The sequence below is a fragment of the Hyperolius riggenbachi genome, chromosome 10, assembly GCF_040937935.1.
Source record: "Hyperolius riggenbachi isolate aHypRig1 chromosome 10, aHypRig1.pri, whole genome shotgun sequence".
NCBI lineage: Eukaryota > Metazoa > Chordata > Amphibia > Anura > Hyperoliidae > Hyperolius > Hyperolius riggenbachi.
In genome coordinates, this window is record NC_090655.1 from 280,336,211 (window position 1) to 280,408,299 (window position 72,089).

Genomic DNA, 72,089 nt, shown 5'->3' on the forward strand with positions numbered 1-72,089 from the left:
GGGGGAGGGGAGGGCAGGTATTGGGGTGGGGAGGAGCACATAGTGGGGGAGGGGAGGACAGGTATTGGGGTGGGGAGGAGCACATAGTGGGGGAGAAGAGGACAGGTATTGGGGTGAGGGAGGACAGGTATTGGGGTAGGGGAGGAGCACATAGTGGGGAAGGGGAGGACAAGTTTTGGGGTGAGGGAGGAGCACATAGTGGGGGAGGGGAGGACAGGTTTTGGAGTGGGGGAGGAGCACATAGTGGGGGAGGGGAGGTATTGGGGTGAGGGAGGAGCACATAGTGGGGGAAGGGAGGTATTGGGGTGGGGGAGGGGAGGACAGGTATTGGGGTGAGGGAGGAGCACATAGTGGGGGAGGGGAGGTATTGGGGTGAGGGAGGAGCACATAGTGAGGGAGGGGAGGACAGGTATTGGGGTGGGGGAGGAGCACATAGTGGGGGAGGGGAGGACAGTTATTGGGATGAGGGAGGAGCACATAGTGGGGGAGGGGAGGACAGGTATTGGGGTGAGGGAGGAGCACATAGTGGGGGAGGGGAGGACAGGTTTTGGAGTGGGGGAGGAGCACATAGTGTCTTTCTCTCACTATAATTTCTTCGGTGTAACCTTTTTACATTTACTTTCATATTTGTGTATTAGAAAGAAGACTTGACTGTAATAGTTGAGGATGAAGATGAGGAGACGTATGTGAGGAGTGATCAGCAGTGTATGGAGGAGGGTGACATGATGAGGACAAGTAAAGAGGAAGAAGAAGAGACGTATGTGAGGAGTGATCAGCAGTCTATAGAGGAGGGTGACCTGATAAGGATCTATAAAGAGGAAGAAGAAGAGACATTTGTAAGGAGTGATCAGCAGTCTATGGAGGAGGGTGACATGATGAGGACAAGTAAAGAGGAAGAAGAAGAGACGTATATGAGGAGTGATCAGCAGTCTATGGAGGAGGGTGACATGATGAGGACAAGTAAAGAGGAAGAAGAAGAGACGTATGTGAGGAGTGATCAGCAGTCTATGGAGGAGGGTGACATGATGAGGACAAGTAAAGAGGAAGAAGAAGAGACGTATGTGAGGAGTGATCAGCAGTCTATGGAGGAGGGTGACATGATGAGGACAAGTAAAGAGAAGGAAGAAGAGACGTATGTGAGGAGTGCTCAGCGGTCTATGGAGGAGGGTGACATGATGAGGACAAGTAAAGAGGAAGAAGAAGAGACGTATGTGAGGAGTGATCAGCAGTCTATGGAGGAGAGTGACCTGATGGGGACAAGTAAAGAGGAAGAAGAAGAGACGTATGTGAGGAGTGATCAGCAGTCTATGGAGGAGGGTGACATGATGGGGACAAGTAAAGAGGAAGAAGAAGAGACGTATGTGAGGAGTGATCAGCAGTCTATGGAGGAGGGTGACCTGATAAGGATCTATAAAGAAGAGGAAGAAGAGACGTATGTGAGGAGTGATCAGCAGTCTATGGAGGAGGGAGACATGATGAGGACAAGTAAAGAGGAAGAAGAAGAGACGTATGTGAGGAGTGATCAGCAGTCTATGGAGGAGGGAGACATGATGAGGACAAGTAAAGAGGAAGAAGAAGAATTGTATATAAAGCATTATCAACTGTTTGTGGAGGAGGGTGATCCCAGTAACATTAAAGATGGGATTCTCTGCACAGGTGGGTAATACGCACTGAATGTGCCCCACTAATGATACAATCTTTGTTGTACAATCTCACCAGTTCTAGGTACTTTGAGGCACTACCTAAAGTATCTTATTTTTTATTTATTTATTGTATTTATTACGTGCCAACATATTACGCAGCGCTGGACATTAGTTTAGATTACAGACAATATTTAGGGGTGACCTACAGCAATATGACAATACAGGAATACAAGAAAGACCAGATCATGCAGCACAGTATGAGTACAAGGTAATGCTTAGTCACTGGATGGGAGCATGGAGATTAGGCAAGTCGAGTTCACTCAGATCCATTGCATGGGTGTACGGTGATGAAGGGTGCATGAACAGGTAGGAGACACAAGGAGGAGGACCCTGCCCAAAGGCTTACAATCTAGAGGGAGGGGTTGGGACACGACAGGTAGGGGACCAGAGTTCAGCTGTGGGTTTAGAGCACTAGTGAGGAAGGAGGGGGGGGGGGTAGGCCAGAGGGAAAAGGTGAGTTTCGAGGGCCTTCTGGAAGATGTTGAAGGAGGGGGCTGTCCTAATGGGTGGAGGTAGGGAGTTCCATAGTGTTGGAGTAGCTTTTGAGAAGTCTTGGAGGCGTGCCTGGGACTGGGTGATGCGGGAGGCGGTTAGGCGAAGTTCATTGGAGGAGTGAGCGGCTTGGTGTTTATCTCAGAGTAAGATCAGAAATGTAGGTTGGACAGGCTTTGTGGACAGATTTGTAGGTCAGACACAGCATCTTGAATCTGATTCTGGACTGGATAGGAAGCCAGTGGAGGGATTCTAGGAGGGGAGCCGCCCTGGTGGAGCGATGGGAGGAGTGGATAATTCTGGCTGCCGCATTCATGATGGACTGCAGTTGGGCTATTCAGGTCATAGAAAGGCCAGACAGAAGGGCATTGCAGTAGTCGCATATCCTTTTAGAGTCACTAGGGGAAGCGTTCTCAAGTAGTCAGATGTTAGTTGGGGGCGGAGCAATATGTCTTATGTAATTCAGGGCAGTAACCGTGGCTGCGGAGAGGCGGGGCATAAACAGACATGAATAATGAAGGCATGTGACAGATGTGGGTGTGGCATCATTCTGATGGGTAAGTAGTGCCTTTGCCATGTCTGTCAGCTGTGTGTTGTTCTTCCAATACACCCCGCCTCTCTTGTTATGTCGTCAGTTTATGCCCCTCCCTTTCATCACATTAGAAGCCACGGCAGCTCTCCTGCATTGCATGAGGCTTATTGCTCCGCCCACTGGAAGGCAGCTCTCCTGCATTGCATGAGGCTTATTGCTCCGCCCACTGGAGCAAGTACTGACTGTGTGGTAATTATGGGCAAATCCAGAAGATTGTGCTTGTGAAATATGCTGGAACCAGAATACTGATCACCTAGTTCCAGTGTGACACAACACAGGCAGCTGATCTCTTATCTACCCTGATCCTTAAAGCGGAATATAACCCTGCATTACAACTTTGCTCTAAAACATTATCTACAGCATATTATATGCAAAAAGCATTTTTTTTTACTAGACCAGCATTGGAAGGGTTACACACAGAGGTTTAAAGTTCCGTGGAGAGATATGCAGAAGTTCAGATTGTTACATTCTATTTAGTTAGATGTATGTATTGATAAATGTTACACACTCTTTGGCTGTCCTCCAGCTCCTTCTCAGTCAGAGAGAGTGAGTCACATTCAACACTTAGATACATTTATGTAAACAAAATGTATCTATGTCAGCTTCGGATGCGTCTGCAGAAATCTCCAGGAACTTTAAAGCTCTGTGTAACCCTTCCAATGCTGGTCTAGTAAAAAAAAATGCTGGTTGCATATAATATACTGTAAATAATGTTTTAGAGCAAAGTTGAAATGCAGGGTTATATTCCGCTTTAAAGGGGAGCTGAACTGTTGCCTAGGACACAAGGAAAACCTAGAGGAATCCACCCTGTATGTATTTAGAGAGTTTAGCTTGGCTAATTCCTCCTCATCTGTGACTAATCACAACTGTGATGTGATCTCTCAGCTGTGTCAGTTGACTGTCATGGCAGAGCAGCTAATTAGTAAACACAGGATGTTAAACCTATGTCTGCTTCCATGAAAGCAGGAAGTAGACACACTGCAGATTTGTTGCAGGATTTGTATCAGCTGTATTTAGAAATGTTTTTCCTTTAAAAGTTATTATGCTGTTGCATATATTATAGAGCAGAGAGGGAGTTCTGAGTTCAGGTGCGCTTTAATCAGCAACGTGGGAGGGGCCTGGAGCAGACCATCACCATACAGGGGAGGGGGAGAGAGAGAGAGATCTCCCATCCTGTAACAGGAAGTGGGTGTCTCTCCTCATCAGATGGGCCTACCTGCACGGAGATTTCTGCAATGTGTATTTCTGTCTTATACAAAACGCTTTGCTCTGACAGGTGACCTGTAGCCGATTAGCTATTGGCCAGAGAGGGGAGTGATGTAAGCGGCGGGGATAGATAGGGGTGTGTCATGTATATAAGTCAGCTGATAGTGTGTCACACAACCTCTGCAGTTCTCTATCAGGCTGATTACTTTTAAATTCTCTAACAGGAAGTGATGATGTTTCTCTATTTGCAGCGCGGAGTGCCGGCATCAGGAACCTCTCAGGGAATCGTCTCTCTGTATCCACAGACTGTACAACGGATGATGATGTCATCACACCACATTCTCCAGAAGGGAACCCCGTCTCCTCACCTATCCCCCCAGGATCCACCCATCCCCCTAAACTCAGGGGGTCTTATTCTGGAGCCCAAGTGAAAAACTTTCCCTGCACTGAGTGTGGGAAATGCTTTGGACGGAAATCAGACCTTGCCAGACACCTGAGATCTCACTCCAGAGAGAAGTCGCATTCCTGTTCTGAGTGTGGGAAATCTTTCGGGCATAAATCACATCTTGTCCTGCACCAGAAATGTCACTCACAGAAGACGCTGCATTCGTGCTGTGAGTGTGGGAGAGATTTTATGTACGCATCGGAGCTTGTGAGACACCAGCGGTCCCACACCGGCGAGAGACCCTATGTGTGTCCTGAGTGTGGGAAATACTTTGCACATAAATCTGTTCTGCTCATGCATCAGAGATGTCACTCCAGAGAGAGACCCTATTCATGTTCTGAGTGTGGGAAATGTTTCGGACAGAAATCTGGCCTTGCTAGGCACAAGAGATCTCACACAGGGGAGAAGCCATTTTCTTGTTCTGAGTGTGAGAAATGTTTTACGCATAAATCTGCTCTGGTTGTGCATCAGCAAACTCATGCAGGGGAGGGGCCTAACTACTGTCCTGAGTGTGGGAAATCCTTTGTACATAAATCACATCTTGCCCTACATCAGTGTTGTCACTCAGAGAAGACGCTACATACGTGTACTGAGTGTGGGAAAGGCTTTATATATAAATCTAAACTTGTCATTCATCAGAGGTCTCACACCGGGGAGAGGCCATATTCTTGTCCTGAGTGTGGGAAATGCTTCATCTACAAATCAAACCTTGTGACCCATGAGAGATCTCACACTGGGGAGAGGCCATACTGCTGTCCTGAGTGTGGGAAATGCTTCTCATACAAATCCTATCTCACGATACATCAGAGATCTCATGCCGGAGAGAGGCCGTATTGCTGTACTGAGTGTGGAAAATGTTTTGGACAGAAGTTTGTTCTTGCCATGCATCAGAGGTCTCACACAGGAGAGAAGCCACATTCCTGTCCAGAGTGTGGGAAATGCTTTGCACAGGCATCGCATCTCACCATACACCAGAGATCTCACACTGGAGAGAGGCCATATTCATGTCCTGAGTGTGGGAAATCCTTTGGCAACAAATCCCACCTTGTCACACATCAGAAGTCTCATAGAAAATAGATTATACAAGGTGGACTTACTTAAAGAAAATCTGTAATGAAAAAACTCCCCTGGGGTTCTCACTTCGGGTGGGGGAAGCCTCCGGATCCTATTGAGGCTTCCCCCGTCCTCCGCGGTGGCGAAAATCCTCCCGGAGCGGCGGCGGTGTAAATATTTACCTCCGTGGCTCCAGCGCAGGCGCACTATCCGCTGTTCCCATGGAGATAGGCGAAAATAGCCGATCTCCATCGGGCCGCTCTACTGCGTAGGCGTAAGTCTCCTGCACCTGCGCAGTAGAGCGGACCCGACGGACATCGGCTATTTTCGCCTATCTCCGTGGGAAGAGCCACAACAGCGCCCCCGCTGGAGCCAGAAAAGGTAAATATTGCACAAATTGCAACAAATTGTCACCTGTGCATTCTGTGGGCTGCAGCGCGACCTCCGTGGGGCACAGAAGGACAGGGGAAGCCTCAATAGGGTCCAGAGGCTTGCCCTTACTGATTTGAGTACCCCCCGGGGGAACTTTTTTTCAGTACAGGTTTTCTTTAAGAGTAATATTCAGCCCTTGTTCAGTCGACCAGTTTGTGTGTCAGTTTGTCATCCTTATTATGTGTTGAGCTTGTTCAATAAAGATTTCTTTAAAAAAAAAACTTTTTCTGTTGCAGAGCTGCAGCGAGGCAGAGACTGTTGTGTAGTTGTCTGCTGGCTCTGTATGAAAATGATATCGTAAAAGGATTAGCAGCAGTGTCCTTTAATACAGCAATTTCGGAATAGATAATAACTGAGCAGTGTCCTTTGTTTCCAGTGTTAGCAAATGAAGAGCACGCTACTCATGTATCGCTGGTGCGCTATCAGTCCTTATCACCAATCAGGATAGAAAAATGCAAAAGTCAATTGAGTAGCGCTCAGCGCTGGATTATGACAGTTCCAGATTTTTTTCGCACAATGTGACCAGCAGCAGTCTGCCGGAAGACATTCACACCACCCGCTCTCCCCCCTCCAGTAGTTGACGCGACAGAGTTGTTGACCCCCCCGGGTCTATCAGCGCATGTGGGGTGTGTGGCCACTCCCAGCCACTCTGGTACTCTCCTCTGTACGTCACTTGCAATCTCAGATCCATCCTCCAGCACACCTCATGAAATAATGATAGTGCAGAATGCGCCCACCCACTTTGCTTTCCTATAATTGATCAGATCTTTATATATATGTATAAATGTCCACAAAGTTCAGAGTCTTCGCTATCATCAATCCACAGATCAGTCTATTAATATATATGTAGACAGCGCTCCTCTTCTTACATCACAACCTGCAGGATTAAAACCTGAACATAGTGCATTACTGTTATACTATTTTACTATTACACTGACACCCCAGTGATTTGTAGTGCTCCACACGTGCTCCACACTTAGTGCAAAGATCCACACGATCCCTTTAGAAATACAGGCTCACCAGATGTAATCCACCTCGCTTTTCAGGTGGGTCTCTCACATGAATCAATAAGCCAATGGACTAGCAGCTTCAGATCTCCAAAAAGAGTTTAATCCAGATTCCTCTTAAAATCACAATAAAACAAGACCAACATAGCGTAAAACCATAAAAACATTAACTGTCAATGCCCTGCGCTAAGATGCACTCACGCCATAAGGATGAATTCTGCGCATATCAAGCCCAAACATATGCCTCGCGGTGTCACCTCCAATGCGGTTTCGGCGTCCCGTCTTCGCTACGGCGCTTCCGCTCGTGTGTGGCTGGTACCGGCTCACGCTCCCCAGTTTGCTCCCAGTGACGTCAGGCGCTCCAAGCTCCGCCTTACGCGTTTCGTCCGTCAAGGACTCATCAGAGGCTGACGTCACTGGAGCGTCCGACGTCCTTTATACCAGTTGCCCCCTACGCTGACTGCAACACGACCCATAGGTCGCGTGCGCCTGCGTCATCTACCTCTAATTAGCATACGTTGGTACGCATCGGCCATCACGCCGTGCGTTTCAATTCAATTTCCGCGTCAGTAGGCCTTTGATCTTAGATAAGCCATACCTCTACTCTACTTGCGCCCTCTACTGGACATCTATCTAACTACTTCTGATTCACATTTAATACATATGAACAAAACAAAAAATATATAAATAGAATATATACACAATCTTATTTTATTATTATTATTATTATTTAGTATTTATATAGCGCCGACATATTACGCAGCGCTGTACAGTGTATATATATATATTGTCTTGTAACTAACTGTCCCTCAAAGGAGCTCACAATCTAAGCCCTACCGTTGCCATATGTCTATATTATGTAGTGTAAGTACTGTAGTCTAGGGCCAATTTTAGGGGGAGCCAATTAACTTATCCGTATGTTTTTTGGAATGTGGGAGGAAACCGGAGTGCCCGGAGGAAACCCACGCAGACACGGAGAGAACATACAAACTCTTTGCAGATAGTGCCCTGGCTGGGATTCGAACCAGGGACCCAGCGCTGCAAGGCGAGAGAGCTAACCACTACGCCACCGTGCTGCCCACTTAGAACTTCCTTCTTACTGCTAGCTACTTCATCCAACTTCTAAAGAATGGGTTATCTCATGATCAATGCCCCATACACGCATGGAGGTGACCCCCTACTATTCACATGGACACCACCAGATTAATTTATATTAATTCTCCCTAAATATCCACTTCACTTATTTCACACCAAATTCATGCATATACATGGTGATTTTTTGAGGTCAATGATCTCCTGTTCAAACAACATATATTTATATGGATGTCCCAAACACGGGTCCCCATTCACATGTGCACCATATTATCTATGGCCACCCATGGGGGAGAAACCTGTGGCCAGTGGTTAATTACCCTGTACCCCTATGGTATCTCTACCCCCAATTTACCCTCCTCTTTAAAAAGTGAAAGTGCAATATGCCCTCAGTACCATTTATACTACAGCCACAAGGTTCTCACATCTTAGTGTACTAACCCACTAGCCCCTCCAGTGAATATGGGGTTCTGCCATTTTCTATGCTAAGACCCCAAGTCCCTATTATAAATCTATTTTAAACCTCCAATCCTCACAGGTCGTTTGTTATGAAGCAATTTAAATCAAATTCTACATTCATACCCTGCGGCGTCATCGTTTTTAAATTATAGATCCATCGTCCTTCTGCCTGAGAGATGTCCCGGACCAAGCTGGACCCCCTCCATTTCTTCACATGGGCTTCTATACCCATGAATTTCATACTTGCCGGGTTACTATCGTGAAATAACCTGAAGTGGTTTGACACACTATGCGTGACCAGGCCTTTTTTAATATTGGCCACATGTTCACCAATCCTTTTATGCAATTTCCTAGTGGTGCGACCAACATATTCCATATTACAGGGACATTTGAGTAAATATATTACCCCTTTTGAATTGCACGTGATACATTGTCCTAAAGTCACCACTTGTCCTGTGTTGTTTGATGTAAATGATCTTCCCTTTTGTGGTAGTGCTTCTCTACATCCCCTGCAACTCCGGCACGGGAAGAAGCCCTTTTGTCCCAGCATATCCCCAGATCGTATTTGGGGTGGGTTGATAAAGCTAGGTACCAGCTGTGATTTCAAATTAGGGGCCTTTTTATATATAAACCCCGGTCTGTCAGGCACCACTTTACTCAGGACGCCATCCAACCGCAAAATATTCCAGTGCTTCTTGATTATATATTCTATGTCCCTGTATTGGCCATCGTAGTTCAATAATAAATCAAAATCCCTGTTTTTTTGTGGTATTGCATTTTTCACTCTGTTTCTTAGAAGGTCCCCTCTATCCATTACTGTTATTTCTTCCACCAGTGTGTTGAGGGTATTTTCCTTATATCCCTTTTCCATAAATCTTTGTGTAAGTATTTTGCTCTGTTTTTTAAAGGTCTCTACCTCAGTACAGTTTCTCCTTATCCGCATCAGTTGTCCCTTGGGTATATTTTCAAGCCACCTCTTGTGATGGCAACTCTCTAATGGGATATACCCATTTTTATCCGTAGGTTTGAAAAAAGTCTCTGTGTTCAGTAAATTGTCTTTTTTCTTGATCACCAGGTCAAGAAACTCGACCTGGTCGTATGACTGATTGAATGAAATTTTTATAGGGTTCCAATGGCCGTTGGCCCTACTACAAAAGGCATCCAACGCCTCCTTTGGACCCCTCCAAATGAAAAACAGGTCGTCAATGAACCTATTCCAGGAGGTTATATATTCTGCCCCCTCCGTTGTCAATACCTCTTGCTCCCATTTGGCCATATAGATGTTTGCCACCGACGGTGCGAATTTTGCCCCCATGGCACATCCCATGGCACATCCCGCACTACCACAAAAGGGAAGATCATTTACATCAAACAACACAGGACAAGTGGTGACTTTAAGACAATGTATCACGTGCAATTCAAAAGGGGTAATATATTTACTCAAATGTCCCTGTAATATGGAATATGTTGGTCGCACCACTAGGAAATTGCATAAAAGGATTGGTGAACATGTGGCCAATATTAAAAAAGGCCTGGTCACGCATAGTGTGTCAAACCACTTCAGGTTATTTCACGATAGTAACCCGGCAAGTATGAAATTCATGGGTATAGAAGCCCATGTGAAGAAATGGAGGGGGTCCAGCTTGGTCCGGGACATCTCTCAGGCAGAAGGACGATGGATCTATAATTTAAAAACTATGACGCCGCAGGGTATGAATGTAGAATTTGATTTAAATTGCTTCATAACAAACGACCTGTGAGGATTGGAGGTTTAAAATAGATTTATAATAGGGACTTGGGGTCTTAGCATAGAAAATGGCAGAACCCCATATTCACTGGAGGGGCTAGTGGGTTAGTACACTAAGATGTGAGAACCTTGTGGCTGTAGTATAAATGGTACTGAGGGCATATTGCACTTTCACTTTTTAAAGAGGAGGGTAAATTGGGGGTAGAGATACCATAGGGGTACAGGGTAATTAACCACTGGCCACAGGTTTCTCCCCCATGGGTGGCCATAGATAATATGGTGCACATGTGAATGGGGACCCGTGTTTGGGACATCCATATAAATATATGTTGTTTGAACAGGAGATCATTGACCTCAAAAAATCACCATGTATATGCATGAATTTGGTGTGAAATAAGTGAAGTGGATATTTAGGGAGAATTAATATAAATTAATCTGGTGGTGTCCATGTGAATAGTAGGGGGTCACCTCCATGCGTGTATGGGGCATTGATCATGAGATAACCCATTCTTTAGAAGTTGGATGAAGTAGCTAGCAGTAAGAAGGAAGTTCTAAGATTGTGTATATATTCTATTTATATATTTTTTGTTTTGTTCATATGTATTAAATGTGAATCAGAAGTAGTTAGATAGATGTCCAGTAGAGGGCGCAAGTAGAGTAGAGGTATGGCTTATCTAAGATCAAAGGCCTACTGACGCGGAAATTGAATTGAAACGCACGGCGTGATGGCCGATGCGTACCAACGTATGCTAATTAGAGGTAGATGACGCAGGCGCACGCGACCTATGGGTCGTGTTGCAGTCAGCGTAGGGGGCAACTGGTATAAAGGACGTCGGACGCTCCAGTGACGTCAGCCTCTGATGAGTCCTTGACGGACGAAACGCGTAAGGCGGAGCTTGGAGCGCCTGACGTCACTGGGAGCAAACTGGGGAGCGTGAGCCGGTACCAGCCACACACGAGCGGAAGCGCCGTAGCGGAGACGGGACGCCGAAACCGCATTGGAGGTGACACCGCGAGGCATATGTTTGGGCTTGATATGCGCAGAATTCATCCTTATGGCGTGAGTGCATCTTAGCGCAGGGCATTGACAGTTAATGTTTTTATGGTTTTACGCTATGTTGGTCTTGTTTTATTGTGATTTTAAGAGGAATCTGGATTAAACTCTTTTTGGAGATCTGAAGCTGCTAGTCCATTGGCTTATTGATTCATGTGAGAGACCCACCTGAAAAGCGAGGTGGATTACATCTGGTGAGCCTGTATTTCTAAAGGGATCGTGTGGATCTTTGCACTAAGTGTGGAGCACGTGTGGAGAACTACAAATCACTGGGGTGTCAGTGTAATAGTAAAATAGTATAACAGTAATGCACTATGTTCAGGTTTTAATCCTGCAGGTTGTGATGTAAGAAGAGGAGCGCTGTCTACATATATATTAATAGACCTCATGAAATAAACAAAACGCTCCAGATAGCATAAAAATACCTTCCATTTATTGTAAAAATGCTCGCAGCACACAAAAATATGCTAGAAAAAAAACCTGAAAAGGTTATACAACGTGGGTGGGCTGGATGATAAACTCTGCTGGACCAAGCTTGCCACTAAGGTAATAGCAAGGACAAACACATGACCAATACTGCCCCGCCTGGGCTCCCACTGCCTCCGCCCTCTCCCAGGTTAAAAGCAAACTCCAGCAAGCTCAGACCAAAATCTGACTCAAAAAAAAAAAACATTCTGGAACAATCTTGAACATTGGATAGCAGAGACTATATCAATCTATTACTGCTTGCTGAGCTTTGCCAAATTGATATAACGATACTTTGTACACGATTGTGGAGACTAATCTGCTGGACTATGATGGTGTCTACATGGCGTGCGACTGGCGCTGTGGAACTATCAGTGGACCCACTTCCAATTATGGCTATATGTTAAATCATCTTGCTGCTGGGTGCTATATGGAAGATTGATACTTATGGATATATGCTGCATTTACAAATATTATGCAGCTTCCATTCACTTATGCCTACTTATTTGCATCCTTCCTAAAATCTTGTTGATGCATCTTTTGAACACTCCAGGAACTGCTTTCTATTGAGGCTGGAACTATAATTTACACCATTTTTTCCTCATTGTAGGATGAATGGACTTTCAGGTCTTTTATCGATAGTGATGGCGCTTGCAGGAATATATACACAGGATTCCATATATGGCAATTGCCCTGGGCTGTTATGCTGCATGGATCCCCATTTTTATTCTATGAATAATATTTAAGTGATCATATTGGTTGTAGCCAGTTACCCTCTGTGAGTGGTTATAATCCTTATTACTTATTGATAACTATTGGATTACCTCCTTAGCTGGCTGGCTGGTGTAATGGTTAAGGGCTCTGCCTCTGACACAGGAGACCTGGGTTCAAATCTCGGCTCTGCCTGATCAGTAAGCCAGCACCTATTCAGTAGGAGACCTTAGGCAAGTCTCCCTAACACTGCTACTGCCTATAGAGCACGCCCTAGTGGCTGCTGCTCTGGCGCTGTGAGTCCGCCAGGGGAAAAGCGCAATATAAATGTCTTTGTCTTAGGTGGCTGGGGCACCAGGTATGACCCTTAAGTGCAAGAATTATGTTTAGTATTTACTGTGGGGGGTCATTAGTATTGTACATATTGTTCATAATGAGTCAGGCCTGGAACCCACTACAAAACGCTATCGCTAATCGCAATCGCTAGCCTTTTGTATGAGCAGTTTGTAAGCGGTTTCATGAGCGTTTTAGGGAGAGATTTTAAAAAGTGTATCAATTTGCCAGCGGTTGTGTAGCGATTAGCGATTAGCATTTCAAAGTCTGATTGGTCCTTTTCATTTTGTTACAGTGTACAGTAACTTTAAACGCTAGCAAAATCGCTCCGTGCAAGTTTTGATGAGCGATTACGCCAGCGATTATATACTTTACATTGAAGCGCAAACGCTAACAAAATGCTGCATGTCTTGCGTTTGCGATTTTACTAATCGTGATCGCTTCTGTGGAATTTGCACCATCCATTTACATTGGCAGAGAGTTTAGGGAAATCGCTAGCGATTTATCACGTTCCCTAAACGCTAAAAAAATCGCTCTAGTGGATTCCAGCCCTGACTGTGTTTTGCTTTTGTACTCTTTATTAATACTCTGTCGACAACCTTACTACTAAATTATATTGTGTCATTATTACAATTGACATTTACGTTTAAATTATAGGTGATGGTATATGATTATACAAATAAATTGTGCAGTTTTTTGAACAGCATATACTGGTTTGTCCTTCCTTTTCTCTTTGTTTTGCTTGTTACCAATGCTGAACCTGCACTATACTCACCTATTTGAGTTATTGACCATACACATTTTTTCTAACTCTTACCAAGGACTAGTTTTGATTTCTATTTAACAGCTACTCTACAGCAATATCCTAAGTTAAGTTAAAATACATCTCATAAAAAAAAAAAAACACAGAGGTACACTAATGCTTAAAAGTTAGAGTGCCCTAACACATTGGGCTCGATTCACAAAGCGGTGATAACCCAGTTAAAGACTTTAGGCGTGATAACCATTTTTATCATGCCTAAACTCAGTTTAGGCATGATAAGTTTAGGCATGATAAGTTTAGGCATGATAAGTTTAGGCGTGATAAGTTTAGGCATGATAAGTTTAGATAGCGCGCAAAGTCCCGCACGCAAAGCAGCGCCATTAAACTCTATGCAAAGTGCACCAGACTTTGCTAGCGCAAAACTTTTGATCAGCTGTGCACTGCGGTGCTAACCCAGTTGGTGCTTAAACTTATCATGCCTAAAAACTTATCACACCTAAACTTATCACACCTAAACTTATCACACCTAAACTTATCATGCCTAAACAGAGTTTAGGCGTGATAAAGGGCTTTTCACTAGCGTGCTAACTGTTAGCACCGCTTTGTGAATCAGGCCCATTGTGTGTTTAATGTATTACAAGAGAAAGACCAGCCCTCAATAAATAGCACTACACCATATCATATACGAAAATACAAAAAAAAAAAAGTTTATTTAATCCATCACTACAATTTAGTTAAAACCAATTAAAAAATGAGGTACCAAACCCATATAGCACAGTACTTGTAACACTTCTTAATAAGCATATATATAAGGACTGGCCAATGTCCATATAACACAGTAGTATATTCTCACGTTAGCAAACAGGACGCTCAGCATTGAGCTATCCTGAGCTAAGAACCCGGGTTCAAGTTATCAAGGCCAGTAAAGTGCACAACAATATAATGATCATCGAAAACACACAACGCATAAATGCAAATACCCAAAAAGTGACATAAATAAAGCTATCTAATGAGACCTATACATACAGGTGAGTACAGACGGGATTTGTAGGTGAAACAAACAAAGAAAACTAGCCACGATACTTAGCCGAGCCAAGGATATAGCAGGCGATATGGGTGAGGTGCCAATATCCTTTCAACAAGGATATTCATAAAATGGAACAGTCTATTATAGAGGGTAAGAGGAAAAAATTGGAGTGAGACAGACGTGATTTTATAGGTATGGCCTATAGGTGGACACACAGAGATAAGACGATATAGACGCCGACCAAGACCTAGGCCTAAGGGTAGTAATCCACCTCCTCCTGTGGGTGGTGTTAATCCAAAACCTAATAGAATACCTTCTTTGGATCATGGTGCCTCTGGTGTATCGTCTGATGCACAGAGTGATGATTTTTTATCAAGCGACACAGACGGCAAACCAGACGTGGGGGCCGCAAATCTATACAGACTCAGGGACTTATTGCGAACTCCCCTGCATGTGAAACGCAGGAGAATATGGGACCATCAGAATCCCAAATACTGAGTATCATCAATCCTTCTGAATATGTACTTACAGAAACTGAGGAAAATGTACTACGTAAAACTTGTCCAGTTGTCTAGAAGGAGAAAAGGCAAGTACCAGTTGTAAGTACCTTTTCTCCTTCTAGACAACTGGACAGGTTTGAATTGGTCAAAGATATCTGTAACAATCGGTGTAACACAGAGAGGATCTGATTACCGGTGAACTGCAGTCTTACCAGGAATACAGAATATACCCGATTATTGGTGATCTGCAGTATCACCGATAATCAGATATATCTACTAGCCTCTGGACACCAGGGAGAACAAGTGAGTGTTTAGTGTGTTATACAGAGGCGCCAATAGAGTAAAAAGATTGCCAATTAAAATCAATAAAATTGTGGGCGGTAGGGGTGAACCTCCTCGTCCAACAACAACACACACTAGTGCAATTTTGTGTATAAATAAAACACATTTAATAAATACTCCCAATAAAATGTACAGTTTGCAACGCGTTTCACGGGTCCCAAGCCCGCTTCCTCAGGCAAAAAACTTCTACAGCAGGAGCAACTAAAATATATAAAACAAGAACAACAGGGAAGAGGAGAGAAAAGGAAGACCATATGTAAAAACAACCCAAAAATTCACAAATCCAAAATATCGTCAAACATTGTCGAAGTTGGGAAGTGTGCAATTAACTGCGCTGTCAATTAGAAACTTCCAACTATGCTTGTGGGTCCCATATACCCACCAAGCTATATCTGTGGGTTATATATATCCCCCATGTTGTATAGGCACATAGCAACCCACATATACTGTAACGTGAGCTAATTGCATTCATAAATAATAGTCCTCATGTTCATCCCTTGATTTGTGTATAGTACACTTAACTACAAATGTATACTTTTCTTGCCCAACCTTTTAGTATGGTTGGACCTTGTATATACTTTTTTGTTGTAAACACCTTGAACATATATATGTGCAATAAAAACTAGCCATCCCAAATCAATATCCCCACAAGGCAAAATTGCAGTTTCCCAACAATATAATCAGTATCCTGTATCCTTACATGAACATAAAGCTGAAGCAAGAACATCAGGTATCTGAACGTCAGATATCTTTATCTCAAGCAAAATTGTGCGGAAGGGTAAGAGGACAGCGGGTGGACTATGTCAGGTTATCAGAGGAAAGAACGGAGGGGGGGGGGTCAAGGACCAGACAGAGTGAAGACGAAAAAAAGGAGGGCATGTATGCATAACTCACCAGTATCCTAGTGTGGACGAGTGTGGCGCCTTTGCTGTGTGTTGGCGCCACACTCGTATCTAAATGGACTTCCGCATTGTGACGTACGGGACCTCCGCATTGTGACGTAAGGGATGAAGGGGATTGGGTACACTACGTGGGGGGAGGCGTGGCTACCTAACTATGCAACTATACGCCGCGCACGCCGCTCGTAGTCCCGTGTAGAGCGGAAGTGCGTAGGAAAAGGGCAAGAAGGCTAAGCCGCCATCTTTACTAAGGGCTAGTATCCGTATCAGTATTCAAGCTGAACACGTAACTTAACACATACGTAAAAAGGCTTATGGTGAATTCAACAGTGTCCTAAATAGGCAGACATGTGTAATGTATAAATGAGATGACTCAAAAAAAGATTCCGAAAAAAGGGGGTTCCGAGTCCTATACTCATTTATGTTTCTAGGAATATGAAAAGGGTGTGTAGGGTAAGGGATATCTGAAGTGGGTCACTCCCCTAATATTGAGTACTGTGTGACGGTGACATAATGCATGGGTCATATCGTGCATTAGTGTGTGAATTGGTGGGTAAGGTATTAGTACGAATGGTGTGCCCATAGTGGAAGGGGGGGGGGCAAAGGGGAGGTGCCTTATTACTCCAAGGGTCACGCACAAAAATACATGGCCTCAGCGCTGGGGGGGGGGGGGGGAGGGGGGGGGGGAGGGGGGTGCAGAGGAGGTTTTGGGGTGGAGACACACTCAACGAGCAAAATGTAACACATACAGCCCCAAGAATTGTTCGGATCAACATTGACCATAACTAAACTCACATACAGTCGCTCTCTTTTAATTTAATTTTATTTGAATTATAATAACTTTCTAAAATTTTTAATCTTTTAATTGATCCCTTTTATTTTATATATATATATATATATATATATTTTTTTTTTTTTTTTTTTTTCTTTTTATTCCAATTTCCCCTAACCGAATGTTCCCCACTTTTCACGAATATCAAAAGTGAAGACCCACTCAGGATGTGTTTAATGTATCACCGTGCCTTAGGGGCTCTGAGCCCTCCACGTCGAACTACCCCATTTGGAAGGGGATCAATGACTCCCGTATATACGTGCTTAAGTGAACTAGGTGTACATATAATGTTTGCACATATAGTATGTATATCCCTGTATGTTTATACAAATGCACGATCTTCTGTATGTACATATCTTTGCATTCTGTATTCCGTTTGCTCATTCCATATGGCAATAGGAGAAATGTTACTCACCTTCCCCCCAATCCTTCTCCCCCCTCCCACCACATAACACCGGCAGCCCCTCCCCCCCCTCCATCCACCTTCCTCCCCCTTTCTCTTTCCCCTCCCCCCCCCCTCCCGCTTTTCCTTTCCCCCCCAAATTTCTCCACCCTCAAAACCTCCTCTGCACCCCCCTCCCCCCCCCCTCCCCCTCCCCCCCCCCCCCAGCGCTGAGGCCATGTATTTTTGTGCGTGACCCTTGGAGTAATAAGGCACCTCCCCTTTGCCCCCCCCCCTTCCACTATGGGCACACATTCGTACTAATACCTTACCCACCAATTCACACACTAATGCACGATATGACCCATGCATTATGTCACCGTCACACAGTACTCAATATTAGGGGAGTGACCCACTTCAGATATCCCTTACCCTACACACCCTTTTCATATTCCTAGAAACATAAATGAGTATAGGACTCGGAACCCCCTTTTTTCGGAATCTTTTTTTGAGTCATCTCATTTATACATTACACATGTCTGCCTATTTAGGACACTGTTGAATTCACCATAAGCCTTTTTACGTATGTGTTAAGTTACGTGTTCAGCTTGAATACTGATACGGATACTAGCCCTTAGTAAAGATGGCGGCTTAGCCTTCTTGCCCTTTTCCTACGCACTTCCGCTCTACACGGGACTACGAGCGGCTGGTGCGCGGCGTATAGTTGCATAGTTAGGTAGCCACGCCTCCCCCCACGTAGTGTACCCAATCCCCTTCATCCCTTACGTCACAATGCGGAGGTCCCGTACGTCACAATGCGGAAGTCCATTTAGATACGAGTGTGGCGCCAACACACAGCAAAGGCGCCACACTCGTCCACACTAGGATACTGGTGAGTTATGCATACATGCCCTCCTTTTTTTCGTCTTCACTCTGTCTGGTCCTTGACCCCCCCCCCCTCCGTTCTTTCCTCTGATAACCTGACATAGTCCACCCGCTGTCCTCTTACCCTTCCGCACAATTTTGCTTGAGATAAAGATATCTGACGTTCAGATACCTGATGTTCTTGCTTCAGCTTTATGTTCATGTAAGGATACAGGATACTGATTATATTGTTGGGAAACTGCAATTTTGCCTTGTGGGGATATTGATTTGGGATGGCTAGTTTTTATTGCACATATATATGTTCAAGGTGTTTACAACAAAAAAGTATATACAAGGTCCAACCATACTAAAAGGTTGGGCAAGAAAAGTATACATTTGTAGTTAAGTGTACTATACACAAATCAAGGGATGAACATGAGGACTATTATTTATGAATGCAATTAGCTCACGTTACAGTATATGTGGGTTGCTATGTGCCTATACAACATGGGGGATATATATAACCCACAGATATAGCTTGGTGGGTATATGGGACCCACAAGCATAGTGGAAGTTTCTAATTGACAGCGCAGTTAATTGCACACTTCCCAACTTCGACAATGTTTGACGATATTTTGGATTTGTGAATTTTTGGGTTGTTTTTACATATGGTCTTCCTTTTCTCTCCTCTTCCCTGTTGTTCTTGTTTTATATATTTTAGTTGCTCCTGCTGTAGAAGTTTTTTGCCTGAGGAAGCGGGCTTGGGACCCGTGAAACGCGTTGCAAACTGTACATTTTATTGGGAGTATTTATTAAATGTGTTTTATTTATACACAAAATTGCACTAGTGTGTGTTGTTGTTGGACGAGGAGGTTCACCCCTACCGCCCACAATTTTATTGATTTTAATTGGCAATCTTTTTACTCTATTGGCGCCTCTGTATAACACATTACGATTGATCCACCTGGTGGATGGGCTTTTTGCCCTCTTTTTCCTGCCTACGGAGAGCGACTTTTTTAACCTGAGCGAGGACAGGTCTAATCTCCTCGTCCGCTATTTAAGTGGTTGCCTGGATCCGGCAACCCAGACTTGTGAGTATAATTCTTATCAATTTTTATGCCAACTGTATCACAGTAAACACTATCGGGGGCTCTCGATTGTCTTTTCTTCTTCCCTTACTAAGTGAGTGTTTAGATGCAACAGTATACTTTGAGTACTTCTCCAGAAGTATGTTCCCTCCTATGGCCTAGACTCTCCGGAGGAGGAGCTAGGCTGAGAGTAGGAAGGACAGAGCGTGAGTGACACCCGAGAGGGAGGGTGTCACTAACAGGTCTGGGAACTGCCTCTAACAGTAAGGCCAGTTCTCGAGGTCGGCAAGCCAGGTCGTTAACACACAGACAGACAAGGTACAGATTCAGGAGACTGATACGGAATCCAATAACAGACAGAGTTCGGCACGGAGTATCAGAATAGCAAAGTACAGAATCAGGAGGCAAAATACAGAGTCCAGGAACGAGCAGAGTTTGGCAACAGGATATCAGAAATAGCAGGGTACAGAATCAGAGTTCAGAGGAATAGTCAGGCAGGCAGAAGGTCATAACAAATAATACAGATCAATATTCCTAATGCTAAGGTGTGAGGTCCTTGATCGTCAACACCTTTGGAAACTATGCTAGAACACAGATACAGACAAGGTCTGAGTGCTACCACGTAGTGATCAAAACGGCAGACACCAGAGAAATGACCAGCACCCAGTATATATACTACAGCGCTCACCAGCGCCACCCCTAAGTGCTGGACCAATGGAAAGTGGTGAAAATGTCAGCTGACCCGCCTGGTCAGCTGACTCTTCTCTGGCTGTCATATAAGTTCTGCCCCTCAGCGCGCGCGCGTCCTTCTGAACCTGTGTGGACTAGCAGTCCCAGCCACACCAGACATGTCTTGCAATGTAACCGCTGATTCAGGCGCGGGGGCCGCCGCCCCGCTCTCTAAGCAAGCGGCGGTTTCCCCGCGTCCAGCCACAATGTCAGCAGCTTTGCCATGCGTGCAAACCGCTGCATCCAACGCGGACTCCACCGCTCTGCCCATGCGGCATGCGGCGGTTTCTTTGCGTTGTGCCGCCATGTTAGACGCGGAAACAGCCGCCTCACTCTGAGCCCTTGCGGCGGCTTTTCCGCGTTTCCTCACAATATCTATTTGTTTTGCAGAAAATTAGCTTTCAAGAAACATTTTTCTTCACCAACAATGGACCCCGGTCTTACAAATATGGACAGACAAGTTCTAGTAGATCTTTTAGACCTTTTGGAAGAATCCTCTAATGGGCAAGATGTGGTGAGTCAACGCAATAGACTGTTTAGAAAACCTTCCAAATATATGCCACCATTTCATAATTCTCCTTCCATTAGAATATTTTTTGAAGTTATGTTGATAGAAAATCATGATATGAAACCTCAGGGAAATGTTTATAACAACCTTAAACAACAGGAGCGCCTAGCCATTGATACCCTTAAGAATAATCAGAACTTTATAATTAAAGAGGCGGACAAAGGAGGCAATATAGTTCTGTGGCCACGGGAGATGTACCTAAAAGAAGCTTACAGACAGCTTAATAATACCATCAACTACACACTGTAACCCGGCTGATATGGGGCTCATGTGAATAGTATAGACGACAAGCTGGGGCATTCACATTGGCAATGACAGGCAGACAGGGTAGAGTGTCAGCTTCCTGGCCAGGAGCTGTTTGTTCCCAAAAGCAGATGCCATCTTAATATAGCTCAGGGGCATAGCAATAACCACAGCAGCTGCTATGGTGTCTTGGAGTATAGGGGGCCCAGGTGGTACTTAATATATTCACTATTAATATATTCACAAATTCATTTGTTAAGTTGTCGAGACTGTGGATACAAAAGAGGAGGAGGCCAAGGACAGAGTCCGGGGTTCCCCCACAGACAGCAGGTGTACAGAGGAGATTAGAGTCTATATTAGAGATAGTGAAAGACCTACCAGAGAGATAGGTAGATATCTGCAGTCACACATCTCTCAGTCTATCCCACTATGCTCTGATATGACTCAGAATTGTTATATTCAGCTTTTACGAGGAATTTGAATTGGCAATTGTTTAATGGACACAGACAATATGATACGAGGACAGACAGAATAGATAGAGTAGAAGCTCATTATGGTAAACCTCTGACTATAGTGATCTCTGTCCTCTGCTCTCACCCATGCCCCCGCACCAACATACAATGTATGACCTATTCTGATGTAGTAAACTGTTTGGCCAGGTCCCTTGGAGGATGAGGGAATTTTACACTATGACCAATCATGGACAGGATTAGTGGAGGAATGAGGAAGCCATGAGAGGGAGCTACAGGTTCTATCTGGACAGGAATATATGAGGAGGACAGAGATGTAACTCTGCATAGGGATCATCAGATGTGTGAGATGATCAGCTATCCCCCGCTGACGGTTAATTGAAGGGCAACTCCTGGTGATTTCCAGCTCTGGCCCCGCATATTCCAGTCCCTGTAGCAGCACCATTTCCTTATTATTAGTTCGGCATTGAAAAGCCTGTGTACAGTTTTGCAAGAAGTTTTGAATCAGGATGATACCATTTATTGGCTAACTTAGAGATGGATAAACAGTGAGCTTTTGACTTATAAAAAGCCTTTGTCTGACTGGTTCCTGACCAGAACTGAAAAACACAGCTTATATACACTGACATACAGAGGAGAAACATTCTTTAGCAAACATAAATGTAATTAGATGCCTTAACTGTTACTGAGGAGGCTTTCCCAGGCATCCTGGCTAAATTGATAAGATCAATAGAATAGTGTGGGACCTGTAAACACATCCATTCCACTGACAGGATACTAATACCAGGTACACAACAGGAATACAAAGTACATGGCTCCTTTTCCTGCGACTCATCTAATGTGGTATACGTGATCATGTGTGCAAAATGCCCCAAAGGAATTTATGTGGGAGAAACAAGTTAACCACTGCGTGATCGCATGACACACCACAGATCCACTATTAACAGCAGTTTTGGTCAGGAACCAGTCCGACGAAGGCTTTTTATAAGTCGAAAGCTCACTGTTTATCCATCTCTAAGTTAGCCAATAAATGGTATCATCCTGATTCAAAACTTTTTGCTTTTACTCATGGCTAACACGGTACAACACTTTACTGCTTCTACAGTTTTGCAGTATGATCAATTTAGCTGCAGTACCTATATCTGACCACAAGATGGCGGGCTCGCCTCTGCTGGAAACCATAGAGGAGCCGGGCGGAAGTCAGGAAGAGCCACAGACCGGAAGTCGGGCTCCTTGCAGCATGGTAAAGGAGAGGGGATGCTGGAGTGGGGGTGATGGGAGAGATGTACCTTTATCCCTCATCCATTATTACCATGTGATCAGTGTGAGCATGTAGCAGCCAGCAGAGACAGTACTGGGAGAGGAGGGGGGATGGGCATTCCTCCCAACTGTCATTATCTGCCTGGAACTATCCTGGTGAACACACACACACACACACACACACACACACACACACACACACACACACACACACACACACACACACACACACACACACACACACACACACACACACACACACACACACACACACACACACACACACACACACACACACACACACACACACACACACACACACACACACACACACACTCTCACTCACTCACTCACTCACTCACTCACTCACTCACTCTCTTCTCTCTCTCTCTCTCTCTTTCTCTCTCTTTCTCTCTCTTTCTCTCTCTCTCTCTCTCTCTTTCTCTCTCCATAGCTCCCTACTGTCCCTTTTTCGGAGGGACAGTCCCTTTTTGGGAGCCCTGTCCCTCTTTCACCCTCATTTGTCCCTCTTTCAGGACTTTGACCCTCTTTCTATGTAAATATATATATTTATCTACTAAACATGTGTTTGATTGACTCTAAACTTTATTCCCATCATTTAAAGGGACACTGTAGGGAGGGGGGTCAGGGGACAATGAGTTGCAGTTAACCGGGGCTTCTAATGGTCCCCCACAGGCATCCTGTGCCCGCTCAGCCACTCCCCAATGCTCCGGCCCCGCCTCTGCTTCACTTCTGGAATTTCAGACTTTAAAGTCTGAAAACCACTGTGCTGCGTTGTCATGTCTTTGCTTCCCCTGATGTCACCAGGAGCACACGGCGCAGTCACAGACCATACTAGGCCTGCGCAGTACGCTCCTGGTGCCATCAGCGGGAGTGAGGACACGGCAACGCAGGCGCAGTGGTTTTCAGACATTAAAGTCTGAAGTTCCAGAAGTGAACCGGAGGCGGGGCCGGAGCATTGAGGAGTGGCTGCACGAGCACAGGATGTCTGCGGGGGACCATTAGAAGCCCCTGGTGACTTCAACTCATTTTCCCCTGCCCCCCCCCCCCACAGTGTCCCTTTAAATTGATATATTACTAATTTTAAAATGTTACTATGAAGGAAAATGAACCAGGATAGAAAGGACCAGTGTGGTTTGAATGATAAAACAACATATGTTTCTTATGAAATCTTTATGGTATGCGTGACTAGAGGCGTGGCCAGGGGTGTGGCAGGGGCGTGGCTTAATTGTCCCTTTTTTTCATCTCAAAAAGTTGGGAGGTATGCACTCATACACACACAGACACATTCATGCACACACACACATTTATACAAACACACAGACACATACATACACACACACGCACACACTTATACAAACACACACATAGACACATTCATGTACACACACACACACACACACACACACAGACACACACACACACACACACACACACACACACACACACACACACACACACACACTGTGGCAGAGGCGTTTCTTAGTGTCCCTTTTCCTGGCTGCAAATGTTGGGAGTTATGGGAAAGGTGTTGGGGTTGGAGAGGTAGCAGCTTATAGTGAGGGAGGGGAGGACATAGTGGAGGAGGGAAGGATAGATATTGGGGTGAATGAGGAGTCTTTTCACGCTATGTGGATCGATTATGCCACTTTCTTCTATCATAGCGATTTAGGGCACAGACCTCACTGGAGAGGTGAAGAGGATTCTGGGAGTGTCACATGACTGGAGAGGTGAGGAGGATTCTGGGAGTGTCACATGACCTTACCTTTAGTCTCTCCATACAGAGTCTCCCTTCTGTGTGAGCTTGACAAAGGCGTGGAGACGCCGAAACGCGTTGCGAAGTTACTGCATCCAACAACCAGAGGATAGGCTTCCGTTGTCCATGAACATCTAGGACTACCCCCGCTGCTGGCCACAGAGGAGGAACAGGTTGCCATCCAAGGTTTTCCTTTGGGGTTTTTCACCCTTGATATGCTTGATGTCTTTTACACTTTTGTAAGTGCTTTTAACCCTTGCGTGGTATCTAATTAAAAGGTTTAATGCACTACGGAGCGCTCCTCTCTTTTCTACTCTCTTTTGTACTACAGTTATACCCTTCAGCCGGGTTCGAGGAGCAGCCAGTGGTTGTATTAAGGGGGACCAGAAGTGGTGGTCGTTTAGCGCAAGATTGCACATCGTTTCTCTTTTCGTTATGGGAAAGGTGTTGGGGTTGGAGAGGTAGCAGCTTATAGTGAGGGAGGGGAGGACATAGTGGAGGAGGGGAGGGCAGGTATTGGGATGAGGGAGGAGCACATAGTGGGGGAGGGGAGGGCAGACATTGGGATGAAGCAGGTGCACATAGTGGAGGAGGGAAGGATAGATATTGGGGTGAGTGAGGAGTCTTTTCACGCTATGTGGATCTATTATGCCACTTTCTTCTATCATAGCGATTTAGGGCACAGACCTCACTGGAGAGGTGAAGAGGATTCTGGGAGTGTCACATGACTGGAGAGGTGAGGAGGATTCTGGGAGTGTCACATGACCTTACCTTTAGTCTCTCCATACAGAGTCTCCCTTCTGTGAAGTCTGGTGACCATCGCGGTGTCCCCACCTCACCCCCTGATATCTGAGAGACACGAGAAGCCCACAACATCCTCACTGATCTGCTGTCGGGGTGAGTTGAGCATTAGCAGGAATTATGGGACAGTATCCAGTAACAACTAGTGATTTGTATGGTGGTGACTGTATCATTCTGTGTGTCAGGTTCCTATAAGGAGGCTCATTGTCTCATCTATTTCTCCATGGAGGAGGGGCAGTATATAGAAGGACAGCAGGACCTCTACAAGGACACCATGATGGAGAGTCAGCTGCCCCTCACATCACCGGGTAAGAGGAGACTCTCATTACTTGTACAGGAGAGAGCAGTACTTGGGGTACACCTAGATACAGCGCCCCCCCCCCCCCCCATATCATCTGATAAACACATAGAGACAATGTATTCAGCCAGTGTGTGTGTTTCCTACAGATGTATCCAGTAACAGAAACCCACCAGAGAGATGTACAGGTCCTCTTTATTCCCAGGATTGTCCACAGGGAAATGCTACCATCCCCCACCATTATCAGGTAGGTGGGACTGAGGGTCTCCAGAGACTCCAGACTGTGTGATTTTCCTGTGTAACTTTTAAATATTATTCCTTACTTTGAACATTATTTGCTGTCATTTTGCGCATTTAGGGCGAAGATCTGATTGATGTAAAAGTTGAAATTAAAGAGGAAGAAGAAGAGACATATGTGAGGAGTGATCAGCAGTCTATGGAGAAGGGTGACATGATGGGAACATATAAAGAGGAAGAAGAAGAGACGTATGTGAGGAGTGATCAGCAGTCTACAGAGGAGGGAGACATAATGAGGACAATTAAAGAGGAAGAAGAAGAGACGTATGTGAGGAGTGATCAGCAGTCTATGGTGGAGGATGACATGATGGGGACAATTAAAGAGGAAGAAGAGGAGACATATGTGAGGAGTGATCAGCAGTCTATGGAGGAGGGTGACATGATGGGGACAAGTAAAGAGGAAGAAGAAGAGACATATGTGAGGAGTGATCAACAGTCTATGGAGGAGGGTGACATGATGAGGACAAGTAAAGAGGAAGAAGAAGAGACATATGTGAGGAGTGATCAGCAGTCTATGGAGGAGGGTGACATGATGGGGACAATTAAAGAGGAAGAAGAGGAGACATATGTGAGGAGTGATCAGCAGTCTATGGAGGAGGGTGACATAATGGGGATAAGTAAAGAGGAAGAAGAAGAGACATATGTGAGGGGTGATCAGCAGTCTATAGAGGAGGGTGACATGATGAGGACAATTAAACAGGAAGAAGAGAAATATGTGAGGAGTGATCAGCAGTCTATAGAGGAGGGTGACATGATGAGGACAAGTAAAGAGGAAGAAGAAGAGACATATGTGAGGAGTGATCAGCAGTCTATGGAGAAGGGTGACATGATGAGGACTTGTAAAAATGAAGAAGAAGAGACATATGTGAGGAGTGATCAGCAGTCTATAGAGGAGGGTGACATGATGAGGACAATTAAAGAGGAAGAAGAAGAGACATATGTGAGGAGTGATCAGCAGTCTATAGAGGAGGGTGACATGATGAGGACAAGTAAAGAGGAAGAAGAAGAGACATATGTGAGGAGTGATCAGCAGTGTATGGAGAAGGGTGACATGATGAGGACTTGTAAAAATGAAGAAGAAGAGACATATGTGAGGAGTGATCAGCAGGCTATAGAGGAGGGTGACATGATGAGGACAATTAAAGAGGAAGAAGAGAAATATGTGAGGAGTGATCAGCAGTCTATAGAGGAGGGTGACATGATGAGGACAAGTAAAGATGAAGAAGAGACAAATGTGAGGAGTGATCAGCAGTGTATGGAGAAGGGTGACATGATGAGGACATGTAAAAATGAAGAAGAAGAGATGTATGTGAGGAGTGATCAGCAGTCTATAGAGCAGGGTGACATGATGAGGACAAGTAAAGAGGAAGAAGAAGAGAAGTATGTGAGGAGTGATCAGCAGTCTATGGAGGAGGGTGACATGATGGGGACATGTAAAGAGGAGGAAGAGACATATGTGAGGAGTGATCAGCAGTCTATGGAGGAGGGTGACATGATGAGGACAAGTAAAGAGGAAGAAGAAGAGACGTATGTGAGGAGTGATCAGCAGTCTATGGAGGAGGGTGACATGATGAGGACAAGTAAAGAGGAAGAAGAAGAGACATATGTGAGGAGTGATCAGCAGTCTATGGAGGAGGGTGACATGATGGGGACAATTAAAGAGGAAGAAGAGGAGATCTATGTGAGGAGTGATCAGCAGTCTATGGAGGAGGGTGACATGATGAGGACAAGTAAAGAGGAAGAAGAAGAGACCTATGTGAGGAGTGATCAGCAGTCTATGGAGGAGGGTGACATGATGAGGACAAGTAAAGAGGAGGACAATGTTACAGTGGGCAGAACAGGTGAGTAATCAGCAGTAATATAGAATAAATGTGTATGTATATTGCTGGTGTGGCTGGCACTGCTCACAGACTAGGTTAATTCAGGGTTGTGCGATGTACTCATTAGATCTTAACCACTTTACCACCAGCGGTGCGGATATCTGCGTCCCTTTTTCCACCCTGTCAACACCAGGGACAGAGATATCCGCACCTCCCGCTGCTTTCCGCGCTCCTGCTCACTTGTGCACGCCCACGCCCGCTCGCCCGGAGATCAATGAACGGGAAAAAACTTTTCCGTTCGTTGATCTAAGCCCCCGCAATGATCGGCTGCTACTATGAGAAGCAGCGCGGTCATTGTGGAAAAAAAAAGTTTCCCAGCCTCATAACACTTCCTGCAAGCGTACTTCCTACGCTTGCAGGTCGCATAAATCAGAATCAGTTTTATTTCGCCAAGTACAGCAAGAGCCATAATGGGAATTATTTGTGGTACACATGGCATAGGCAGAGTAAAGACATACAACACATACAGTTTGAAATGCAGTAATCAGATATACAGACAGTGATGCCGGTAAACGCTAGTAGAAGGCCCCCGTTTCCGGATAAGAACCGAGGGAGGCAGCGTCGGGGACCAGCTGACCGACCCGTCAATTACGAGTGCAGGCCGGACCAGGGAAGGTCAGAATTCAGTGACCGAACGGCTTGGGGGAAGAAGGTGTTCTTCCGCCTGGTGGTTTTGGATGCTATAGTCCTGAAACGGCGGCCCAACGGGAGGATCTTGAAGTAGTGGCTGCCAGGGTGAGAGGGGTCACGGGAGATCATGGTGGCCCTCTTCCTCAATCTAGCGGAGTGGAGGAGATCAAGAGGTGGAAGAGGAGACCCGATGATTCTCTCTACATCAGCTATGACCCTCTGCAGTTTGTGTTTCGCGTACCAGACAATGACTGAGGAGCAGAGGATGGATTCTATGGTGGCGGTATAGAAGCTGACCAGCAGCTCCCGTGGCATGCCGAATCTCTTCAGTTGGCGCAGGAAGAACAACCTCTGCTGGGATTTCTTTTGAATTTTAGTTGTGTTATGCCCCCATTTGAGGTTATTGGTGAGAGTCGTGCCGAGGAACAGAACCGATGACACCGTAGAGACTTCTGTTCCTCCAATGCGGACAGGAGGGAGAGGGGGAGGGTTCCTCCTGAAGTCTACAACTAGTTCAACAGTCTTTGCTGTGTTGAGAACTAGGTTGTTCTCCCTGCACCAGTTGCATATTCTCTCGACCTCGCTACAGTACTCCTGTCATCTGCAAATTTGATGACCTTCACAGAGTCAGCGGATGAGATGCAGTCGTTGGTATAAAGGGAGAACAGTAGAGGTGACAGAACACAGCCTTGTGGAGCCCCAGTATTGGTGGTTCGAGTGCTGGAGTAATAGTTGCCAAGCTTCACCTGCTGGGTTCTATTTGTCAGGAAGTCTTTGATCCATGCTCGGAGAGTAGGATCAATTCCGAGCTGTGTCAGATTGGTGATCAGGATGTCAGGACAGATCGTGTTGAACGCTGAGCTAAATTCTAGGAACAGGATCCTGGCATAGGAGGCCAGGCTGTCTAAGTGCTCAGTGATGTGTGCCACGATGACATTGATGGCATCCTCCACGGATCTGTTCGCCCTATATGCAAATTGGAGCGGGTCTAAAAGGGTGTCCGTGGACCTCTTCAGGTGGGCAAGAACCAACCGCTCAAGGAGCTTCATGATGTTAGAGGTTAGGGCCACTGGGCGGAAGTTATTGTGCTCAGTACTGCCTGGTTTCTTTGGGACTGGTACAATTATAGACCTCTTGAAACAGGAGGGGACTGTACCCTCAGATAATGACTGCTTAAATATGGAGGTGAGCACAGGGTCTAGCTGATCGGCACAGGTACGCAGGCAGACAGACGACACTCCGTCCGGGCCTGAAGATTTCCTGGGGTTCAGCTTCCGGAGGTGCCGAAGTACCTCTGATTCCAGAACAGCACTAGGAGCCAGAGCGCCGAGTACACCAGAGGTCGATGCGGATTTGCCCACGGGCTGGTTGGGATGTTGCTCGAACCTGCAGTAGAACTCATTGAGCTCCTCCGCCAGTCGAGGGCTCGGGGTCGCCGTTTGGGATGCTGGTTTGAAGTTCGTGGCTGCTCTCAGGCCCTTCCATACTTCCCGTGTGTTGGTGGACTGGAGGCAGAGCCCCAGCTTCTCAGCATAGGCCCTCTTTGCCGATCGCAGTTCTCTTTTCAGGGCGAGCCTAGCTTCTCTGAATTCCTCTAGGGAGCCAGACCTGTGCGCCTCCTCTTTGCGTTTCCGAAGTCGGCGAAGCCTGTCGTTGAATGAGGGCTTGTTATTGGGGTAGACCCTGAAGGACTTGGACGGGATACACGCTTCTTCGCAGAAGGTGATGTAGGAGGAGATATTCTCGGCCCATTCATCAAGGGTAGGTGCCTCCAGAGCCGTCCAGTCGGTGGTTTCAAAGCAAGCTTGGAGCTGCAGTTTGGCGTCCGCAGTCCATTTTTTGACGGTTTTGGTGATGGGCTTTGAAGTCTCTAGGAGCCTCCTGTAGGAGGGGATCAGGTGTACCGTGTTGTGGTCAGAGTTTTCCAGGGGGGCTCCTTGGGTGGCTTTGTAGGCGTTCTTGTGAACCGTGTAGCAGTGGTCCAGGGTGTTACCGTTTCTGGTAGGGCAGGTGATGTGCTGCTTGTAGAGGGGCCTCACGTGCCGAAGGTTCGCCTTGTTGAAGTCGCCCAAGATGATGAACAGGGCCTCTGGGAGGGCTGTTTCCCACCGCGAGATACAGTCACTGAGTACATGCAGGGCGGACTTGGAGCATGCATCGGGTGGAATGTAGACCCCAACAGGGACAAGGGAAGAGAATTCCCTCGGAGAGTACTGGGGTCTGCAGTTTATGGCAAGGAGCTCAACGTCTGGGGTGCAGGCCTTGTGGAGAGTGGTGGTGTTGGAGCACCAGGAGGTGTTTATGTAAAAGCAGATTCCACCGCCTCTCGTTTTCCCAGAGAGGGCTGCGTCACGGTCTGCTCTTAGGAGGTTGTAGCCTGGTACCTGTAGGGTTGTAGCCTGGTACCTGTAGGGAGTCGTCGGGGATGCTGCCGCACAGCCAGGTCTCGGTAAAACAGAGAACAGGGGTGTACTTGCTGATCTGGGGTTTGCTGTCGAGAAGGAAGAGCAGCTCGTCCAGTTTGTTGGGGAGTGAACAGACGTTTGCTAGTAGGATGGCAGGGACAGGCGAACGTAGGCCTTTCCTTTTCAGTCGGACCTGGGCCCCCGCCCTCCTACCTCTGTGGCGGCGTTTGTTTGGTGCTCGCTTGGTGGAGAGGTATTCGATGTGTGCGGTGACAGCATTCCACAGGGGAGAGCCCGGAGTTGGGTTGGGGCTGTCCAGGGGTTCCCATTCAAGCAGGGCTTCTCTGGAGAGGGTGGCAGTCCCTTTCGCACCCATGGCCCAATTTCCTCAGTAGGTGGCACAGTGTGTGACCTAGGTAGGTGGGATAAGCAGGCAGCACAGTGTATGGGGCGACCAGAAGATGGAGGGAGGAAAGAGGCGGCGGCCTGGCACAGTGCGTGGCACGAATCAAAGGGCGTGGGGTGGGCCGCACGGCGCAGAGTATGGCACAGATATGGTGCATGTGGTACGGAGCAGGCGGCACAACACAGTCCGTCACAGTTGGAAGGTATGGGGCGGGCAGCACGTCCCGGTGTGGGGCACAAGTAGGTGGGCTGGAGCAGATGGCACAGCTCGGTAGATGGTCTAGTGCGCGTAGCACAGTAAGTAGCCCAAGATGTCTAGAAGGTGTGGAGTGGGCAGTCCGTGGTGTAGGCAGCCTAGCACAGGCTCTGGCACAGTATCGATGGTGTGGGGCAGGCAGCAAAACACAGTCCAGGGCACACTTAGATGGAATGGAGCAGGCAGGCAGCACAGCGTAGACTGTGGCACGGATAGATGGTATGAGGCCGAGGCACAGACTATGGCACAGCTAGATGGTATGGAACAGACAGGCAGCACCGTCCGTGGTACAAATAGATGGGGAAGAGCGGGCGGCACAGCACAGGCTAAGCACAAGAGATGGAGCAGGCACAGATGGTGTGGAGCAGGCACAGAAGGTATGGAGCAGGCACAGATGGTATGGAGCAGGCACAGATGATGTGAGGCAGGCACAGATGGTATTGAGCAAGGCACAGATGGCATGGAGCAGGCACAATGCAGGTATGGAGCGGGCACAGATGGTGTTGAGCAGGCACAGATGGTATGGAGCAGGCACACACAGCCTATTTCAATCAGACAGAGGATCACAGTAGGGAGAACAGAACTCACCAAGGAGCAGGGCAGGATATGCAGCCCAGCCGCAGGACAGGATATGCAGTCGCTGGAAGAGGTGCAGGTTTCTCAGCAGCAGTGGGCACACTGAGTGAGGCCGAGCTTGAAGGGACTGCAGCGTGGAGTCCACATTCACCAGGCCAGGATGGAGGAGTGCAGGCCAGGCGCAGCGGAGACTCCCAGGATGGAGGAGTGCAGGCCGGGCAGAGCGGAGACTCACAAGCCAGGCAGAGTGCTGCCCCTCCTCCCCAGACGAGATGCTGTTCCGGAGGCACCAGGTAGCTGGAGTGCGGGCCGGGCCCAGAGGATGTAGGCCTGGCCACGTGGATTGCACGTGACCATGGGATGGGGAGCGGGCCGGAGAGCTGCTGCAGATCCAGGAGCCGGGAGCAGCTAACAGGATGCCGGAGCCAGGAGCAGTTCTCAGGATGCGGCTCTTGGGAAGCGTGGCATTCGTCCAGTGCGGCTGCAAACAGTGTGTGGAGCCAGGAGCAGTAGTCGCCAGTGTGTAGCCGGGGATGCGGCCCTTGGTAGAGCGGCAGTCCTCTGGTGCGGCGGCAGACAGTGTGTGGAGCCCTTGGGAGAGCGGCAGACCTCCGGTGCGGCGGCAGACAGTGTGTGGAGCCCTTGGGAGAGCGGCAGACCTCCGGTGCGGCGGCCGACAGTGTGTGGAGCCCTTGGTAGAGCGGCAGTCCTCTGGTGCGGCGGCAGACAGTGTGTGGAGCCCTTGGGAGAGCGGCAGACCTCCGGTGCGGCGGCCGACAGTGTGTGGAGCCAGGAACCAGGAGCGGTAGTCTCATCGGGCAGCAGGGCAGCGGTCGGGATGCAGAAGGCTGGAGTTGCTTAGGAAGCCAGGAAACGGAGGAGTTGCGGCTGGGAGATTCGTCCGGAGGCAGGAGCAGGAGCCCAGCGATAGTCAGCCCCCAGCGGTGGTCGGAGGCGGCAGCCAGGTACACGGATCCTATATCTACAGCTAAAACTATACTATCTAACACTAAAACGAACACTAAAACTGACAAACTACACAAAACTCTGGAGCCATGTGACCGAGGCGACCTCCGTGGGCGCCATCTTGGTCAGCAACGAAAAGTTATTGTTGCCAAATAGTAAAACTACACCCTTAAGCATTTTTCATATACAAATACATTAGTTTTACACTAAAAATTAACTCATTACCTCCTACACTCCCCCAGTGGGGGAGGGGGGGGGAAATTACAATAAAAAAAATACATAAATGGTTACCTTAGGGACTGAACTTTTTAAATATTTATGTCAAGAGGGTATAACACGGTTACTTTATAAACTATGGGCTTGTAATTAGGGATGGACGCAAAACTGGAAAAAAATGCATCTTTATTTCCAAATAAAATATTGGCGCCAAACATTGTGATAGGGACATAATTTAAACGGTTTTATAACCGGGACAAATGGGCAAATACATTTCATGGGTTTTAATAACAGTAGCATTCATTATTTAAAGAGACACTGAAGCGGAAAAAAAATTATGATATTATGATTTGTATGTGTAGTACAGCTAAGAAATAAAACATTAAGATCAGATACATCAGTCTAATTGTTTCCAGTACAGGAAGAGTTAAGAAACTCCAGTTGTTATCTCTATGCAAAAAAGCCATTAAGCTCTACGACTTTCAAAGTTGTGGAGAGGGCTGTTATCTGACTTATTATCTCAACTGTTCCTGGACTATTTACTTTTCCTCTGCTAGAGGAGAGGTCATTACTTCACAGACTGCTCTGAAAGACTCATTTTGAATGCTGAGTGTTGTGTAATCTGCACATATTATAGAATGATGCAATGTTAGAAAAAACACTATATACCTGAAAATAAAAATATGAGAATATTTTATTTGCTGCTAATCTTCTAGTAATTATTCATAGTACACAACCAATGCACTATATCATATTTTTTTTTTCACTTCAGTGTCTCTTTAAAAACTATAATGGCTGAAAACTGAAAAATAATGAATTTTATCCCACATTTTTTCCTATTTTCCAATTAAAACACATTTAGAATAAAATAATTCTTGGCATAATGTCCCACCTAAAGAAAGCCTAATTGGCGGCAAAAAAAACCAAGATATAGTTCATTTCATTGTGATAAGTAATGATAAAGTTATAGACGAATGACTGGAAGGAGCGCTGAAAGGTGAAAATTGCTCTGGTGCTCAAGGGGTAAAACCCCTCAGTTGTGAAGTGGTTAAACTATCATTCTTGGTTGTGAAACAAGGGAGATCTGCACTGATACCCATGCATTGTGCAATGGACTGACATTTATACAACTGTGAACAGAAAGAGCAACTCTGAACATTATTGCAAACGTTATTATGTACACATTGTAAAAACTATATAATACTAGCTGATGGCCCGGCGTTGCCCAGGTATGTACTTGGCTGGTGTTGGCTCCGTCCACGTTTTCTACCCCCCCCCCCCCCCCCCCAACACACAGTTATTCAACTACTCAATGACCTAGCACCAGATTGTGCCATTAACAGTGCAAGAATGGCAGCAATGAAATATTCCCCTTGAAAATCAACAGGTGAATTTTGATTGGCTTTTGTAAGCTCCACCCACTTCCCTGAATATTAATCCTAGTCATCCAGTGACCAACTGTGCAAAGTTTGAGAACCCTGCCATTACCAGTGTAAGAATGGCTGCAGTTTACATTTTCCCAGTGAAATTTGTATTTGTCTCCGCCCACTTTTTGGTTATGGGGATAAAGAGTATCCTACATGTTATTCCAGGTAATGTACTATGTGTGTGCCAAATTTCATTCAAATGCATTCAGCTATTGTTGCGTGATAACAAACATACACACTTTTGCACTTATAATATTAGTGAGATAATGTATGACTATAATAAGAACACCTAAAAATGCAGTCAGTTTATTTAAGATGATGACTATTAGTGTCTGAAGTGTCAGAAAAGTGTTTACATTCCTCACTTGATACAATTAAGTAAACACAAGATAACATTCTCTTCAGTTCAGATGCCTCCAGCTTTCCCTGCAGGAAGCTAGTATGTCTTGTGTTTAACCCTTTGAATGCTGTTCTAGTAAAAAAAAAATGCTGGTTGTATATAATATGCTGTAAATAATATATTCTAGCAAAGAAGAAATGCTGGGTTTCATTCCGCTTTAATACCACCAACATTCATATGCAGTGTGACAAACAAACATTCATATATAGAGCAGCTGCTGGAGAAGGTGCAGATGTGGCGGCATACAGGGAAACAACAATACTAAAAATTACACTGCGCTTAGGAATATTAAAACCACACCCTGTAAGACGTGGGTCGCGTTCACACTATTGCTGTGATAAACAATAAATAGATGATCTCTTTACAAATGTCCGCGCTCACAGTTAAAGGTACACAGGTGCTAAAACGACCGCAATTAGACAGACCAAGACAGTCCACAGTTCCTGAAGTGGAATCCAAACTATACTGAAGCCGTCACTCCTTGTGGCCAAAACTCTCACGTCAGGTACATGGTAAAAGCACAGAGAGAGGGAACATAGCGTAACACTGCAGACACAGCTGCTGTTTCCAACACCACCTCCACGTGTATCATTCTCCTTCACCATAAACCAACTCACAAGTGCCAGGACACCCCCCATTGAATGACGAAACGCATAGGGCGGAGCTACGGCGCACGTGACTGCTGAGGCGATTACGGAGGACGGAACAAGATAGTGTGGATAACGCGGACTTGTGACGGCGTCTTGCAGAGCGGTTACCTGGGGACCACGTCCGTTTAAGATACGCTTGTTAACCACCTATACTTGTGAATGCAATACTTTTTAATCTATTACATTTGTACGGGTTTACACTGTATCAGCACTCTCTAGTTTCAGTGTTTGCCAATTGGAGGACTCCAAGATGGGTCTGTCTTATGAGTCTTAACCCCCAATGCTGATATACCTACCTCCGGGATATAGGAGGTTCCGAGGGTGAGTGCGAGCACGTGGGGGGGGGGGGGGGGGGTTGTCCTGGGTCTTGTGAGCTGGTTTATGGTGACGGAGAGTGATACACAGGGAGATGGTGTTGGAAACAGCTGTGTCTGCGGTTTTACGCTATGTTCCCTCTCTCTGTGCTTTTTCCATGTACCTGACGTGAGAGTTTTGGCCACAAGGAGTGACGGCTTCAGTATAGTTTGGATTCCACTTCAGGAACTGTGGACTGTCTTGGTCTGTCCAATTGAGGTCATTTTAGCACTTGTGTACCTTTAAGTGTGAGCGCGGACATTTATAAAGAGATACAGGGAAACAAGACACAGGGCACCAGCAGCAGATAAGGCTGTGATACTCAGCCTGGGAGACCGTGTGCAGCATGGAGCCACCAGGTACACAGTGTGGCAGTCAGAGGGGATGAAGGAGGACCTGGTGACCCAGCATGCATTGTGGCTATGATGTCACATTGACAGAGGCCTAGTGCACACGGTCTCCCGTACCTGAGTATTACTGCCTTATATTCTGCTGCTGCTGCACTTTGCACAGACACTCTGGCCCATCCAGTTCACTTTTTCTTCTGAGTTTTCTACTAAACGATGTTTTTACTCCTTATCAATAAAAATGCCTTTTAAGCCACCAGCAAGTAAGGCAATCCTTAGAATAAAGTTGACAGCACTTTCTCACCTGCTTTATGGTACAAAGATGAAATGTGATCTCAGGAGAAAACTTAGGAGAAGTGGACGGCCCCTGTGTCTTGTTTCCCTGTATGTTGCCACATCTGCACCTTCTCCAGCAGCTGCTCTATATAGGAATGTTTGTTTTGTACACTGTATATGAATCTTGGTCTTGAATTGTTTGCACCCCCCCCTCCATTCAGGTTTCTTTTGCTGCATAAGTGGATGACTGCTGAGAATCTGTAACTAGGTTGGAGAAAAAGCAACACAAGTGAGGACTTCATTTCATGCAAAAAAAGCCTTAAAGAACTACAGAAAAGTTTTTTCTCTTCTGCAAAACAGTCCAATTTTAATTCCACTTCCACAATCCAAAGCATTTGTTCAGCACTTTTAACTCCCTTCTCCGTCCCCCTCCTCCTCCTCCTTCTTTATGCTTATCAGCTGAAGATTTTGCAACATACTTCAGTGATAATATAGGACAACGCCACCCCACTAATGAGTTATTTGTATGAATGATGATGGCCAGCCCATCACAACTGGAGGATCAGATCGTTCCGTGGGCGGCTACTATTACCGCATAAAACGGTCTAAGCTGCAGCGAGACTACTCAGTGTAAAGGGACCCAGCCCTTTTTGACACTAAACCTGAGTTGCTTACTTATGGTCATTGAAACAAACAATGTTATGTGAGCTGACTGGACGTTAAGAACGTGTGTAAGATCTTATGGTGTCGGCTGGACGATGCTTATGGTTCTATTGTCCTCTTTCATGTACTGTATACCTACAATATTAATGTGTAGCTGAGACGAGGGGGCATAACATTTTTAGACATACCTGGGTCTTCCTCCAGCCCCCTCTGCATAGATCCCTCCCTCGCCGAGATCTAAATCCTCCTATATCGTTCTCTTCTGTAGCAGCCCTGTTCTCTGCAGCCAGTCGGACGTACTGCGCATGCGCGGCCGCGCCCACCATACTCCTGTCAGTGGTAATGTTCTGCATCTGCGCTGTACTACTGCTCAGCTGCAAAACGCTGCCAACCACGGGAGCAAGACAGGGGAGCGCGCTTGGCCACACTGCATCTGCACCGACTGGCCGCAGAGAACGGGGCTGCTACAGGAGAATCTAGGAGGCTTTGCACCACGGTGAGGGAGGGCTCTGCGCAGAGGGGGCTGGAGGAAGCCCCAGGTATGTATGAAACTTTTATACCTCCTTCTCTCAGGTTCACTTTAAGCCTCTGAAGAAGCGGCCATGGTGTAGACCCCGAAACGTGCATCAGGCAATGGACTGTGAGAAACGTGCAGATAAGGACTATTTTATATATTTTGTTACATGTAACCAATTATTATTATTGATATTTACAGTTATGATTTATATATAACTTGACATTCACTGTGCCTTTAAACCCTCCCCCCTTTTTTTTCTTTTTTTCTTTCCACTCTCTATACATTCTCTCTCCTCTGTAATCTCCAAATCCCATCTAACCACCTGTTCTTTGGCTCCTATTCCCTCCCATTTCATTCCGCAGCTATCCTCATCCTTCATCCCTGTACTAACATCACTATTTAACCTTTCCTTCTCCACTGGCATCTTTCCTTCCCCACTCAAAAAGGCTGTTGACACCAATACTTAAAAAAACATTTCTAGATCCTACCACGCTCTCCAACTACCGCCCAGTGTCACTTCTCCCATTTGCATCCAAATTGCTTGAACGACACATACATGCTGACCTAAGCCATTATTTATCTGCTAACTCCCTGCTTGATCAGTTCCAGTCTGGCTTCTTCTCTAACCACTCCATACAAACGGCTCTTACTAATGTGGCCAATGATCTTCTTACAGCTAAATCCAAAGGTCATTATTCCATCCTCATCCTTCATAATCTGTCATCAGCATTTTATACTGTTGATCATATCTGAGTCCTAAAGATACATTCAGCTGTAGGCATAAAGGGTCTCACTCTCTCCTGGATATCTTCCTATCTCTGGAAGGTCTTTCACAGTCTCTTACTCAGGTCAGATATCTTCTGCACATCCTTTGTCTATGGGGTACCACAAGGCTCTGTCCTTGGCTCCCTCCTCTTTTCCATCTACATGCACGATCTTGGCAACCAAGTCAACACATTCGGGTTTCAATACCACTTACATTCAGACGATACACAACCGTACCTCTCGGCCCCAGACCTTAACTCCCTCCTCACACGTGTTCCTGACTGCTTGTCTGCTATATCCTCCTTCATTTCCTCTCGCTTCTTACAATATAATATGAGTAAAACAGAACTAATCATCTTTCCACAGTCTCTGTCCGCCTCTCTGCCTGATATAACAATAAATGTTAAAGAGACACTGAAGCAAAAAAAAAAAATATGATATAATGAATTGGTTGTGTACTATGAATAATTACTAGAAGATTAGCAGCAAAGAAAATATTCCCATATTTTTATTTTCAGGTATATAGTGTTTTTTCTAACATTGCATCATTCTATAATGTGCAGATTACACAACACTCAGCATTCAAAATGAGTCTTTCAGAGCAGTCTGTGAAGTAATGAACTCTCCTCTAGCAGAGGAAAAGTAAACAGTTCAATTACAGTTGAGATAATAAAAGTCAGATAACAGCCCTCTCCATAGAGCTTAATAGCTTTTTTGCATAGAGATAACAACTGGAGTTTCTCAACTCTTCCTGTACTGGAAACAATTAGACTGATGTATCTGATCTTAATGTTTTATTTCTTAGCTGTACTACACATACAAATCATAATATCATCATTTTTTTTCGCTTCAGTGTCTCTTTAATAACACCCCAATAACTTCAGTTTCCAAAGCACGGTGCTTAGGGGTAATATTTGACTCTTCTTTTATTCCTCATATTCACTCCCTAACCAGCTCCCGTCATCTCCAACTCAAAAACATATCTTGCATCTGACCTTTTCTCACTCGGGACACAACTATAATGTTAATACATGCTCCTATAATATCCTGTGTGGACTATTGTAACATACTGTATTGGGGACTGCCGACTAACAGACTGGCCCCGCTCCAATCTGTACTGAACTCGGCTGCTCGTCTCACTCATCTCTCCTCTCACTCTTCCTCTGCTGCTTCTCTCTGTCAAGCTCTCCACTGGCTGCCAATCAACCAGAGGATGCAGTTTAAATTCTTATCCCTAACAACAAGGGCAGGGTTCTCCCTCACCTTTTGTGTCTTGGAATATGTTGTAATTTTTGTTCTTCTGGTTACTTTTATCACAGTCATTACCAATTCTGTATTTTGTATATTGGTGTATACCAGCACTGGGCAAACTTCGGCCCCTGGGCCAGATCCAGCCCGCATGTGCTGTTACTCCGGCCCACCGACAGGCAGCCGGATTCCTCTCCTTCCCCCTGCGGAGTTGGGAGCGGGCGGTGGGGGATTGGAAATTCACCTCGCTCACCGACTCCCGCGTCTCCATGGATGACTTAGTGTTACCGGCCTGTAATAAGCTGATAATGGTCACTATACATTACTGCACACTGATTGGTCACAGTAGGGGGAGTTAGTGTTACTGGTCTGTAATAAGCTGATAATGGTCACTGTACATTACTGTACACAGATTGGTCACAGTAGGGGTGACTTATTGTTACCGGCCTGTAATAAGCTGATAATGGTCACTGTACATTACTGTACACAGATTGGTCACAGTAGTGGTGACTTAGTGTTACTGGCCTGTAATAAGCTGATAATGGTCACTGTACATTACTGTACACAGATTGGTCACAGTAGGGGTGACTTAGTGTCACTAACCTGTAATAAGCTGATAATGGTCACTGTACATTACTGTACACAGATTGGTCACAGTAGGGGTGACAGTGTTACTGGCCTGTAATAAGCTGATAATGGTCACTGTACATTACTGTACACAGATTGGTCACAGTAGGGGTGACATAGTGTTACTGGCATGTAATATGCTGATAATGGTTACTGTACATTACTGTACACAGATTGGTTACAGTAGTCGTGACTTAGTGTTACCAGCCTGTAATAAGCTGATAATGGTCACTGTACATTACTGTACACAGATTGGTCACAGTAAGGAGTGACTTAGTGTTACTGGCCTGTAATAAGCTGATAATGGTCACTGTACATTACTGTACACAGATTGGTCACAGTAGGGGTGACAGTGTTACTGGCCTGTAATAAGCTGATAATGGTCACTGTACATTACTGTACACAGATTGGTTACAGTAGTGGTGACTTAGTGTTACTGGCCTGTAATAAGCTGATAATGGTCACTGTACATTAGTGTACACAGATTGGTCACAGTAGGGAGTGACTTAGTGTTACCGGCCTGTAATAAGCTGATAATGGTCACTGTACATTACTGTACACAGATTAGTCACAGTAGGTGGTGACTTAGTGTTACCGGCCTGTAATAAGCTGATAATGGTCACTGTACATTACTGTACACAGATTGGTCACAGTAGGGATAACTTAGTGTTACCGGCCTGTAATAAGCTGATAATGGTCACTGTACATTACTGTACACAGATTGGTCACAGTAGGGGTGACTTAGTGTTACCGGCCTGTAATAAGCTGATAATGGTCACTGTACATTACTGTACACAGATTGGTCACAGTAGGGATAACTTAGTGTTACCGGCCTGTAATAAGCTGATAATGGTCACTGTACATTACTGTACACAGATTGGTCACAGTAGAGGGTGACTTAGTGTTACCGGCCTGTAATAAGCTGATAATGGTCACTGTACATTACTGTACACAGATTGGTCACAGTAGAGATAACTTAGTGTTACCGGCCTGTAATAAGCTGATAATGGTCACTGTACATTACTGTACACAGATTGGTCACAGTAGGGGTGACTTAGTGTTACTGGCATGTAATATGCTGATAATGGTCACTGTACATTACTGTACACAGATTGGTCACAGTAGGGGTGACTTAGTGTTACTGGCATGTAATATGCTGATAATGGTTACTGTACATTACTGTACACAGATTGGTTACAGTAGTCGTGACTTAGTGTTACCAGCCTGTAATAAGCTGATAATGGTCACTGTACATTACTGTACACAGATTGGTCACAGTAGGGGTGACAGTGTTACTGGCCTGTAATAAGCTGATAATGGTCACTGTACATTACTGTACACAGATTGGTTACAGTAGTGGTGACTTAGTGTTACTGGCCTGTAATAAGCTGATAATGGTCACTGTACATTAGTGTACACAGATTGGTCACAGTAGGGAGTGACTTAGTGTTACCGGCCTGTAATAAGCTGATAATGGTCACTTTACATTACTGTACACAGATTGGTCACAGTAGGGGTGACTTAGTGTTACCGGCCTGTAATAAGCTGATAATGGTCACTGTACATTACTGTACACAGATTGGTCACAGTAGAGGGTGACTTAGTGTTACCGGCCTGTAATAAGCTGATAATGGTCACTGTACATTACTGTACACAGATTGGTCACAGTAGAGGGTGACTTAGTGTTACCGGCCTGTAATAAGCTGATAATGGTCACTGTAGATTACTGTACACAGATTGGTCACAGTAGGGATAACTTAGTGTTACCGGCCTGTAATAAGCTGATAATGGTCACTGTACATTACTGTACACAGATTGGTCACAGTAGGGGTGACTTAGTGTTACCAGCCTGTAATAAGCTGATAATGGTCACTGTACATTACTGTACACAGATTGGTCACAGTAGGGGTGACTTAGTGTTACCAGCCTGTAATAAGCTGATAATGGTCACTGTACATTACTGTACACAGATTGTTTACAGTAGGGGTGACTTAGTGTTACCGGCCTGTAATAAGCTGATAATGGTCACTGTACATTACTGTACACAGGTTGGTCACAGTGTGGAGTGACTTAGTGTTACCGGCCTGTAATAAGCTGATAATCGTCACTGTACATTACTGTACACAGATTGGTCACAGTAGGGGTGACTTAGTGTTACCGGCCTGTAATAAGCTGATAATGGTCACTGTACATTACTGTACACAGATTGGTCACAGTAGAGGGTGACTTAGTGTTAACGGCCTGTAATAAGCTGATAATGGTCACTGTACATTACTGTACACAGATTGGTCACAGTAGGGGTGACTTAGTGTTACTGTTCTGTAATAAGCTGATAATGGTCACTGTACATTACTGTACACAGATTGGTCACAGTAGGGGTGACTTAGTGTCATTGGCCTGTAATAAACTGATAATGGTCACTGTACATTACTGTACACAGATTGGTCACAGTAGTGGTGACTTAGTGTTACCGGCCTGTAAAAGGCTGATCATGGTCACTGTACATTACTGTACACAGATTGGTCACAGTAAGGAGTGACTTAGTGTTACTGACCTGTAATAAGCTGATAATGGTCCCTGTACATTACTGTACACAGATTGGTCACAGTAGGGGTGACTTAGTGTTACCGGCCTGCAATAAGCTGATAATGGTCACTGTACATTACTGTACACAGATTGGTCACAGTAGGGGTGACTTAGTGTTACCGGCCTGTAATAAGCTGATAATGGTCGCTGTACATTACTGCACACTGATTGGTCACAGTAGGGGGAGTTAGTGTTACTGGTCTGTAATAAGCTGATAATGGTCACTGTACATTACTGTACACAGATTGGTCACAGTAGGGGTGACTTATTGTTACCGGCCTGTAATAAGCTGATAATGGTCACTGTACATTACTGTACACAGATTGGTCACAGTAGGGGTGACTTAGTGTTAACGGCATGTAATAAGCTGATAATGGTCACTGTACATTACTGTACACAGATTGGTCACAGTAGGGGTGATTTAGTGTTTCCGGCCTGCAATAAGCTGATAATGGTCACTGTACATTACTGTATACAGATTGGTCACAGTAGGGGTGACTTAGTGTTACCGGCCTGTAATAAGCTGATAATGGTCACTGTACATTACTGTACACAGATTGGTCACAGTAGTGGTGACTTAGTGTTACTTGCCTGTAATAAGCTGATAATGGTCACTGTACATTACTGTACACAGATTGGTCACAGTAGGGGTGACTTAGTGTTACTGGCCTGTAATAAGCTGATAATGGTCACTGTACATTACTGTACACAGATTGGCCACAGTAGGGGTGACTTAGTGTTACTGGCCTGTATTAAGCTGATAATGGTTACTGTACATTAATGTACACAGATTGGTCACAGTAGGGGTGACTTATTGTTACCGGCCTGTAATAAGCTGATAATGGTCACTGTACATTACTGTACACAGATTGGTCACAGTAGGGGTGACTTAGTGTTACCGGCATGTAATAAGCTGATAATGGTCACTGTACATTACTGTACACAGATTGGTCACAGTAGGGGTGATTTAGTGTTTCCGGCCTGCAATAAGCTGATAATGGTCACTGTACATTACTGTACACAGATTTGTCACAGTAGGGGTGACTTAGTGTTACCGGCCTGTAATAAGCTGATAATGGTCACTGTACATTACTGTACACAGATTGGTCACAGTAGTGGTGACTTAGTGTTACTGGCCTGTAATAAGCTGATAATGGTCACTGTACATTACTGTACACAGATTGGTCACAGTAGGGGTGACTTAGTGTTACTGGCCTGTAATAAGGTGATAATGGTCACTGTACATTACTGTACACAGATTGGCCACAGTAGGGGTGACTTAGTGTTACCGGCCTGTAATAAGCTGATAATGGTCACTGTAGATTACTGTACACAGATTGGTCACAGTAGAGGGTGACTTAGTGTTACCGGCCTGTAATAAGCTGATAATGGTCACTGTACATTACTGTACACAGATTGGTCACAGTAGGGGTGACTTAGTGTCACTGGCCTGTAATAAGCTGATAATGGTCACTGTACATTACTGTACACAGATTGGTCACAGTAGTGGTGACTTAGTGTTACTGGCCTGTAATAAGCTGATAATGGTCACTGTACATTACTGTACACAGATTGGTCACAGTAGGGGTGACTTAGTGTTACTGGCCTGTAATAAGGTGATAATGGTCACTGTACATTACTGTACACAGATTGGCCACAGTAGGGGTGACTTAGTGTTACCGGCCTGTAATAAGCTGATAATGGTCACTGTAGATTACTGTACACAGATTGGTCACAGTAGAGGGTGACTTAGTGTTACCGGCCTGTAATAAGCTGATAAAGGTCACTGTACATTACTGTACACAGATTGGTCACAGTAGGGGTGACTTAGTGTTACTGTTCTGTAATAAGCTGATAATGGTCACTGTACATTACTGTACACAGATTGGTCACAGTAGGGGTGACTTAGTGTTACTGTTTTGTAATAAGCTGATAATGGTCACTGTACATTACTGTACACAGATTGGTCACAGTAGGGGTGACTTAGTGTCACTGGCCTGTAATAAGCTGATAATGGTCACTGTACATTACTGTACACAGATTGGTCACAGTAAGGAGTGACTTAGTGTTACTGACCTGTAATAAGCTGATAATGGTCCCTGTACATTACTGTACACAGATTGGTCACAGTAGGGGTGACTTAGTGTTACCGGCCTGTAATAAGCTGATAATGGTCGCTGTATATTACTGCACACTGATTGGTCACAGTAGGGGGAGTTAGTGTTACTGGTCTGTAATAAGCTGATAATGGTCACTGTACATTACTGTACACAGATTGGTCACAGTAGGGGTGACTTATTGTTACTGGCCTGTAATAAGCTGATAATGGTCACTGTACATTACTGTACACAGATTGGTCACAGTAGGGGTGACTTAGTGTTACCGGCATGTAATAAGCTGATAATGGTCACTGTACATTACTGTACACAGATTGGTCACAGTAGGGGTGATTTAGTGTTTCCGGCCTGCAATAAGCTGATAATGGTCACTGTACATTACTGTATACAGATTGGTCACAGTAGGGGTGACTTAGTGTTACCGGCCTGTAATAAGCTGATAATGGTCACTGTACATTACTGTACACAGATTGGTCACAGTAGTGGTGACTTAGTGTTACTTGCCTGTAATACGCTGATAATGGTCACTGTACATTTCTGTACACAGATTGGTCGCAGTAGGGGTGACTTAGTGTTACTGGCCTGTATTAAGCTGATAATGGTTACTATACATTAATGTACACAGATTGGTCACAGTAGGGGTGACTTAGTGTTATTAGCCTGTAATAAGCTGATAATGGTCACTGTATATTACTGTACACAGATTGGTCACAGTAGGGGTGACTTAGTGTTACTGGCCAGTAATAAGCTGATAATGGTCACTGTACATTACTGTACACAGATTTGTCACAGTAGGGGTGACTTAGTGTTACCGGCCTGTAATAAGCTGATAATGGTCACTGTACATTACTGTACACAGATTGGTCACAGTAGTGGTGACTTAGTGTTACTGGCCTGTAATAAGGTGATAATGGTCACTGTATATTACTGTACACAGATTGGTCACAGTAGGGGTGACTTAGTGTTACTGGCCTGTAATAAGGTGATAATGGTCACTGTACATTACTGTACACAAATGGGCCACAGTAGGGGTGACTTAGTGTTACCGGCCTGTAATAAGCTGATAATGGTCACTGTAGATTACTGTACACAGATTGGCCACAGTAGGGGTGACTTAGTGTTACCGGCCTGTAATAAGCTGATAATGGTCACTGTACATTACTGTACACAGATTGGTCACAGTAGGGGTGACAGTGTTACTGGCCTGTAATAAGCAGATAATTGTCACTGTACATTACTGTACACAGATTGGTCACAGTAGGGGTGACTTAGTGTTACTGGCCTGTAATAAGCTGATAATGGTCACTGTACATTACTGTACACAGATTGGTCACAGTAGGGGGTGACTTATGTATAGGAGTATATACTGTATATCCAGCTACAGAAGTATTAGAGGTTTGGGATCTCCATGACATAAATGGATAATTCCTCCACCTCGCAGCTCCTGTAATTTAGTGTTGTGTAACGTCACAATATCTTTATTTGCACAATTGGGGACAAGAGAGAGATAAAGGGACATTACCAGGGGCATATGAGTGACACGAGGATACAATGGTAATAAGAATGTGTAAGTGACACCACATTGCTCTACAAACATAACACAGATTTCTTGCTATAAGTACATAGAGGTCTGTTGTCACAGGAGTATCACATTGCTGCCATTGTCTCATCAAACGCTACAATTTACTGCTTTCCATGTATGGCCAATGCTTTATGTGTAGGGAGGGTCAATGATATGCAGATAACTCTGACTTGTATGCAAATGTAATGCAAATTGTATGCAGATAATCAGATTTGTCAGGAAATGCATTTGATTGGCTGAATTCTTAGCAGCAGTGAGTTATTGTCATGTGATTGGCCGCCTGTAATGAGCACAACCTTCTGCAGTTCTCATTTAGGCTGATAACTAGTGATGGTCAGTGACATGTCAATATCTCAGAGATGGGGCAAATTGTATGCTAATTATATGCAAAGTTATGCAACTGCTGTATCTGGTCCATTTCTAATCTGCATAGACTTTGCATCAACTTGGAATTGTCAGCAGCTCACTGACCCTCCCTAATGATAATTGCTCCTCCCCTCAGAACTCTCTAACAGGAAGTGATGATGTTTCTCTATTTGCAGGGCGGAGTCCCGGCATCAGGAACCTCTCAGAGACTCGTCTCTCTGTATCCACAGACTGTACAACGGATGATGATATCACTGGACAAGAGTCTCCTGCAGATATCCTGGTTACCCGAAATATTCCCCCTGACCCCCCTCACTTGTCTAACCCTGAGGGGCCTCATACCCAGCACAGCTCTCCCCCTGCTGGAGGGTCTTATTCCTGTTCCACGTGTGGGAAATGTTTTCCATGGAAATCATATCTTGTCAGACATGAGAGATGTCACACTGGTGAAAAGCCCTATTCATGTGCTGAGTGTGGGAAATGTTTTCCATGGAAATCATATCTTGTCAGACATGAGAGATGTCACACTGGTGAAAAGCCCTATTCATGTGCCGAGTGTGGGAAACAATTTGTAGGGAAAAGAAGCCTTGTTGACCATGAGAGATCTCACACTGGTGAGAAGCCCTATTCATGTGCCGAGTGTGGGAAAATTTTTGGACATGTAAAATCCCTTATCACACATAAGAGAGCACACACTAGTGAGAAACCCTATGCATGTGCTGAGTGTGGGAAATGTTTTGTGAGTAAATCGTATCTTGTCATACATGAGAGATCTCACACTGGTGAGAAGCCCTATTCATGTGCCAAGTGTGGGAAATGTTTTGTGAGTAAATCACATCTTGTCAAACATGAGAGATCTCACACAGGGGAGAAGCACTATTCCTGTGCTGAGTGTGGGAAATGTTTTGTTCAGAAATCAGACCTTGTCAGACATGAGAGATCTCACACTGGTGAGAAGCCCTATTCATGTGCTGAGTGTGGGAAATGTTTTGTGCGGAAATCAATCCTTGTCAGTCATGAGAGATCTCACACTGGTGAGAAGCCCTATTCATGTGCCAAGTGTGGGAAATGTTTTTTGAGTAAATCATATCTTGTCAGTCATGAGCGAACTCACACTGATGAAAAGCCCTATTCATGTGCCGAGTGTGGGAAACGATTTGGAGGGAAAAGATGCCTTGTTGACCATGAGAGATCTCACACTGGTGAGAAGCCCTATTCATGTGCCCAGTGTGGGAAATGTTTTGGACATGTAAAATCCCTTATCAAACACAAGAGAGCACACGTTGGTGAGAAACCCTATGCATGTGCTGAGTGTGGGAAATGTTTTGTATGGAAATCAAATCTTGTCGTACATGAGAGATCTCACACTGGTGAGAAACCCTATTCATGTGCTGAGTGTGGGAAATGTTTTGTACATAAATCAGACCTTGTCATACATGAGAGATCTCACACAGGGGAGAAGCCCTATTCATGTGCTGAGTGTGGGAAATGTTTTGGGTATAAAAAACTGCTTGTCACACATGAGAGAACTCACACTGGTGAAAAGCCCTATTCATGTGCAGAGTGTGGGAAATGTTTTGGGCAGAAAAGAAGCCTTATCATCCATGAGAGATCTCACACTGGTGAAAAGCCCTATTCATGTACAGAGTGTGGGAAATGTTTTGGGCAGAAAATAAGCCTCGTCATCCATGAGAGATCTCACACTGGTGAAAAGCCGTATTCATGTGCAGAGTGTGGGAAATGTTTTGTGCATGAAAGAAACCTTGTCATCCATGAGAGATCTCACACTGGTGAGAAACCCTATTCATGTGCAGAGTGTGGGAAATATTTTGGGCAGAAAATAAGCCTTGTCATCCATGAGAGAGCTCACACTGGTGAAAAGCCCTATTCATGTGCAGAGTGTGGGAAATGTTTTGGGCAGGAAAAAAGCCTTGTCATCCATGAGAGATCTCACACTGGTGAAAAGCCCTATTCATGTGCAGAGTGTGGGAAATGTTTTGTGCAGAAAATAAGCCTTGTCATCCATGAGAGATCTCACACTGGTGAAAAGCCCTATTCATGTGCTGAGTGTGGGAAATGTTTTGGACAGAAATCAGACCTTGTCAGACATGAGAGATCTCACACTGGTGAAAAGCCCTATTCATGTGCAGAGTGTGGGAAATGTTTTGGGCAGAAATCAGACCTTGTCATCCATGAGAGATCTCACACTGGTGAAAAGCCCTATTCATGTGCAGAGTGTGGGAAATGTTTTGGGCAGGAAAAAAGCCTTGTCATCCATGAGAGATCTCACACTGGTGAAAAGCCCTATTCATGTGCAGAGTGTGGGAAATGTTTTGGGCAGGAAAGAAGCCTTGTCATCCATGAGAGATCTCACACTGGTGAGAAGCCCTATTTATGTGCTGAGTGTGGGAAATGTTTTGGACGGAAATCAGACCTTGTCATACATGAGAGATCTCACACAGGTGAGAAGCCCTATTCATGTGCTGAGTGTGGGAAACGATTTGGAGGGAAAAAAAGCCTTGTTGTCCATGAGAGATCTCACTCTGGTGAGAAACCCTATGCATGTGCTGAGTGTGGGAAATGTTTTGGACAGAAAGGAAACCTTGTTGTTCATGAGAGATCTCACACTGGTGAGAAACCCTATTCATGTGCTGAGTGTGGGAAATGTTTTATACGGAAATCACAGCTTGTCGCACATGAAGGATGTCACATTGGTGAGAAGCTCTATTCATGAGTGTGGGAAATGGTTTGGCCGTAGGGATCGTCACTGAGTGCAGTCTTTTTCTGAAACTCCAGATTGCAGTGTTACCTGACGTAGATCTACGGATGTTTGTATACGATGTGCCTCTGAGGAAGCGGCTGCTGCCTGGAAAACATGTGATAATTTACCTCATGGATAAAATCTAATTTCGAATTTACTAAGGTATTATAGATTTATTGAACGTTTTATCGATAAAACATTGGATAAATCTATAACATCATAGTGAATTCAAAATTAGATTTTACCCATGAGGTAAATTATCAAACGTTTGGTAAAGTGATAAAGCTTAGTGAAATGAGGCCATTGTGTGCTTGTTGGGAGTTTACTTGGTGTTTAATAGAAAGCCAAAGGAACCTTTTTTAACTGTGTTCAGAGTGTGGAGAGTGCTAGAGTGTGTGCTCCTCCCCCCCCCCCCCTGTAAGACCCAGACACCATCTCCTCACCTCTGTCATGTTCTTGGCGGGCAGCGATGGTTCTGGCTCCTCCCTCCCCCCCCCCCCCTGTAAGCCCCAGACACCATCCCCTCACCTCTGTCATGTTCTTGGCGGGCAGCGATGGTTCTGGCTCCCCCCCCCCCCTGTAAGCCTCAGACACCATCCCCTCACCTCTGTCATGTTCTTGGCGGGCAGCGATGGTTTTGCCTCCCCCCTCCCCGTAAGCCCGTAAGCCCCAGACACCATCCCCTCACCTCTGTCATGTTCTTGGCGAGTAGCGATGGTTCTGGCTCCTCCCCCCTGTAAGCCCCAGACACCATCCCCTCACCTCTGTCATGTTCTTGGCGAGTAGCGATGGTTCTGGCTCCTCACCCTTGTAAGCCCAAGACACCATCTCCTCACCTCTGTCATGTTCTTGGCGGGCAGCGATGGTTCTGGCTCCTCCCTCCCCCCCCCCCCTGTAAGCCCCAGACACCATCTCCTCACCTCTGTCATGTTCTTGGCGGGCAGCGATGGTTCTGGCTCCCCCCAGGCCCCTGTAAGCCCCAGACAAAATCTCCTCACCTCTGTCATGTTCTTGGCAGGCAGCGATAGTTCTGGCCCCTCCCCCCTGTAAGCCCCAGACACCATCCCCTCACCTCTGTCATGTTTTTGGTGAGCAGCGATGGTTCTGGCTCCTCCCCCCTCCCCCCCCCCCCCGGTAAGGCCCAGACACCATCTCCTCACCTCTGTCATGTTGTTGGCAGGCAGCGATGGTTCTGGCTCCCCCCAGGCCCCTGTAAGCCCCAGATACCATACTCTCACCTCTGTCATGATCTTTGCGGGCAGCGATGGTTCTGGCTCCTCCCCCCTTTAAGCCCCAGACACCATCCCCTCACCTCTGTGATGTTCTTGGCAAGCAGCAATAGTTCTGGCCCCTCCCCCCTGTAAGCCCCAGACACCATCCCCTCACCTCTGTCATGTTCTTGGTGGGCAGCAATGGTTCTGGCACCTCCCCTTCCCTTGTACGCCCCAGACACCATCTCCTCACCTCTGTTATGTTCTTGGCGGGCAGCTATGGTTCTGGCTTCCCCCCAGGGCCATGTAAGCCCCAGACAAAATCTCCTCACCTCTGTAAACTGTAGAGATCCAAGCGGCTGGGCACATCCAGTAAAACCAGACCTTTATTCAAAAATCCATTTAAAAGCAATACATGCAATACATGCAGACACAGCAATAATAGGGCCTGAGGAAGCACTCCTGAGTCGAGTGCGAAACAGCTGTAGACCTTCTTTACGTTGCTTGTTCCCTCTCTCCTGGCTGACTATTGCTGTGTCTGCATGTATTGCTTTTAAATGGATTTTTGAATAAAGGTCTGGTTTTACTGGATGTGCCCAGCCGCTTGGATCTCTACAGTTTGCTGATGTGCTGCTATTACACTGGGCTTTGAGCACTCCGGAGTGACCCAGTCTGGCAATCCTGTGCACCTCTTTTCTACCTTTTATATCTCCTCACCTCTGTCATGTTCTTGGCAGCCAGCGATAGTTCTGGCCCCTCCCCCCTGTAAGCCCCAGACACCATCCCCTCACCTCTGTCATGTTCTTGGCAGCCAGCGATAGTTCTGGCTCCTCCCCCCTGTAAGCCCCAGACACCATCTCCTCACCTCTGTCATGTTCTTGGCAGCCAGCGATAGTTCTGGCCCCTCCCCCCTGTAAGCCCCAGACACCATCACCTCACCTCTGTCATGTTCTTGGTGAACAGCGATGGTCCTTGCTCCTCCACCTGTAAGGCCCAGACACCATCTCCTCACCTCTGTCATGTTCTTGGCAAGCAGCAATAGTTCTGGCCCCTCCCCCCCCCCACAAGCCCCAGACACCATCCCATCACCTCTGTCATGTTCTTGGCGGGCAGCAATGGTTCTGGCTCCTCCCCCCCCCGGTAAGACCCAGACATCATCACCTCACCTCTTGTCATGTTCTTGGCGAGTAGCATGGTTCTGGCTCCTCCCCCTGTAAGCCCCAGACACCATCTCTTCACCTCTGTCATGTTCTTGTGGAGCAGCGATGGTTCTGGCCCCTCCCCTCCCCACAAGCCCCAGACACCATCCCATCACCTCTGTCATGTTCTTGGTGGGCAGTGATGGTTCTGGCTCCTCCCCCCTGTAAGCCCCAGGCACCATCTCCTCACCTCTGTCATGTTCTTGTGGAGCAGCAATGGTTCTGGCCCCCCCCCCCCCCCACAAGCCCCAGACACCATCCCATCACCTCTGTCATGTTCTTGGCGGGCAGCAATGGTTCTGCCCCCCCCCCCGTAAGCCCCAGACACCATCTCCTCACTGCTGCCATGTTCTTGGCGGGCAGCGATGGTTCTGGCTCCTCCCCCCTGTAAGCCCCAGACACCATCTCCTCACCTCTTGTCATGTTCTTGGCGAGTAGCATAGTTCTGGCTCCCCCCCCCCCCTGTAAGCCCCAGACACCATCTCTTCACCTCTGTCACGGTCTTGGCGAGTAGCGATTTTTCTGGCTCCTCCCCCCTGTAAGCCCCAGACACCATCTCCTCACCGCTGTCATGTTCTTGGCGGGCAGCGATGGTTCTGGCTCCTCCCCCCCTGTAAGCCCCAAACACCATCACCTCACCTCTGTCATGTTCTTGGCGGGCAGCGATGGTTCTGGCTCCTCCCCCCATAAGCCCCTGACACCATCTCCTCAACTCTGTCATGTTGTTGATGGGCAGAGAAGGTTCTGTCTACCCCCCACCCCTGTAAGCCCCAGACACCATCCCATCACCTCTGTCATGTTCTTGGCCAGCAGCGATGGTTCTGTCTCCCCCCCCCCCCCCCCGTAAGCCCCAGACACCATCACCTCACCTCTTGTCATGTTCTTTGCGAGTAGCATGGTTCTGGCTCCTCCCCCTGTAAGCCCCAGTCACCATCTCCTCACCTCTGTCATGTTCTTGGCGAGCAGCAATGGTTCTGGCTCCTCCCCCCTGTAAGCCCCAGACACCATCTCCTCACCTCTGTCATGTTCTTGGCGGGCAGCGATGGTTCTGGCTCCCCCCCCCCCCTCCCCCGTAAGCCCCAGACACAATCTGCTCACCTCTGTCATGTTCTTGGGGAGCAGCGATGGTTCTGGCCCCTCCCCCCCCACAAGCCCCAGACACCATCTCCTCACCTCTGTCACGGTCTTAGCGAGTAGCGATTGTTCTGGTTCCTCCCCCCTATAAGCCCAAGAGACACCATCTCCTCACCTCTGTCATGTTCTTGGCGAGTAGCGATGGTTTTGGCTCCTCACCCTTGTAAGCCCCAGACACCATCTCCTCCTCACCTCTGTCATGTTCTTGGCGAGTAGCGATGGTTTTGGCTCCTCACCCTTGTAAGCCCCAGACACCATCTCCTCATCTCTGTCATGTTGTTGGCGGGCAGCGATGGTTCTGGCTCCACCCCCCCCCCCCCCCCCCCGGTAAGGCCCAGACACCATCTCCTCACCTCTGTCATGTTGTTGGCGGGCATCGATGGTTCTGGCTCCCCCCCAGCCCCCTGTAAGCCCCAGATACCATACTCTCACCTCTGTCATGTTCTTTGCGGGCAGCGATGGTTCTTGCTCCTCCCCCCTGTAAGCCCCAGACACCATCTCCTTACCTCTGTCATGTTCTTGGCGAGCAGCAATGGTTCTGGCTCCTCCCCCCTGTAAGCCCCAGGCACCATCTCCTCACCTCTGTTATGTTCTTGGCGACTAGCGATGGTTCTGGCTCCCCCCAGGCCCCTGTAAGCCCCAGACAAAATCTCCTCACCTCTGTCATGTTCTTGGCAGGCAGCGATAGTTCTGGCCCCTCCCCCCTGTAAGCCCCAGACACCATCTTCTCACCTCTGTCATGTTTTTGGTGAGCAGCGATGGTTCTGGCTCCTCCCCCCCCCCCCCCCTTAAGTAAGGCCCAGACACCATCTCCTCACCTCTGTCATGTTGTTGGCGGGCAGCGATGGTTCTGGCTCCCCCCAGGCCCCTGTAAGCCCCAGATACCATACTCTCGCCTCTGTCATGTTCTTTGCGGGCAGCGATGGTTCTGGCTCCTCCCCCCTGTAAGCCCCAGACACCATCCCCTCACCTCTGTTATGTTCTTGGCGAGCAGCAATGGTTCTGGCACCTCCCCTTCCCTTGTACGCCCCAGACACCATCTCCTCACCTCTGTTATGTTCTTGGCGGGCAGCGATGGTTCTGGCTCCACCCCCCTGTAAGCCCCAGACACCATCTCCTCACCTCTGTCATGTTCTTGGTGAGCAGCGATGGTTCTGGCTCCTCCCCCTGTAAGGCCCAGACACCATCTCCTCACCTCTGTCATGTTCTTAGCGGGTAGCAATGGTTCTGGCCCCTCCCCCACAAGCCCCAGACACCATCCTATTACCTCTGTCATGTTCTTGGCGGGCAGCAATGGTTCTGGCTCCTCCCCCCCCCTAAGCCCCAGACACCATCACCTCACTTCTTGTCATGTTCTTGGTGAGTAGCGATGGTTCTGGCTCCTCCCCCTGTAAGCCACAGACACCATCTCTTCACCTCTTTCATGTTCTTGGTGGGCAGCGATGGTTCTGGCTCCTCCCCCCTGTAAGCCCCAGGCACCATCTCCTCACCTCTGTCATGTTCTTGGCCAGCAGCGATGGTTCTGGCTCCTCCTCCCCCCCCTGTAAGCCTCAGACACCATCACCTCACCTCTTGTCATGTTCTTGGCGAGTAGCATGGTTCTGGCTCCTCCCACTGTAAGCCCCAGACATCATCTCCTCACCTCTGTCATGGTCTTGGCGAGCAGCGATGGTTCTGGCTCCTCCCCCCCTGTAAACCCCAGACACCATCTCCTCATCTCTGTCCTGTTCTTGGTGGGCAGCGATGGTTCTGGCTCCTCCCCCCCCCTGTAAGCCCCAGACACCATCTCCTCACCTCTGTCATGTTCTTGGCAGGCAGTGATGGTTCTGGCTCCTCCCCCCTATAAGCCCCAGACACCATCTCCTCACCTCTGTCATGTTCTTGATGGGCAGCGAAGGTTCTGTCTCCCCCCCACCCCTGTAAGCCCCAGACACCATCCCATCACCTCTGTCATGTTCTTGATGGGCAGCGAAGGTTCTGTCTCCCCCCCACCCCTGTAAGCCCCAGACACCATCCCATCACCTCTGTCATGTTCTTGGTGGGCAGCGATGGTTCTGGCTCCTCCCCCCTGTAAGCCCCAGGCACCATCTCCTCACCTCTATCATGTTCTTGGCGAGTAGCGATGGTTCCGGCTCCTCCTTCCCCTGTAAGCCCCAGACACCATCTCCTCACCTCTGTCATGTTCTTGGCCAGCAGCGATGGTTTTGGCTCCTCCCCCCCCCCCCCCCGTAAGCCCCAGACACCATCACCTCACCTCTTGGCGAGTAGCATGGTTCTGGCTCCTCCCCCTGTAAGCCCCAGACACCATCTCTTCACCTGTCATGTTCTTGGCGGGCAGCGATGGTTCTGGCTCCTCCCCCCCTGTAAGCCCCAGACACCATCTCCTCACCGCTGTCATGTTCTTGGTGGGCAGCGATGGTTCTGGCTCCCCCCCATGTAAGCCCCAGACACCATCACCTCACCTCTGTCTTGTTCTTGGTGGGCAGCGATGGTTCTTTCTCCCCCCCCCCCCCCTGAAAGCCCCAGACACCATCTCCTCACCTCTTTTATGTTCTTGGTGGGCAGCAATGGTTCTGGCTTCTTCCCCCACTAAGCCCCAGACACCATCTCCTCACCTCTGTCATGTTCTTGGTGGGCAGCGATGGTTCTGGCTCCCCCCCCCCCCCCCCGGCCACTGTAAGCCCCAGAAACCATCTCCTCACCTCTGTCATGTTCTTGGTGAGCAGCGATGGTTCTGACTGGCAGAATCCCCACAGCTCTGCTCTGACAAGCATAGTCAGGTGACAAGCTGCTATCCGATTGGCTGGCAGTATGGGTCACCTGACACTGCAGCAGGGATTGCAGCAACACGCTTCTGTGTGCTCAGGAGGGCAGCTGGTGCAATGGCTGATCTGATGGCAATGCAGAGCAAATGAACGGACGTCAGTAATGGGTACGAAAGCTGTGGCTTCCCTGGAAAGTACTCGCGGCACACAGTTTGAGAACCACTGGAGTAAACGGTTTTGTTAGATTCAATTACCTCCTTTTGTTCTCAGTATCTGTATCTTATCCATAGGTAGCTCTGTTATTTGCATGCTTAGATAAGCTTGATATGTAGCTATGAAAACATCTTCACACAATCCCGCTGGCACTGCACAGTTCATCAAAGCTAGGCAACGGCACCCAAACCAGTGAAGTATATTCACCACCTGTACCTTAATAATCATTGTAAACCGTGGTCTCAAATGGTAGTGGAATTTCACCTTCATAGACACTCCCGCTTCAGGTACTTTCGCCTCAGGCATGCAGTCGCAGCCCAATGTGGGGGTGTCACTGCTGACCTGGTCCCGGCACTGTGGAAAGCTTGGCTCCTATGTAAGGAGATGGAAAGCCTTATATCCAGGTTCTGCTCCAATCTCGCTAACTATGAATATGCCCATAGACTAGCTAAGACTGGGGCATTATGGGAGGGATGGGGAGAAGAGATTTATGGGGAGGAGTGGACTGACTTTTAGGACACACGTAGGAAGATGGTAATTTGCTTTCAAGATAAGTTGGTTCAACTGTGGTGGTCTTATCAGATATACTTTACTCCTGTTAAAATATCCAAATTCTGGGGGGTTTGAGTGATGTTTGTCGGAGGTTGGTCATAGCTCGGGTAGCTTTAAGCATGTGACTTGGGATTGGCCGCTCATCCAAGCATTCTGGGACAAAATATTGACCTTCATGAAAGATAAACTGAGTCTTCCTGTAGTGTCCTCTTATAAGTCTTGTCTGTTGGGATTGATAGAGGAATGGTCCTTGAATAAGAATAAAAAACTGTGATGAAACGCGGAAAAGCCGCTGTCTCTCAAGGCGAGGCGGCTGTTTCCGCGTCCAGCATGGCGTCACAATGCGGAAAAAACGCCGCATGCCGCTTAGGCAGAGCGGAATCCGCATCGGAGGCGGCTCCCGCACTCAGTTCACTGGATACATTGCAAGACAGTACTGGTGTGGCTGGGACTGATAGTCCACCAAGATTCAGACTTACACGCGCGCGAGCACAGAGGCAGAGTTTAAATAGCAGTTAGAAGGGTGTCGGCTGACCAGCTGGGTCAGCTGACAAATTCCACTGCTCTCATTGGACCAGCAATTAGGGAGGTCCTGGAAAGGTCCTAGAGTATATATACTGCTGGTTGTTCACTTGCTCTTTGTCTGGCGTGCGATCACATATGTGGAAGCACCCAGATCCGTAGTCAGATCCGCAAGTGTGCCGGGACCAGCTGGAGCTGTAATCCTACACTTAGCTAGATTTTGTTGATAGCTTAAAGTACTAGTTTGATTGTGATTATTTGTTATGACTTTTGCCTGCCTTGACTACCCTTCTGAACTCTGATCTTGTACCTTGATATTTCTGATACCCTGTTGCCGAACCCAGGCTCGTTTCTAGACTCCGCCTCAGCCTCCTGATTCTGTACCTCGATATTTCTGATACCCCGTTACTGAACCCTGCCTGTACTTAGACTCCGCCTTTGCCTCCTGATCTTGTACTTTATCTGTCCGTGTGTGTACGACCTGGCTTGTCCGACCTCGAGAACCGACCTTACCGTTAGAGGCGGTTCCTCGCTCTGTTAGCGACCTTTCCTCCTGAGGGTCACTTCCAGACATCCTTCCTACTGTCAGTCTGACTCCTCCCGTCTTGGAGAGCTCAGGTCTGCGGAAGGAATCTGTGCAGTACTCCTTGCTGCACTGAGGCCTAGTCCTCAAAGTGTTACTGTTACACCAAACACTACACTCTACTCAGGTGAACAGAGGTTAGCTAGTATATCGGATTATCGGTGAGACTGCAGATCACTTATAATCTGGTATATATCTGTATTCCCAGTGATACTGCAGATCACCGGTAATCAGATCCTCTCTGTGCTTCACCGATCGTTACAGAACGCCAGACCAAATACAAAATGGACGCAAACATTGATTGTCTGGGTGTACTTGCCACTTCGGTGGACAACATCAATCAAGTACTGGGCGCCCACATAACTCTTATTGATGCCCTATCAGGGTCTGTACAAACCCTCCAGACATCAGTGGATCATGTGCGATCCTCTCCTAGCTCTGACATACGTATGCCTGTACCTGAAAGCTTTTCCGGCCACAGATCTGACTTCCGGAATTTTAGGAGTAGAGTATTGTCCTATTTTGAGTTGAGACCCCAATCTTCGGGTACTGAGACCCAGAGGGTCACATTTATAAAGACTTTGTTGTCTGGCGACTCCCAGTCTTGGGCATATAGCCTGCCCGCCGGAGACAAAGCTCTTACCTCTGTAGAGGAATTCTTTAAAGCTATGGCAGTAATTTACGACGATTCGGACCTTGCTTCGACTTCTGAGCGGAAGCTCAAGCTTTTGCGTCAAGGCGAAGGTCCGGTCGAAGATTACGCGGCCGAGTTTAGGAGGTGGTCAGTTACGGCCAGGTGGGACACTTATGCCCTATTAGATCGTTTCTTGTCAGGGCTGTCCGATGAGGTCTCTGATTTGATGTTAAGCCAGCCCGAGCCCAGAACAGTCGATGAGGCCATCTCAGCGGCCATCCGAATCGACCGCAGGCTGCGCTACCAAAAACAGACCAGGGGTAGTTCCCGTGTCATAGGGGTATCTTACACTACGGTCCCAGTGACTCCACCTCCTACTATTTCACCTTCTCCCGTCTTGCCTCCATCTGAGCCGATACAGATTGCTCGGTCAAAATTGACCCAGGTAGAGCGAAGACGGAGAATGACCGAACAGCTGTGTCTGTACTGTGCTGAAGGGGGGCATATAGTACAGAACTGCCCTAACAAGCCGGGAAGATGCTACCGTTTAGGAGTGGTAGGGGGTAGCACCCTAGGTGCCCGGCTCATACCCTTAAACGAAAAACGTTTGCTCCTTCCATGTATGATTACATGGGGGGACAAATCTGAAGCCACAGAAGCCTTTGTTGATTCTGGCTCCGCGGCTAACTTTATGAGTTCAGAGTTCGCAGAAAAGTTGGGCATTCCGCTCACCCCAGTAAAACCACCTATCCAGGTTACTGCTGTGGACGACTCCCCGCTGCAAAGGGACCGTCCGCTGTCTCAGACACCAGAGGTGGAAGTCACTATTGGGGTTCTGCATAACGAAAGTCTAAGTTTCTTTGTATTACACATGACCACCTCCACAATTGTTTTAGGAATGCCCTGGCTGCAGCTCCATTCGCCACAGATTAATTGGGCTACAGGACAATTAACTAGTTGGTCAGACTTCTGTTCCCAACAGTGTCTAGGGAAGGTGACTTTAGGTCAGACCAAGTTGCATGTGGAGGGGGTTCCCGAGCAATACTCCGAGTTCTCGGATGTATTCTGTCCCAAGGCTGCTGACAAGTTACCTCCTCATCGCCCTTTCGATTGCCCCATCGATCTCCGTGCCGGTTGTATGCCCCCTAGGGGTCACCTGTATAATTTGTCTGGACCAGAGAAAATAGCGATGCAGGAGTACATTCGTGAAAATTTAGCCAAAGGGTTCATTCGCCCCTCCCGGTCGCCTGCAGGGGCCGGATTCTTTTTTGTTAAGAAAAAAGACGGAGGGCTGCGACCATGCATCGACTACCGTGGCCTGAATAAAATCACGGTGAAGAATCGTTATCCGTTACCATTGATAGACGATTTATTTACGCAAGTCACCAACGCTAAGATCTTTTCAAAATTAGATCTGAGGGGTGCATACAACCTGGTCCGCATTAGAAAGGGTGATGAATGGAAGACGGCCTTCAACACTCCCGACGGGCATTACGAGTACTTAGTGATGCCCTTCGGGTTGTGCAATGCGCCAGCCGTCTTTCAAAAATTAATCAACGAGGTATTCAGGGAGGTGTTGGGTAGGTTTGTACTAGTATACCTTGACGATATACTAATCTATTCCAACAACCTCCCCGAGCACAGGGTCCACGTTAAATTCGTGTTAGACAAATTAAGGCAAAATATGCTGTATGCCAAGGTGGAGAAATGTATTTTCGAGGTGACCACTGTCACATTTTTAGGGTATGTGATCTCCACCTCAGGCCTGTCAATGGATCCTGCCAAGGTCACAGCTGTCCTGGAATGGCCACAGCCAGTGGGGTTGAAGCCCCTGCAAAGATTTTTAGGTTTTGCGAATTACTATAGGAGGTTCATAAAGGGATACTCCACGATGATTGCCCCTCTTACCAGTCTCACAAAAAAGGGGGCAGATACCAACCACTGGTCTCCTGAGGCTGTGGCAGCTTTTTCTCACTTGAAAAAATTGTTTTGCTCTGCACCCATATTGAGACACGTAGACACCTCTTACCCATTCATTGTGGAGGTTGATGCCTCAGAAGTTGGAGTAGGGGCTGTGCTGTCTCAACGCTCTGGGCTGCAGGGAAGGTTGCACCCGTGTGCCTATTTCTCTCGGAGGTTTTCACCGGCAGAGAAAAACTACGACATAGGCAACCGGGAACTTCTGGCCATTAAATTGGCATTTGAAGAATGGCGCCACTGGTTAGAAGGGGCAGAACACACGATCACGGTGTATACTGATCACAAGAATCTGGAATACATCGAGGGGGCTAAGAGACTAAGTCCCCGACAGGCCCGTTGGTCGTTATTTTTTACGAGGTTCAGATTTATTATCACATACACTCCAGGCAGCAAAAACATCAAGGCAGATGCCCTGTCCAGATGTTTCGAATTAGAGACAGCACAGCCCCCCGCTCCTGAGTCCATCATCCCGCAGAGGCTGGTGTTAGCAGCCACAGAGACCTGGGAGGATTGGACAAAGGTTTTGGGTCCCTTTCAGCAGGATGTCCCTGAGGGAAAACCGGAGGGGGTCTTGTTTATCCCACTGTTTTTTCGTCTACAGGTCTTACAAATGTTTCACGCCCATAAGAGTGCTGGTCACCCTGGTGCTGCCAGAACGCAGGATCTGATTGCCAGGTGTGCTTGGTGGCCTTCTATGGCATCAGACTGCAAGGAATATGTCAGGGAATGTGCGGTATGTGCCAAAAGTAAACCCTCCCGGCAGGCACCTGTCGGTACCTTACAGCCTTTACCCGCCCCGAGTGAACCATGGACGCACTTGTCCATGGATTTTGTGGGTGAGCTCCCCAGGTCTGAAGGCATGTCGGTCATTTGGGTGGTAGTCGACCGCTTCAGCAAAATGGCCCATTTCGTGCCTTTGAAAGGACTCCCCTCGGCCCAAGAATTGGCTGACCTATTCATCGTCCACATTTTCCGGCTGCACGGCATTCCGGAGAACATTGTGTCCGATCGGGGAGTCCAATTTATCTCTAAATTCTGGAGGGCATTTTGCCACCAAATGGGCATGAAGCTGTCTTTCTCGTCAGGCTACCACCCACAGACGAATGGGCAGACTGAACGAATTAATCAGTCTTTAGAACAGTTTTTAAGATGTTACGTTGCGGAGGCACAGAATGACTGGGTGAAGTTTCTGGCTTTTGCAGAATTTGCGCAGAATAATTTAAAGAGTTCTTCTTCTGGTTTTTCCCCGTTCCAGATTGTGACAGGGAGGTCGCCCAAGTTCTCCCCTTTGCCAGTTGCCTCTTCTCCGTTCCCAGCACTGGAGGATTGGCAGAGGTCACTCAGGGACAATTGGGGAATTGTTAGAGATAATTTGCAGAAAGCGTTCCAAAGTCAAAAGGGTCAAGCGGACAAGAGACGTTCCATGGAATGGAAGTTTCAGCCAGGGGATTTAGTCTGGGTGTCCACACGTCACTTGACCCTGAAGCAGCCTTCTGCCAAACTGGGCCCCAGGTTTGTGGGTCCGTTTTCTGTGACCAAAAAGATCAACAACGTCACTTATACCGTTGATCTCCCCGCCAGCATGCGTGGGGTGAGATCATTTCACGTATCCCTGCTCAAACCTGCAGTCCATGTGGGCCCTACTCCTCCTCCTCCTGTCCTGGTGGATAGTCATCCTGAGTTCGAAATAGAGAAAATTTTGGACTCTCGCATTGTCCAGAACTCGGTACAGTATCTGGTACACTGGAAGGGATATGGCATTGAGGAGAGACAGTGGGTACCGGGGACTCGCATGCATGCGGATGAGTTGAGGAAAGAGTTTCATGCCTTACACCCCGAGAAGCCTGGTAGGAGTTGTCCGGAGTCCACTCCTCGAGGGGGGGGTACTGTGATGAAACGCGGAAAAGCCGCTGTCTCTCAAGGCGAGGCGGCTGTTTCCGCGTCCAGCATGGCGTCACAATGCGGAAAAAACGCTGCATGCCGCTTAGGCAGAGCGGAATCCGCATCGGAGGCGGCTCCCGCACTCAGTTCACTGGATACATTGCAAGACAGTACTGGTGTGGCTGGGACTGATAGTCCACCAAGATTCAGACTTACACGCGCGCGAGCACAGAGGCAGAGTTTAAATAGCAGTTAGAAGGGTGTCGGCTGACCAGCTGGGTCAGCTGACAAATTCCACTGCTCTCATTGGACCAGCAATTAGGGAGGTCCTGGAAAGGTCCTAGAGTATATATACTGCTGGTTGTTCACTTGCTCTTTGTCTGGCGTGCGATCACATATGTGGAAGCACCCAGATCCGTAGTCAGATCCGCAAGTGTGCCGGGACCAGCTGGAGCTGTAATCCTACACTTAGCTAGATTTTGTTGATAGCTTAAAGTACTAGTTTGATTGTGATTATTTGTTATGACTTTTGCCTGCCTTGACTACCCTTCTGAACTCTGATCTTGTACCTTGATATTTCTGATACCCTGTTGCCGAACCCCGGCTCGTTTCTAGACTCCGCCTCAGCCTCCTGATTCTGTACCTCGATATTTCTGATACCCCGTTACTGAACCCTGCCTGTACTTAGACTCCGCCTTTGCCTCCTGATCTTGTACTTTATCTGTCCGTGTGTGTACGACCTGGCTTGTCCGACCTCGAGAACCGACCTTACCGTTAGAGGCGGTTCCTCGCTCTGTTAGCGACCTTTCCTCCTGAGGGTCACTTCCAGACATCCTTCCTACTGTCAGTCTGACTCCTCCCGTCTTGGAGAGCTCAGGTCTGCAGAAGGAATCTGTGCAGTACTCCTTGCTGCACTGAGGCCTAGTCCTCAAAGTGTTACTGTTACACCAAACACTACACTCTACTCAGGTGAACAGAGGTTAGCTAGTATATCGGATTATCGGTGAGACTGCAGATCACTTATAATCTGGTATACATCTGTATTCCCAGTGATACTGCAGATCACCGGTAATCAGATCCTCTCTGTGCTTCACCGATCGTTACAAAAACATTTAGTTAGACTGTTGTTCTTTTATGCCAAATAGTCCTTCACTCTAGAGTGGAAAAAACACCTGAACCCAGTTTTTTTTTTATGGATGCATCTAATTCAGTGTTGCCAACTCATCCCTTTAATTACTGACACATCTACGTTATACAGGTTCTGGGGCTATTTGCACATAATCAGTGCCTTAACTGCATCTACCTAGCCACAAAACCTGTATAATTCATATGTGTCAGTAATTAAAGGGATGAGTTGGCAACACTGATCTAATTAACCACTTCGGCAGCTCTTAGTACCGGAGCATTTTTTTTTTGCCTTTGGGAGTGTAACATTTTCACACTTTATAATTCTTCTCTACTTTTTACGAAATAGACAATCTTGGTATTGTTTTTTTTCTGAATGGATAGGGCTTCATTCTAATGTTAAACATGTAAACCCACACATTGCATCAAAACAAGAAATCTATAAAAAACAAGACAAAATTTTGAAAAAAAAAACACGTTTTTTCACTTAGACGCTTCAAAAAATATTTTAAAAGGGGAGTTAAAATGTATTTTTTGGGGTTATGCCCGGAATTGGAACTTATGATGCAATTGTAATGATCAGTAGCGTATTTGATGATCAGGATGTGCTCTATCAGACAGTTAGTCAGTACTTTATTCAGAGTGTGATCACACGTGATTGGTGCACAGTCGTATCAGGAGTACTCCTTAAGTGATAGCCCTTAGTGGCTGGGGCTATCACCCAGACAGAGAGTGGTCGTACAGGCAGGGTCGGTCAGGTCGCAGTACAAAATCTTGAGACAAAACGTAGTGACTAGTAAGCCGGGGTCGGCAAAAATCAGAAGGGCGAAAGTACAGAATCAGAAGACAAAGACAGAGTCGAGGTCGGGCCGAGGTCGGCAACACACGGACAGGCAGAGTACAGAATCGAGAGGCAAAAGGATCGTCAGAAGTTCAGGCAAAGTTCATACACAATGAGGCATACAATGAATAATGATATTAATATTACTGTTACGAAATATCAATAATAATAATACTAGCTATGTGTGAATCCCCGGGGTCCTGCCGGATCAAACACACTGGGAACTAACTAAGGTCTGAATACAACAGGTAATCCCCGCGGCTCTGCCCAACTCGCCTTGGCCAATCAGAAGCGAGTGTCAGACCAGAGTTGTCAGCTTACCGGCTGGTCAGCTGACTCGCCTCCTCAATGCATAAAGGTCCTGTCTCCGGGTACGCGCATGCGCTCTTCTGTCCTGATGTACCCTGGAGAGACCTGACCTGCTGGGGAGAGATGCCGGGGAGGTGGCGGCGGAATCCACCGTGACGTCAGACGCGGGAGCGGCGGTCGCGCCGCTCTCCGCTGCAGAGGTAACTATGACATTACTGAGATAATGTCATATGACCGGAGATAGTTCTACTATCGTTTGCTATCTATTACAAGCCAGCACACTGTCTATCATCATAAGCTGTGCTTAGCTTCCAACTGTATCTGTTATTGATATTTGTGTGGGTTACACACTGCATACAGGCTACAGTCAGTTGCTGGCCCTGGTAGTTCTACTATACTCTTCTAACTATTGCAAGAAAGCCAGCACACTGTCTATCATAAGCAGTGCTTAGCTTGCAACTGTATTTGTGATTGAAAGTATTTTATAGGATATCTCTGTGTGTGTGTTAAAGGAACACTTAAGTCAAACAAAAAAAAATGAGTTTTACTCACCTGGGGCTTCCAATAGCTAGCTGCAGCTGTCCGGTGCCTTCGCCATCTCCCTCCGATCCTCCTGGCCCCGCCGGCAGCCACTTCCTGTTTCGGTGACAGGAGCTGACAGGCTGGAGACGCGAGTGATTCTTCGCCTTCCTGGCCACAATAGCGCCATCTATGCTGCTATAGCATATATTATATACCATATAGCAGCATAGAGGGTGCTAATGTGTCTGGGAACGCGAAGAATCATTCGCGTCCCCAGCTTGTCAGCTCCTGTCACCGAAACAGGAAGTGGCTGCTGGCGGGGCCAGGAGGATCGGAGGGAGACAGCAAGGGCACCGGACAGCTGCAGGGGGCTATTGGAAGCCCTAGGTGAGTAAAACTCATTTTTTTTGTTTGACTTAAGTGTCCCTTTAAAGTACACAGGCCAGTGATACACACACACACACACACACACAGCTGCTGTGTATTTGACACTGATTTGTCAGAATTCTAGCGGTTTTATTTATGCAGGAAAAGATGTCATATGTGTGTTTTAAGTTTTAATGTTCTATGCAAAATTTCATTGTAAACTGAAAAGTTAGAGTACTTTATATTGCTCTATGACATTTCAATATATTCCAGGCTGTAAAGCTTATAAGATTATTTTAACTTTCAAACTGGTGATGATTTGAGACAGTAAAACATTCTTGTGGGATTGTTTTGGTTCTAGACAATTTTGTTTACATGTTCCTTGGCTTGAAGGCCAAGGCCAGCAAGAAAAGATAAATATTTCCCAGCTAGAGAAGTCAAAATATGAAAGATATAAAATATAAAACAAAGAAGTTGTTTTCCCAATTAGTTAAAGATGACAATGATGCCACCTGGTGGTTTCATATTCTTATGAAATCAACATTATTAATAGATTGTTATTTGTTATAAAAGGCTGACCTCTGCCGGTTGAAGTTATTATATTTATATAGACAATGATTCTATATTATTAAGATTTAATGTGCAATTATTTCTTATATGATTAATTGTTTTAAGAAGAATTATATAATAAGCTTTATATTTAAATAAGTATATTAGAAGCCCTGTATGTTTCAATAAGCCTTAAATTGCTGAAGGCTCTTACAGGTCCTGTACAGTGTTTTAGGGTCAACCTGACCTGGGAAAGTACAGACCTAATTAGCAGAGAACATTTTATCAGTAATGCGTCATGAATGACATTGTTTAATGTTTTTGGAAGTCCATGTCTGGGTCAAACAAGTCATATCAGCAGACAAGATGGCTGGTGACGTCCATTTTTAATTAACCGCGTCAGAAATGACCTGATTAGAATTTATAAACATTGCAAACCTACGTAAATTCCCACAAGATAAGGTAATTAAGAATTTATAAACAATAATATTGTGATTTAGGTATTCAAAACATAGATAGCGTTTGACGCACGAAAGCTTTAGCCAATCAGAGTCTGGGATTCATGGAAAGTCCAGATTAGGCAGCCATATTGCCTCCAACCCCTATAAAAGTAGGAGCTGAAAGCTCGTAGTTTGCAGAAGCCCAACAATCTCCTGAGAAGACACATGAGGCAGAAGCTACCTTCCCACACGCGGTTCTAGATGCTGAAGAGATGACAGAGAAGGGGTAATATGCTTAATATTCTGGTGATTTACTTTATTAATTTTTCAGCATTACGTTTTGTTAAGATGTTAGCAAGAAGTTTTTTTAGAAGCTATTTTTTTATGCTATTTCTTTAAGAAGATTACTACAAGTTTTACACAGCTACTAGATACACAGCTATTGATACAGATGAGACTATTTTTGATCTTATTCTACAGAACACAACTGTTATATTACTTTTTGAATGTACTTAGAAGATTGATGATCGCTTGGCTATAAAGCCTTGATAAGATGGAATACTGTTATAAGGAAACACTACTTGGAACTGTTCATATTTTGTATATATGCTGTATGATAAGCAAATACAATTTTTTATATAAAATCATATACTGAGTGTTCTGATTCATTTCAAGGTATACCGTCAATCTATAATTACTGTTATAGAGGGTTCAGACCCCACTATGCCGGATTAATATGATAGCAACGCTCTAAGGGCTGGTCCTTTACTGAGTTAGCAATCATGAAAAAGGCAAGAACCGCTCAGGTTTTTGACAGATTGTGTGCCTCTTTGTGATTACACACACTGTTTACCACTATTGAATATTGTTAGTAGTACTGCATACCCCCAATATGGGAAAAATAACAGGCAAAGGCAGGCCACCCCGCAGGTATTTTCAAGGTCATGCTGGGGTGATTTTGTGCGGCCCTCGACCAAAGTACAGTGTTCAGAAGGCACCTACCCACCTCAACCCCCAAAATTCTGAGGACGTGGTTGACTGGCTTAACCTCCTTAGCGGTAACCCCGTGTGTGACACGGGGTAAGCCGCCGGAGGGTGCCGCTCAGGCCCTACTGGGCCGATTTTCATAATTTTTTTTTTGCTGGACGCAGCTAGCACTTTGCTAGCTGCGCCAGCACCCCGATCGCCGCCGCCGCGCGGCCGATCGCCGCTATCCGGTGCGGCGCGCGCCCCCCCCCCCCCAGACCCCTGCGCTGCCTGGCCAATCAGTGCCAGGCAGCGCCAAGGGGTGGATCGGGTCTCCCAATGACGTCCTGACGTCGGTGACGTCATCCCGCCCCGTCGCCATGGCGACGGGGGAAGCCCTCCAGGAAATCCCATTCTTTGAACGGGATTTGCTGATCGCCTATCGCCGGAGGCGATCGGCGGGGCTGGGGGGATGCCGCTGAGCAGCGGCTATCATGTAGCGAGCCCTGGGCTCGCTACATGATTTAAAAAAAAAAAAATAAAAAAAAAACTGCTGCGCTGCCCCCTGGCGGTATTTTTCATACCGCCAAGGGGGTTAAACAGCGCACCCCATCTTCTACAGCTTCCGCTCAGAACCTCCGTGACGCACCGTCCTCCTCCTGCTCAGCTTCTGGTTTCACACAAAAACTTAACACTACTACCACTAGCAACCCAGCTGCTCCACTTGATGTGTCAGAGGAGTTATTCACACATGATGCAGTTAGTGATACACTTTGGGTCATCCAGCCAACACGCCCTTCAAGGTCTGCTGCTGCCACCACCCAAACGCCGACATTCCAAGGCTCAACCGGTGTGGCATTATTTTGTTTGTGTGCCTCTGATACCAGCAATGCCATCTGCAACCTCTGCCAAAAGAAACTGAGTTGTGGGAAGCCCAACACCCAACTAGGGACAACTGCTTTGCAAAGGCACCTGATCACAAACACCAATGGTATGCACACATTAATAAAAGCAGCACACAAATATAAAACAATATTCATAGCAAGGTTATTTTGGAGGCGATGGGCAAAAAACGATGCCTGTTGTTGCCAACACTGTCGCCAGAAAGATAAGCTTGTCACACAGCTGAATGGAAGGCTCATAGTGAAGGAACTGCCCGGACAGGAAAGCCAGCTTGTGGTGGGCATATTTGCAGGGTGCTGCCACTGGGATGGTCCCAGGAATTAATTATTACCTTTAATTTTTTTTTTACTTAGTATTTCTAAATTGTTATAAATAACACAAACATGCAGGGGCGTAGCAGTAAGGGTTGCGACTGCATCGGGGCCCTTTGGCCAGAGGGGCCGTGAAGGGCCCTCCCTCATCTTCAGTATTAGCTCTCTATTGGTCCTGTGCTCATAATAATCACTTCTATAGATACTTTGAACACTGGTAATCATTAACAAGCTGTTCCCCATCCCCTTCTTGCACCTCTGACACTGTAGTTGCCATTGGTAGGTTTTGGTACGTTGTATTAATTGTTATGTATAGAGTGCTTGGGGGGCCCCATTGTAAAACTTGCATCGGGGCCCCCAGCTCCTTAGCTACGCCACTGCAAACGTGGAACAATTTGACAGTCAACCTTTGTAGATGGTCAGGGTTGAGGTTTGCAGTGTTCATTACACACATGTAGTGAGTGGGAGTGCCACATCCTTGCCTGACATGGTGGGAGAGCAGAAAAATGATCATTGAAACTAGAATTATTCTTTAAAGGGAACCAGAGATGAACGATTCACACAAAATAAACATATCCGTTGATAACTTGTAAAGAATAAATGCTCTACCTGATAATTTCGCCACTCTGGTGTGCCTTTTTGAGTGTTTTTTATCCATTATTGCTCCAGGAAATATCCAATATGGCCGCCGGCTCATATCTCTTCTGCTTCCAGGTTATAAACTGTTCTGGATGTGCTGTCTAGGCTATATGAGACTATAGACAAGCAGGGCTGCTGCAGCCTTTCATCTGTCTGCTTTCAACTATTATTCTGGTATGCTGTGTGGCTGCCTGTAGGAAGTGTCTCTCATAGAAATGAAACTGCATACAGTAGATAATGACTGGTTGCACAATGCGCACAGATAAACTTGTCTGTTTCAGAGCTTCTTTCTGGGCAGCAGCAGCCCCTCCAATGTCAACAGCTTTGAGTAGGGGGCCAGGAGGGGGCAGGCTTGGTCTTGAAAAGACTACACAGAAGAGTGACTCAGCTATAATGATTCCAGGTCAAACCTAGACTGAATAGTCCGTGGATTCTTATCACAGTTGATAACAGATAGATTAGACTGAGAAGAATAAAACTAAAAGCAGGGTAGGTGTTTACTGTCATGTTCCCACTGATAAATGTAATAAAATACATGAGGGTGCTTCGTCTCTGGTTCTCTTTAAATAGCTTTTTTTTTTTTTTTTTTTTTATAAATACATTTGTATTTCTTACTTTGTTATAATAAATAACAAATCTATGCATAACCATAAATAACTTTCAAAATATTTTTTTTTCAGTACCCTCCCTTTCACTGAAACTTAGCAAAACCGATACTACACTTGATCTCAGCCAAAAAGCCGAGAAGCATTCCATTGCTTGCGAGTCTCCACTGCGTGGCTCTGCATTGGAGTTGGGTGACTCCACCCCCACCACGAATGGCAAGTAGGCCTGCTGCTGCCAGTCTGACACCTGCTCACTTTCTTTACTTTTTTTGAAAATTCTCAATTAGAATTATTTTATTACCTTGAAATTTTTTATTAATATTTTTTTTTACTTTGTTATAAATAACAAATCTATCCACAAATAACTTTCAAAATCATTTTTTTTTCAATATCCTACCTTTCCCTGAAACTGATCAAAACAGATACTACAACCTGAGAAGACACAGGTGTTTGTATACAGCACAAGTTCTTTATGGCACCGTACAGGTCCGCTCTCATCGGCACGTATTAGCTGTGGAATTACCACACTTATCAAAGTAACATATCAAGGGAAAAAACTGTGTAGAATTTGATAAATAACTCTTCAATTTTTAATCTAGCAAATTAAAAAAAAAACATATTTTTCAATTTTCATCTTCCTGCCCTGCACTCTCACCGACGTGCGCACAAGCACAGCTATCACTACACAAACATTGCAGCCCAGAGGACTGACATGTTATGTCCTGGGAGTGTCAACTAATGACAACCGTTTGCGGCGGTGCGTTAAACCATGAGTTTGGTCTGTCAGTGTGAAGCAGTACACACTTACACTACCTGCTGATCCATGTCTACACACGCAAGATGTTTTCAAGCACTTTAGGCCACCAATTTAGGAATGCAATGTGATTTCTGCCCTTTAGGGATTATAACCCTACTCTGCGTCAAATCTGTAATTTTCCCCGGGACTTTCGGTGTGTATGCCACTCCGCATGTCCCCCTCCAGGTGTTAGACCCCTTGAAACATCTTTTCCATCACTTTTTTGGCCAGAAACAGTGTTTTTGTAGTTTTTAAAGTTCTCCTGCCCATTGAAGTCTATTGCGGTTCGCCTGTCCACGGACTTTAGCAGAAGTTCGTGTACGCGGTCCGCGAACCCAAAATCTGAGGTTCGAAGCATCTCTAATCACCAGGCGATTACTTGGAAACAAAGGCCAGGGGCTCAGGATCAATAGTTTCCTTAAAAAAAAAAAACTTGCTTAACCACTTCTCCCCCATGACAAGTATCTACACCCCTGAAAAATTCCATAATGCCGCCACGCGTTCATAGTCCCTCCCCAGTGTCTTCCCCCCGCGCTCGTTACTGCTGCTGAGTGTTAGATGGGAGATCAATTAATAGGTTCACAGTTCCCATTCATTGATCTAAGTCCCCGTGTGATTGACTACTGCCATCCATGAGACAGCGCCGTCATTCACAAAAGCCAACACTTGCGTGTCCACGCATTACTTCCTCGTAGTTATATAGTTATTTACGTAGTGATACTATGCATAGGAAAATTATGCACAAGGAAATCTTGTGGTCAAATAGTAAAATTACATCAAAAACCTTTTTTTTTTAAAATACATAAATAGTTACCTTAGGGAATGAACTCTTTAATATGTTTGTCAAGAGGGTATATTACTGTTACTGTATAAATTGTGGGCTTGTAATTAGGGATGGACTCAAAAGTGAAAAAAAATGCACCTTTATTTCCAAATAAAATATTGGCGCCGTACATTGTACTGGGGAATTTTAAACATTGCAATAACTGGGACAAATAAAATGTGTGGGTTTTAATTACGGTAACGTATTATTTTAAAACTATAAATAATTTTTAAATTTGTTTCTTTTTCCTTTTAAAACACATTTAGAAT

At 46.4% G+C, this 72,089-nt stretch overlaps 1 protein-coding gene and 1 pseudogene across 1 annotated transcript; one reads left to right on the forward strand and one right to left on the reverse strand.

Annotated features, from left to right (window-relative positions):
• The first annotated feature begins 1,240 nt into the window (after positions 1-1,240).
• LOC137535532 (zinc finger protein 585A-like) lies at positions 1,241-49,925 on the forward strand. Its single transcript, XM_068257372.1, has 3 exons — positions 1,241-1,656; positions 4,245-5,499; positions 47,626-49,925. The coding sequence occupies exons 1-3, from the start codon at positions 1,251-1,253 to the stop codon at positions 49,922-49,924; spliced, it is 3,960 nt and encodes a 1,319-aa protein (XP_068113473.1). The 5' UTR covers positions 1,241-1,250; the 3' UTR covers position 49,925.
• Positions 49,926-70,234: 20,309 nt separating this feature from the next.
• Positions 70,235-70,348, reverse strand: LOC137537373 (U2 spliceosomal RNA; annotated as a pseudogene).
• Positions 70,349-72,089: the final 1,741 nt, after the last annotated feature.

Bases quoted from the DNA above. Each gene is read 5' to 3' on its own strand.
- LOC137535532 (XM_068257372.1), top strand. From the start codon at position 1,251: ATGGGGACAAGTAAAGAGGAAGAAGAAGAGACGTATGTGAGGAGTGAT. The intron at 1,657-4,244 runs GTGGGTAATACG...CTCTATTTGCAG, and splicing joins AGATGGGATTCTCTGCACAG to CGCGGAGTGCCGGCATCAGG. The intron at 5,500-47,625 runs GTCTCATAGAAA...CAGACATGAGAG, and splicing joins CACCTTGTCACACATCAGAA to ATGTCACACTGGTGAAAAGC.